This window comes from Orbicella faveolata, unplaced genomic scaffold, assembly GCF_042242905.1.
Source record: "Orbicella faveolata isolate gen_17 unplaced genomic scaffold, um_ofav_v1 contig_14, whole genome shotgun sequence".
Lineage (NCBI taxonomy): Eukaryota > Metazoa > Cnidaria > Anthozoa > Scleractinia > Merulinidae > Orbicella > Orbicella faveolata.
In genome coordinates, this window is record NW_028301541.1 from 16,304,631 (window position 1) to 16,365,578 (window position 60,948).

General features: G+C 39.0%; 3 protein-coding genes and 1 long non-coding RNA gene across 7 annotated transcripts; 3 read left to right on the plus strand and 1 right to left on the minus strand.

The window, feature by feature from the left end:
* Nucleotides 1-7,423: 7,423 nt before the first annotated feature.
* LOC149114223 (uncharacterized) lies at nt 7,424-21,349 on the minus strand. 2 transcript variants are annotated; one of them, XR_016206425.1, is made up of 4 exons: nt 19,522-21,349; nt 18,825-18,948; nt 17,508-17,575; nt 7,424-8,835 (listed from the first exon to the last, which is right to left on the minus strand). It is a non-coding gene; the product is annotated as an uncharacterized LOC149114223 (long non-coding RNA). The 2 variants fall into 2 exon arrangements; XR_016206424.1 differs by having other exon boundaries at nt 18,825-21,349.
* Nucleotides 21,350-21,405: 56 nt separating this feature from the next.
* On the plus strand, nt 21,406-28,180 carry LOC149114224 (uncharacterized). The gene has a single exon (XM_089286743.1). It carries the CDS (start codon nt 22,477-22,479, stop codon nt 27,160-27,162), a length of 4,686 nt encoding a protein of 1,561 aa, XP_089142869.1. The 5' UTR covers nt 21,406-22,476; the 3' UTR covers nt 27,163-28,180.
* A 1,445-nt stretch (nt 28,181-29,625) lies between these two features.
* Nucleotides 29,626-43,660, plus strand: LOC110047619 (pyroglutamylated RF-amide peptide receptor-like). 3 transcript variants are annotated; one of them, XM_020753370.2, is made up of 6 exons: nt 29,626-29,930; nt 32,981-33,068; nt 38,230-38,380; nt 38,909-39,176; nt 41,867-42,118; nt 42,809-43,660. In XM_020753370.2, exons 3-6 carry the CDS (start codon nt 38,268-38,270, stop codon nt 43,163-43,165), a joined length of 990 nt encoding a protein of 329 aa, XP_020609029.1. In that variant the 5' UTR covers nt 29,626-29,930; nt 32,981-33,068; nt 38,230-38,267; the 3' UTR covers nt 43,166-43,660. The 3 variants fall into 3 exon arrangements, with proteins under 3 accessions (XP_020609029.1, XP_020609030.1, XP_020609027.1); XM_020753371.2 differs by lacking the exon at nt 29,626-29,930 and adding an exon at nt 31,671-31,841; XM_020753368.2 differs by lacking the exons at nt 29,626-29,930; nt 32,981-33,068 and adding an exon at nt 35,370-35,696.
* A 4,869-nt stretch (nt 43,661-48,529) lies between these two features.
* On the plus strand, nt 48,530-59,631 carry LOC110047660 (pyroglutamylated RF-amide peptide receptor-like). Its single transcript, XM_020753418.2, has 5 exons — nt 48,530-48,654; nt 53,579-53,729; nt 54,596-54,863; nt 55,734-55,985; nt 58,230-59,631. Exons 2-5 carry the CDS (start codon nt 53,617-53,619, stop codon nt 58,590-58,592), a joined length of 996 nt encoding a protein of 331 aa, XP_020609077.1. The 5' UTR covers nt 48,530-48,654; nt 53,579-53,616; the 3' UTR covers nt 58,593-59,631.
* Nucleotides 59,632-60,948: the final 1,317 nt, after the last annotated feature.

The window sequence follows — 60,948 nt, forward strand, 5'->3', positions numbered from 1 at the left end:
AATAACAACAAATAATTAACATAAGACGTCAAGTTGCGGCTCGCATTGAAGTACGTACTACGTAACATGGACTAACATTTCACTTATATTATTTAAACAGATATGTTCAGCAAAATATTAATGGAGGGAAGAACAAGGATTCTTACTAGACCAGATGCTAACGGCGCAAATCACTAATGCTAAAACAAGGACGCCGATCGTTGCAAGAGAGCCCATATTATTAAAGCACCTTCAGGGAGCTTGAAGGAGGAAATAACTCGACGGAGGTTAATTATGGATCTTTGGCTGAGAGCTGTAGTGTTGTTTCTTTGCCCGGAAAACGAGAAGAAAACTCTAGCTTAAGATGATCTAGTAATAAGTCTTCGCAAAATGAAGGCTGCCTTCAGTACGTATCAGTTCGTGTCAATATATAGAGGAAGGGTTTCGCTTCCCGAACTTCTAAGACCAACGTAGTAGGGCTTTGATCTCGATTTTACCGGGCCAATATCATATACGATATCATTGTTTAGCTTTCGCTTTTAGCCGATGTAACGCGCGCTCTGATTGGCCAATTGTAGGGCATTATTCTCCCGTAATGCCCACGGGCCGATTAAGGAACCGCAAAACCAAAGTAAAAAATTAAAGCCATATAATAAACTTAACCTCGAGCGTTCGGTCTTTACGGGAAAATCTCAGACCTCAGCCTTGCCGTATTGACCTCGGTCGGTCAATACGGCAAGGTCTCGGTTTGAGATTTTTCAGTGAAGACCTCACTCCCGGTTAATAAGTAGTTATTACTAGGAGTAATCGGAGATTACGGGGTGCGTTCGACATGCTTGTTTTCGCATGGAATAATGGAACTTGTTTGTGTATCTGTGTTTTTCTGGTTTGGTTTCTTTTTTGTGGGCGGAGGGTTTGGGGGGCGGGGGAGGGGGGGGGGGGGGTTGCACGTTTGATGTCTTTCGCTGGTTAGTAACCTTAATTAACCCTGTGTCAGAGATTGGATTTTGCATCCCATGTCAGATTGAAGAGTTTTATTGTACGCGTAGCAACAGTAGTACAACGTGCAATATTTTAATTTTTCTACAGTGGAAAATCAGTTTACCTAACTCAGACTGAAATGGCAAAATTATTGGGAAGTTGGAAGGTTATGAATGGGAGCCCAGCTAGAGTCAAATTCCCATTTAGCACATACATGGTTATCTTCTCCATTCTCTAGGCTCCCGCTGCAGTCAAGCTAATAATTTTTACTGGGTCAGATGTAACGGCCAACTATATTTCTCTTTTATGAATTAGTGTTTGACAAATTTTCTCCTATATTTTGCAATGAGCATGTAAACAAGAGCTTTATGAAATTTCTCTAACGTCAAACGGAAACTTTGAATTGTATAACAATGCTTCTGTAACCTTAGTCTGTTAGTCTGGGTAATAATTTACTGCTTCGGTCACGCAATTCTTGGCTGCCTCCTTTGCAGACGCTCTTTGGGCTCTTCACGCAATCTTCCTTCACCACGTGGGGGAGGAAGATTGCGTGACGAGCTCAAAGAATGCTTGCGTAGGACGCTACGAACCCATGGGAGAATGCAAAAGCGGAAATCAAACTAAAATTTCACGCATGGCCTTCTGCAGCCCGGGGGGGGGGGGGGAGGGGGAAGGGGCACTGCCATATATGGGCTATATAGGTATGTGCCGCTGTGAAGGTATGGTTTTCGAGCAGTTTACTCTAGGATAGGATATATAAATCAGAGCGTTTGGGTCTAGAATAGGGTATCATTTTTTACAAAACTGACTGTTTGGTTGAAGATTTTATCTAGAGTAAGGAAACCAAGAATTTGCCACTCAAAAATATAAAAAAAAATCAAATTGGCAAGTTTAAATTTACGCAAATCAGCTTCAACAGTGTCGATAGATGGGGGGATTTGGGGAGTTTACTCTAGTATAGGTTAGCAAAATTCAGCTGAACTAGCTCTGGTATAGGCTAAGGGTTCCAGGGTCCCAGCGGCACATCCCCACCCAGAAATTCCCAAAGTACCCCCCCCCCGGGTTCTGCGGGATCTAATGATTCTTTCCTTCGCACGCTACCGGTAAAAAACACATTTTCTTGCACATGACCTCAGTCCGTTTTCCCTTTTTGGCTTCGCAAATCACCATTAGTGTCAAATTTGCTGAAGGGTTTTTAAACGCAGTACAATTCACGAATCCAGTTCTGGCGTTCTCTCTGTCACGCAGCGTTACGCTCTCAGGAGAAAGGGACCCCTAACGGGAGCCCCCAAATCCGGAAATGCCGGTTTAAAGTCCAATGGAACAATACTTTTCCGGAACATCGTTTTGGAAATTGTAGACTACGTCGGAATAAACCGGTTGGGATGACCGTTAAGTAATGGTAAAGGTTTTTCCAAAATCAGCAAACCAACCGAACAAGACGACGCTTACCATTTTCCATTCCATCTCCCGTAATTGTTTTTGCCTAACGAGAGACGGAAAATTTAGCAGATGGTAAGGAAATTTTCACCGTTTCATTCCGAAAAGAGAGAGAGGACTACCTCTGGAGTCAGTCTACAATTTTCTCTATATGCGGATAACATTGTTCTGTATTTTGCCTCTAAATCTCTTATGAAAGTAAGATTAACGCATGCAGACCTCGGGCGTGTGCATGTAAATGGCCACGGTGTAACTAACTTACTTTCAATGCTTTGAAATCTAAATTCTTATTAATAGGTAGCAGTTTTCACGTAAGTAAAGCTGAGTCAATCTGTATTTCTGCTGATTACACCCTTCTTAACAACGTAGACTCTTACACGTACTTGTGTATAGTGATTAACAACCGGCTCTCCTCGTCTGATCACATTGAGTCTGTGCGTAGCAAAATAAGTATAAAATTAGTCCTTTTGAGGTGTATTAAGTCATGCCTCCCCCTTGCTGCAAGAGTTACTTTTTAAAATAGCTTTGTTTTACCTCTTTTTCTGACTATAAGGACATAATTTGGGGTGACAGGGGAAACGCCTCCTTATTGTCCGAGTTACAAGTGTTACAAAATAAGGCTGCGAGCCTTATATTAGATCTTCCTGCGCATTCATCAGCTACTGAAGCGCTAAAGAGGCTTTGATGCAAGCCTTTAATGCGCCGCAGACTGGAGCATCGTGCTGTTTTCATTTATAAATTGCTCAATAACCATTTCTGCCATCCGGTACCAATCTCATCTAAGGGCGATTTTCATAGTTATAATCCCAGGTCTAGGAAAAGCATCCGCAAATATACTGTCAATAGAACCTGGGGTTACTGGTCTTCAATTAACTTCTGTTCAGAAATATGGAGTAGATAAGACATTTCATTAAGGGATGCAGAGTTGCTGACTTCATTTAAACGTGGCTTGTCTAAAGCCTTTTCAGGAACTTTTTCAATTAGTATTAATCTAACTTTTATACATATTTTCTTTGATTTTTTTTTAAATCATGTTTTTTTATATTTTATATTTTTCAATTTTTTGTTATTTTTATCTAGGTAATTTTTTGAGGACCCCTCTATAAAGCACACTACTGTGATGTTGGTATCCTCATTAAAGATTACTTCTAATTTCCGAACGGATTTTCCGAAAAAGTACCGTTCGACTTGACTTTCAACCGAAATTTCCCGACTTTTTTGGTTAAATAGTGAGCGCGTTGTACTTCCAGAGCGGGAAATTTCCTCACCATTTAAGCTTTGCAGTTTTCAGTCTCTCATCAGCCGAAAATAATTACGGGAAAAGTAATTTTAAATGGTAAGCGTCAGCTCATTCGGCTGGAGTGCTGATTTTAGAAAGGACCTTGCCATCCTTCTTTCATTTCTTATGAAACATTTATTACTATTTGAAAACGCTAGCATGACCACGACGAAAACGCTTTATAATAAAATTTATTATGTGGCTACTTCTATGAGCGGGAAAGACGAACCGAATCCTGTGCTTTAATTCTCGGGTGGAAAACGATCAATGAAGCTGAAACTTTGGCATTTTACAGAAGTCCCCATTACGACTTTTTTAGGAAAATTGGCGTACCCTCATTTCCAAGTATATGTCCCGGTCTCAGGGGCTGAAGCTCTCAAATGAGGACTCCAACAAGGGATAGTACTAGGGAAACATAACGACGCACAAAAGGAGCCACAATACGTTGTCAAAATGTAACACGGACTGCAAAAGAAAAAGAAGGAATCAATCGGAGGGGCAAATGAAAACACCAGCGAGGTGCCTTTTCTCGAACACTCCCTATTAGTTTGCTCAACATTCACCGTCTTAAGTATGTCCGTGGGCCCTCCGAACAAGTTCGTCATTCCTTAAAGGAGCAACGTCACGGTTTGCGCAGTCACTCTGAAAAGTTTAACCTATTTTTTTTTTCCAAGTTTGTCGTTTGTAATCCATCTTAATATTTTCCATCCTTAACTACCCTTGCTCCCTTATGGTTTATTATCATATGGCTGTGTTTCACAAGGACTGGGAACTACCGAATTCGCGAAATTGATTGGCTGAAATGGATATTGAAAGCGGTCTAGATTTTCCCATTTAGATCGGCATCTAGACCAGTTACATTTTGAGGTGAAAAAGTTGCAAAATATAAAATGCAAAAATATTGAATATTTTCTTCTAATAATATTTATCTATGGAAGTGCCAAAAAGCCTAATGAGAAAAAAAGTAAAGAGGACGAGCAAACTTTGGCAGAATTAAGTTCGGCTCATCGCCGTTCGCAAGCAAAATGCCAGCTAGTACAAACCAGTTATATTATATGAAGTAAATTGTTCTTGTTTGCCATATAATAAACATCTTATTAACCGAGCTTAGTCGGTCTGTATGGAGGAATCTTGACCTCGGTCGTGTGTACAGACCTCACTGCTTTCGGTCTGTCCTCACGACCTCGGTCAAGATTCTCCCATACAGACTTACTGCTAGGTTAATAAGAGCTAATTATTATCTATTTGGTGTTAATTCATCCTAGTAAACCACTACTTTTTTTTTTATATATACTTGGCCAGACTCAAAATGCCGTGACTGAGCTTTTCGGCAATTTTAACTTCTCCCTGTTTTCAACTTTCTTGCTTGCTTGACCATCGCTGTAAGCCATACGTTTGATGAGCAGAAATGTCAATGAAAGAAATTGCTCGATTTTGAATCAAAATGAAGTGCAATGAGCACAGTTTGCTGTGCCCTCTGCAAAGAAATATTCCAAGTGAGGTAGAATATCTGCACATGGTTTTATGGTGCCAGGGCTGTGAGTGAAAACAGTCTCTTTCGGTGAGTGTTTTTTATATTGGTGTGGTAATTCCGATTAAACTCACACCTTTCTTCTCCTCTGAGTGTTTGAGTTCTGATTCTACCGTATATCGCCCCACATACCCTTCAGTCAGTGTTGGCAATGTTATACCAGACGTCCCTGTTATGCAAAAGGTAATGGCTTTCTAAAAGTTAAATTGCTTCCTTTTCCACAACGGGTTGCACCCTTCCAACCCCCTCTCTGTCTTTTCCACGTGGACACCCTTGTAGTTGACCTATTCTTAAGATTAATAGCCTCCTAAATTCCAGTCCCACCTTTTTAAAATATGTCACACATATGTACATTCTTTATGCAACTCCATTAGCGTTACTCTGGCTCGAAACTTCTGATCCTCTGTACAAATTTAAATTGCAAATTATTCCAAGTGCGCCTGTTGACGCTACTAGTTATTCATCTCAAGTTTAGTTTGTCATCGCCTTTGCAAGTTCTTGCCTCGTTTATCTACATGTAACTGCAATGTAAAAGAAACTTTTGTTGTAATAATGCGATGAAACCAAAGACTGCTGCGTTAGAGCAAGGGGGCAAATGTACCGCACCGTCAAGTATCGATGTTTGCAGCGAAACTAAACATAAAGAGGTGATATTCACCCAAACTGGCCTCGCTATCGAATACACGTGCACAATTTTAGAGAGTTGTTGGAGCTTTGAGCTCGCTCTGGTTATGGCTGTTGAGTTACTGGGAATATTTCAGGTTGGTAGAATTAAAGAAAACACTATTGAATAGGTTAACATTTGTATTCCTCATCCTCGTTACTCGTCGTTACTCGTTACGCTTTCATAAGCGTTAGAGGAAATAACAATGAAATTGTAATTGATCGAGTAATGAGTTGTTTGTTAAAGCATTTTGCAAGAAAGGTCAAAAGTATTGTCAATCGACGTTTCGGTGCATCATTCTCAGGACTGAAGTCGTTAATGCTAATGTCAAAGTTGTTATTTACGAGATGAGTTTGAAATGGATTGCATTCCAGTATGAGTGGATTATGTAAATGTCCCAATCATCGGAGAATAGCTTCACACGGATCGAGTCAGACTGCACGTTGAGTGATGGTTCTATTTCTTTTACGAATAACATTTCATATATTATATAGGTAGTTTAGTTTATTGCGGCACTTTTTCAGGACGGAAAATTTGTTCCCAATAGATGGCTTTTCGACTCCGTGTTGTAGTTTCGTGTGCTTTCCAATAGACGATCCCGAGCAGGCGTGTTCGTCAATACGTTGGCGAAGGTGTCAATTTGTAAAACCAACATTGTGCATTTCGCATAGACAACATTTACCGCGCCTTTCAATAACATGCGGACTCTAAAATTCAAAGCTCAACCGACAAACGCGTTTTTCGCTACCGTCAATCAAATGACTACTTCCGAACGCGGGGTTATCAAATCGGGGTGTCTGGAAAACCCAAATAGCGAATAGCGAATAGTCGCGAATAGCGCACAACGAATAGTCCCGAATGGCGAATAGCGAATACTACGAATAGTGCGAATAGTCTCGAATAGTACAAATAGTGGCGGACAGTCTCGAGTAGTGGCGAATAGTGGCAAATAGTGGCAAATAGTGACAAATCGTAGCAAATAGGGTACCCAGTATCTCGCAGTCAACCTCGCAGCAACGTAAGATTGGGATTTTCCCGCTAAAAAGCGCAGACGCTTATCAGGACAAAAGGTGTTTCTAAACCGTAATTTCTTCTGTTTTAACCCCTGCAAAACTGTAAATATGTCTTTATTAGGTTATCCTTATGTTTTCTGTTTTCTTAATGTCGGCAATGGACAGCCCTAGCCTGAGTCCGGAGAAGAAACGGTAATAAACTCACTGAAATTCTGTTGCTTATTTGGATAATTAATTAACGCAGGATATTAGATCTAAAGCGGTGACTATATTGACGACTATTCGTCACCATTCGCCACTTTTCGGGACTGTTCGCCACTATTCGCACTATTCGGGACTATTCGCTATTCGCTACTCGGGTTTTCCAGACACCCATCAAATCGTTGTGCACAATTAACGTTCAGACGACAAAACAGTGCTCGGCAGTAGTCGGAAGCTGGGAGTAGCCGCCGAACATTTGATTGACGGATGCGAAGAACCATTTGTCGGTTGAGCTATGAAATTTAGAGTCCGTGTGTTATTGAAAGGCGCAGAAAAGTAATAAACCTCAAATTTACTCAAACTTCAAAATCTCAAATTTACTGAAATATTTAACTGATGTTATCTAGTTTACAAGCTGCATCATTAGTTAATTTCTAAGTACAGAGCTGAATACTGTATGCCATTAACAGATGTCATGTACAAAAACATAAGTATGAAAATAAAGTACAATCTTGCCAAAAATTGGTTACTCAGTTATGTCATTAAGAAAAAATCGCCCCGATCAAAACTATAAATACAAAGGGAAAGTTGTTCTAGTTTACAAGCCAAACCATCAACTAAGTAGATAGTAAAGGCTGCTTAAACATTTGAACAAATATTATACACTCATTATAGAAAAAATCTTAGTTTTACTTTTACAAATAATTCTGGTTGAGCTAATGAGCGACCTAAAAGCCTGTGAAATAAACAAAGTCGTGTAAATTTTGGTCAACTTCTCTATCAATAAACTGTAAGTCTAACTTTCCAATGTTGATTTCATTGCTTTGGTAAAATAAATCTGTCCAAGTGTCTTGTTACAAAAGGGCAACGTATTGATTTATCAACTATGAATAAAATAATGCGCACCCATGTCATTGACGAAAGCCTAACACAAATTAAGAATTGTAAGACATAACTGGAAATTGTACCAACAGAAACCGTTGTTTTTACATATCCAATATCTTTTGCAAGGTAATTAGCTGTATTTGGTGTCACTCAAATTACAATGTAAACAAGGATCAAAATATAAATGTTTGATGCCTAAAAATCCCTAGAAAATATTCCGCAAAATGATCAACGAAATTTGTTTTTAAAGTTTTAATTGGCGGCAAGAGAAATTCATTTGGCTCGTTCTCTCAGTAATTTACCTTCGGTTTATTCAAGACTAGATGTGCCAGGCTTTAAAGTTCCGCTTCTAATTTGGTTTCGCTCGAGTTAGACTGTAAGCAAGTTTCACACCGTGAGAAATTTCAAAAATTCCCAATGCTTTTTCTCCTTGAAAAATTTCACAAAACATGAAATTAGTTATAGTAATGTTCCGGATTCAACGACATGGGTGCGCACGTATAGCTTACAAACGTTTTTTTCTGTGTTAGTTCGATGGATCAAATCTCATTACTGGTGTCTGTATAACCCTTTTTAAAATGTGCAGTAAGAATTTGATGGTAGCTGAAGACAATACTCCTTTGTTGAAAACATTCTCACTTGTCTTCTTGAAGAATTAGTAAATGGAATTTGGCCACTTTCACAAGTGAAAGGCTTGCGTCTTGTATATCGATACAAATTACTGTCGTCTACTTAAAGAAGTACAGAGAACAGAAACCATACAAGCATGATCCAGAATCTACTTCATGTCAACATCCAACCATCTGTCGTCCATGATAACCATGAAATTTCATTTGAGGAATCCGGGCAAGGCAGAGAACGACTGTGAAAAAATCAAAGAAATTCATCCTTGAGAATTTTATTTTCTGTAATTTCGTTATTGGTAGTATTAGCAAACATTATACTGACAAAATTCGTAAAAATTCTAGCTATAAATAAGTAAACGAAACAATAAAAAATTCAATAACAACATAGAAAGTGGCCTATGGAGATTGCCTGTGGCGATATATAATGGTAATTGAACTGAGTGGAGTGCAATTTGGTCTGAAATCATACGCGTGATTTCAAAATGGAACGAGCGCGCAGCGCGAGTTCGATTTGAAATCACAAGTATGATTTCAGACCAAAATTGCACGACCCGAAGTTCAATTGCCACTTTATTAAATCCATTTTGAAATCGCACAATTTTATCGCCTTGAATGTTAGATTCAGTAGCCGGCGTTAAAATAGCGGAACCGGAAACGGCTTGACATCTCATTTAGTATGCAAAACGATGTCATGTGTCAAAAACTCATTCGAGCATAACAAAGAAACAAGCAGTTCTGAAGTCAGAACGAAAACAGTCTACTTCATGCATCAAAGTTCAATTATCGTCCCCTGAATCAATAATGGAAGACCTTTCTTTTCCTCTGTGAATGAGGTTGAGACTTCTAGTTGTCTTTGGGGAAGGAATTTAAAGGTGCACTTAGTGAGTGCACAATGTCCAGTGGATAGTTTTTCTCTTTTAAATACCGTTCAATAGCACTCTGCATGATTTTAAGGGATTCTAGCTCGTAAGTGTCTCTGTTTCTTTTTGTGACTTCGGCGTAGAACTTAATACTCAAGATCTTGTCAAGTTCTTGCGGTGTCGTTTGTCTCAAGATATTTTCAAGATGGTGGGGCACCAGCTGCGGAAAACGTTCGTTCATTCACTGTTTTGTGGAGCGGGGCGTATTTTGACGACGTATGTTTATTCACAGCGACAGAGTTGAGCCCTTGTATTGCTTCGTTTGAAACTACCGGAAACCTAGAAACATCTTCTTTCTTGAGATGGCCCTGAATTTGTTGTGTGGTTCTCGTTTGTTTGTGTTTTGTTGGACGGATCTTGAGCAGATGCTGAAAAAAAATCGCCACAATATTCGTCAAAATGGACACTGAATGTTGGAAACTTCCTATAAAGTAGGTCTTCAGCCTGAAGGAGCTCATAATCGTCATTCAGAGACTGTACTTACTTACTTACTTACTAGTTAATAAAATTCGTTAAATGTTTTGAAAAACAACAGCAACAACAACAACAACAACAAAGTTTTAGCGACAATAGTTGCAAAATTCGCCACACAATGGCTTTTTGTCCTTCATTTCCTGAAATTTTATTGCTTATTTTAAACTAACCTTGAAATCTGATTGGTTGTTTTGTTTTACTATCCCATTCTCATTGGCTGAGAAAAAGATGCGATTTAGAGCAAAAATTATGCGATTCGTGAATAAATCGCACTGCTGAAAGCCAATCAGATTGCACGGATAACCAGTGATTTCAAAATGGATTTAATAAAAATTTCTATTTTTTATGATTAAATAAAAGACATATCCAGGATAGTAGCTATAATACTTTTTCAGGTTTTGGCACAAAACTACAGTATTGAATAATCTTAAATAATCTTGAATTTGAACATATTAGCCAAAATTACAATGTTATCAACATGAAATGAATGTGACAGATTTTTCAGAATATTTAGAATTTAATCAAAATCTTTCGACATTTTTTTTAAAAAGGACCTTCTAAAATGGGCTTGGCTCCTGAACTCGACATCGTTTGACTTGTGTTTCGGTTTGAAAAGGAAGCTTCACAAAATAAATTTTTGTATTAGACGCGAAGGCGCACAATAAAAATGGGCGTCCCTGGAACCAGGATTCATTTGTCAATCAACTGTGAATTAATAATGCTATAACTTGAAATTGACTAAAGGTTGGTTTCCATATGATCGCAGACGATCGCAAACGATCGCGGATCGCAGATCGCAGACGATCGCAAAGAAAGTTGTTTCCATATAATCGCAGACGATCGTAAGCGATCGCAGAGCCGACTGTTGCATACATTTCGGACAGCGGAACTGTCAAAATTACACGCGCGTTGTGGTGGCGGGAAAATCACAGCAAACAGTATGGCGGACGTCGAGGAGGAAATTTTGCTGCAAGAAAATTTATTTCTTCTTTTAGTCAACCTATTTTGAAATTCCCTTGGCACTGCATCTCGCCCCGATCCAGAAGGTAGCGTTTTCAATCGCTTCAGACAACGACCATACGCAGTTCTTATGTCGCGGAATTTGACCTCCGCCTCAGCCGCCGATAAATTAAATTCCTCCCCGATTTTTCCCTAGCAGTTAGCCTTTTTGTTTTTGTCTTTGAAATCTTTACTGTTACGGTGGTAAACGCACTGATATCGCGCAACTTGCCCCATAAATTTCTCGTTACTAACGTTACCTTGTTCAACGCCAGCCATGTTTACAACAAATAAGAGCTAATAGGCGGTTGCTTTGTTGCAAAGAAGCGTTGAATCATGCATGGGTCGGAATTCAAAACATTATGGGATACGTTTCGATCGCAGATCGCAGAACTTTAGTTTCCATAAGATCGCACGATCGCAGACGATCGCAGACGATCGCAGACGATCGCAGAAGTGTGTTTCCATATGATCGCAGACGATCGCAGAACTTTTTGCGATCTGCGATCCGCGATCCGCGATCGTCTGCGATCATATGGAAACCAGCCTTTAAGAGGCCCTGCGCCTAAGAAACGACCGATGATTTCCGGCTAAAAAATAAAATCGGCCGATTTTTATCTCCCAAGTGGAGGTTACCGAATACTATTTAAAAATGAATTTCTTTTGTTCCAGTTTCGCTTTAAACCAAAAATATCGAGCTGCAAACTTTCTCCGTCTGAGAGCAGCAAAATCAGGCCGAAAATAAGCCCCCGCAAAAAACTGTTCAGAAATTACTATCGCAACGTAAAATAATGAGAAAACTACACAGTGTTGAAGAAAAAGGCCTTCTAATGCAATATCATTCGATAAACATCAAAAAACTGCCGAAGCGATTGAAAAATAAAGTTTCAAATATTGCATACTAAATTAGATGCAGCGTTGGAGCTGATTTTAAAATAATTATTTCTCAAAAGTTCAACGCTTTTGAAAGCAATCACAGTGATGAATCAGACATTGGAGGGATATATATCACGTTTCTGGAAAAACATTCTTCGGCCAAAGTATATTGACCTTATACAAAGCGTTCAAATTTACCGTGTTTACCGTTATCCTGCTACTTCGGCGAAACACTTCTCTTTTGCCAATACGGCCGTGGACGGCGTGGTAAACGCCACTTTAAGGTTACAGTATACCTTCAGATCGGCAATTTTCTTCAAATTTGGATTTTTGGTTCAAAGTAATGGTCGAAGAGTAATCTCTAATTTCTGAAAACAAAATTGAAAAAAACTCAATATTGGCGGAGAAATGGAGGTTTTACGTTACGGCCGGAAGTAAAAGTTCCCTCTTGATTGACAGCCCTATAACGTGTACGCAATCAACCGAGACTACTTTCGCGGGAATATATGGATACCACGAATTGGCTGGCTACTCAGATCCAAGCATTTTTCGTATTAGATGTAATTCTATTAAGTTATAAGTAAACATGGACCACGGAAAACTCTGTTTACCAGTTCGAAAAAGCGAAGAACGAATGAAAACACATCAATGAGTGAAGAAGCGAAAGTTGGCCTCACGGATGAAGCTATATAGCTATCGTATCAAGCGGGCAAAAAGATCGAGTCAAGAGTAGAGAAAGATTCTGTAAAAGTTTGGGAACTCGACAGCTATAACAGCGACGTGTACATTGACTCTTTTGTTGAGTCCGATACCGATGAATCGCCCAACTCATTGAGATCCATTGGAATATTATCCATGCACATTTGCTCCGCCGCGCTTTCTTTTGTTCAGTTTGTTCTCGTCGCCCAGCCACTCTAGCGTTCGTATCCTTTTTCGTCTTCCCCATTTTGCCAGACCAGCTTCAAGAAAAACCGAGCTACAGAAAAATTATCTCTCCGCCTTGAGCGCATTGCGAAACACAAGGGTTTTTTCGAGATTCACGCGTAAATTTCACCGCGAGTTAATGGTAATAAATTTTCCAAGCGCTGATTGGCTCAGTGATCTGAGAACCCAGTTGAAGGCGTTTCTGGGCGAAGTTTGTTTGCGAAGCAAGATATTTTTCTTAGCGCTGTTTTCTCGAATAAATTTTTTCGCTTGAAGCAGACACTTAAAAGAGTTACAACTCAAAGGGGATTTGTTTGATTGCCCTCAAATTTGGACAGTAGCTAGATTAACATATAAAAACCAAAAACATGTCTGCGAATTGTTTATTTCGAAATATTTTTTCTCCGAGAGCAATTTTTGTACGGTCACTTCACATTTTTTAAATCCTATTTTGAAAATGTTCTGTAACTTTTTACTGCAATTGAATATGGCAAAACGCAGACACGCTTTTTTAGCGCTTTTTGTCCTGAAACCGAGGAAAAAAATAAATTGGCGAAAAACAAAATTCGCTTTGACTTGTAGCTTCCAAAAGGTGATTAGGACGCTCGCATTTAGTGGCAGTGAAAAAATCGGCACTTCATTTTATTTCAAAATTTTTTGTATGGTTTGATAGCCAGCTCTATAAGCTTTAATTTGATATAGGGGTTTAGGTATCTACAGCTTAAACCGGACGCGCTACATCGCTTGGACGTGAGACACCCCTGAAGGTATACGGTAACCTTAAACCTTGCTAGGCATTCAAAGACCATCCTGAGTAGAAGGACGTAGAATTAAAAGAGAAAGGAAGATAAAAAATACGCAGAAAAAGAAAATAACTCGAAATTACCATCTGCTAACGAAAGTTGAATCTGGAAAATGTCGTCGCGTGACAGCGGCCATTGACGTCATTTGTCACGTCAAGTCGCAAGAGCGTGGGAAAACGAGTCTGCAATGTCCTTCGGTCGGTCAGCGGCTAGGGATCCAGTCGTGACCCCGTAACTCAGATCACGCTGCGGCCAAAACGGTGTGGCGGTTGGGGAAGTTTTTCTTTTTGAGTGACCATCATTTGTGAAAAATAACATAACATTGTTCCACTAAACGTTTTCTAACCGGGAAAAAGTGTTTTCCTATTTGTGCATTCGTTTGAATTCCACCGCTATTTATACAAATCGCGTCAATGGCCGCTGTCACGCGACGACATTTTCCAGATTCAACTTTCGTTAGCAGATGGTAATTTCGAGTTATTCTCTTTTTCTGCGTATTTTTTATCTTCCTTTCTCTTTTAATTCTACGTCCTTCTACTTAGAATGGTCTTTGAATGCCTAGCAAGGTTTAAAGTGGCGTTTAACACGCTATCCACGGCCGTATTGGCAAAAGAGAAGTGTTTCGCCGAAGTAGCAGGATAACGATAAACACGGTAACTTTGAACGCTTTGTACAAGGTCAATATACTTTGGCCGAAGAATGTTTTTCCAGAAACGTGATATATATCCCTCCAATGTCTGATTCATCACTTTGATTGCTTTCAAAAGCGTTGAACTTTTGAGAAATAATTATTTTAAAATCAGCTCCAACGCTGCATCTAATTTAGTATGCAATATTTGAAACTTTATTTTTCAATCGCTTCGGCAGTTTTTTGATGTTTATCGAATGATATTGCATTAGAAGGCCTTTTTCTTCAACACTGTGTAGTTTTCTCATTATTTTGCGTTGCGATAGTAGTTTCTGAACAGTTTTTTTGCGGGGGCTTATTTTCGGCATGATTTTGCTGCTATCAGACGGAGAAAGTTTGCGGCTCGATATTTTTGGTTTAAAGCGAAACTGGAACAAAAGAAATTCATTTTTAAATAGTATTCGGTAACCTCCACTTGGGTGATAAAAATCGGCCGATTTTAGTTTTTAGCCGGAAATCATCGGTCGTTTCTTAGGCGCAGCGCCTCTTAAGGCTGGTTTCCATATGATCGCAGACCATCGCGGATCGCAGATCACAAAAAGGCCTGCGATCGTCTGCGATCATATGGAAACACACTTCTGCGATCGTCTGCAATCGTCTGCGATCCTGCGATCGTGATCGCATACGATCGCAGACGATCGCAGAAGATAGAACCATGTTCTGCGATCGTCTGCGATCGTCTGCGATCAATTACAATCGTTGATCATATGGAAACCAAAGTTCTGCGATCTGCGATCGAAACGTATCCCATAATATTTTGAATTCTGACCCATGATTCAACGCTTTTTTGCAACAAAGCAACTGCTTATTTGTTGTGAACAAGGTAACGTTAGTAACGAGAAATTTATGGAGGAAGTTGCGAGATATCATTGGGTTTACCACTGTAACAGTAAAAATTTCAAAGACAAAAACGAAAAGGCTAACTGCTGGGAAAAAATCGGGGAGAAATTTAATTTATCGGCGGCTGAGGCGGAGGTCAAATTCCGGAACATAAGAACTGTGTATGGTCGTTATCTGAAGCGATTGAAAACGCTACCTTCTGGATCGGGGCGAGATGCAGTGCCAAGAGAATTTCAAAATAGGTTGACTAAAAGAAGAAATAAATTTGCTTGCAGCAAAATTTCCTCCTCGACGTCCGCCATATTGTTTGCTGCGATTTCCCGCCAGCACAACACGCGTGTAATTTTGACAGTTCCGCTGTCCGAAATGTATACAACAGTCGGCTCTGCGATCGCTTGCGATCGTCTGCGATTATATGGAAACAACTCTCTTTGCGATCGTCTGCGATCTGCGATTTGCGATCCGCGATCTTCTGCGATCGTCTGCGATCATATGGAAACCAGCCTTAAGAATACATTTTCCAAGTAAAGCTTTTGCAATTGCTCAAGCAAACGGAGATTGAAGAATCGACTTATTTATTTTGCAAAATGGTTAAGCTTACGAGAAGAAGGTAGCAAAAGAAATCTGCTATTTGAAGAAATTGTTACAACGCGCACAATATAGGGGAAATGTTTACAGTAAGCCCAGCAAAGAGTGAAAAAAAAAAAAAAAAAAAAAAGAAAAAGAAAAAAACTAATTTCCTTAATGATTATAATTTCGAGCTGACAGTGCGCAATATTGTTTGTTATATTCATTTTGATTCACGCATTTTGATTTCCTTCAGTCCCTCGTGCAAAAAAATCTTGAGGCATTACAAAATTTCCTCTCCACTGTCACATTTGCACGTTCAAAAATAAAATGCAAATGAAGTTTCGGTGTCAAAAGTTGAAAGAGCACCTTCGTTGTTTTATTTCAAATTCCTCGCGAACTTTTTTCCGGTTTGTTATAGATTTGGGTAGATTGGCACAGTCGTGAAAAATTTAAGAACTGAAACACTGTTGAAAAACAGTCGGCTGTAGAATAATTGGCCTAGTAACAAAGATTCTTTTGTATTGATATGAGGTTTGTCTTTGTGTTAAACTCTTAAGAGATCACCCACTTCATTTACATTATAATGTAAAAGCCAAGAAAAAACGGCCTAACTACGGTCATTCAAGGTCAGTCGAGCTACAAGAGAATATTTCATCAGCGCTCGTATTCTACGCGAAAAGGCTGGTGTATTACAAGTGCTCAGATTTTATTTTTCATAGCTCCCTGGAGTGGGAAGAAGAAGAAAAAAAAAAACAATTACGAGCAAAACATTTTAGTGGCTGTATAGACGTTTTCCAAGCTGTAATCTTCAATAAAATTAAAGCATTCAAATTTCTTTACAGTAAAGAAAACCAAATATTTTATTTCGATTTTTCTAAGAACGATCAATACCTCGCTTGTGGTGGTGATTGACAAATGAATCTTTCCTGACAAAATTCCTTCAAGTTTCAGAAAAAATGCGATTAATTTGCATTCTAATGCGAAGCCAAACCGGCAGCTATTGTGCACATGGCCTGTTGAAGGTCATTCAAGGTCATGAAGTTCAGCTACCACCGGAGAAGTAAATTTGGGCACAGGTGCGCGCAAAAGGAAATATAGTAGAATGTTTTAGTTAAACTCAATCATTATCACTAGAAACGATGCAACAAACAGGTGAGGAATTTGGAAAAAAGTGACCTAAATGTTTCATTCGCAAGCTTTGTCAATCTTACTTACTGCGCCCTTCAATAACATACGGACTCTCAAATTCAAAGCTCAACTGATAGATGCGTTTTTCGCTACCGTCAATCAAATGTTCGGCGACTCCTCCCAGCTTCCGACTACTGCCGAACACTGTTTCGTTGTCTAAACTGTGCTCAACGATTTGATTACCTCGCACTCGGCAGTAGTCGGAAGCTGGGAGGAGCCGCCGAACATTTGATTGACGGTAGCGAAAAACGCATTTGTCGGTTGAGCTTTGAAGTTTAGAGTCTGCCTGTTATTGTAACGTCTAATAATCCCTATTTTTATTCTGTTTAGTTTATTATTACCTTTTCTGGTGTTTACCTGAGAAAAGGGCTCTTCTGAGTCTTTTCATGCGATGGAAAGGCAATTGTGTATAGCAGGAATAAAACCAACATTTCTTGATACAGCTGATCTAAATTTACCATCTTTACGCTCGAGAGCGCGAAAAAAAATGGACTTACAGTGTAGCACTCGCCTTTAAAGTATTCAATTCGTCACTGAAGCGTCAAACAGTTTGCCCTCGTGATATTGAACTATTTTAAGAGGAATTGAAAACTCATCCAAACCATACAAAAGATGCTTTAACTTACCACTTGCTTGCCTCTGTCCTTGTTCTCACCAGGGTGACGGATCGGTAACCACTGCACTATGGTACTACCTGAGGCAAAAAATAATGAAAGTGTATTTAAGAAAATAAATACATGAACAGGTCTCTGTTATATCTCTTAAACAGCTATTAACTGTCGGGCTTGCAAGGGGGAAGAAATTTGTGGGGAAAGGGGTGGGGGGGGGGGGGGGAGAGAGAAGAGGAATGCCACATCCCATATTTTTTTGCCATAAATACCAAAATAACTTTTATTTTTTGATGCTCAAACTTTCGGTAGCTACACATAAAATGTTTTCAAAAGTTGTAATGTGTAGACTATTTCTTCACTTTACTTGTCATTGCTATGGCAACCACTTTGCGACATGGAGGTGCAAGCCAAATTTCGTCCTTTAACATAATTCTTCGCATGCTTTTAATTTTCTTAGGCAGCATTGCAGGATTCAGAATTAATTTTGCGATATTCCATTATCACTTTGAATCAATTCTTCAAAAACATAAACGTACTTTTTAAGGAAAACAATGAAAACAACGATGGCGGATCTAAGATGAAATAACATCACTGACGTCACTGAGGTCATAAACAACAAAAACATATCCTTTTGAAAAACAAACCGGGAGAAACATCTATTGAAAGGGAAAATAGTTTTGATTTTCCTTGTCCTTCCTCCCCCCACAACCCACCGCGTCATAGAAAGTGCAATCATTAATTTGCTTGTTCGTCGGATTGTATGATTATAGGGTCTTAGTAGAAAGGGCAAATTCTGCTTCATAATCTAAATTGTAACTACTTTTAAGTGAGAGAGGAACTTATCATTTATTGCTTATTAATTCACCATAGTTTAACTAGGTAATTAATCGTACAAATTTTTTTCAAGTCTCTCTGACTTGACTGTTAATAGTTAATAGCCAGGTTTCCAGAAATTATTCAACAAGGGTTTCAATTTAATGTCACCTTAATCATTTGAAAAACCGAGATGTCAATTATTTTCCACCAGTGACGTGGTCTCATGACGTGGTTTCATTTTTCTCAGCTCAGTCATAATCGTACCCTGTTTGTGACTAGGGTATCTTCAAAACGTAACCTTTCATATCCTTTAAGAGTATAGAATCATGCCACCGCATCTTCTACTCTTATTCTCTCCATCCCCCTCTTTCCTAAACCCCTCGTCTTCCCTTCTTGCTGGATCTACTGTTATCATTCAATTTTTCTTTAAAATTGATATCCTGGTCTTGCTTGCATATCATATTGTTGTCCATAGATACTTGACAAAAACTAAAAAGAACTGGTTTTAACACTTACCATCTTAGTCCACCAACAACCCGTGCCGGCAACGCAAGCTTCGTACCTAGTTCAGGGTTTGCAAGACCTCATGTCTGTCTATTAAAATTGCAGAATGTTTGTTGCCTTTGTTAGCTTTGGCCATCTTAATAATACAAGAAACAGTGAATTAATCATCTGACTCAGTGAAGAAGATTGGAGTTTATTTCTAACCACATTTATTTACAAGAAAATGAAAGCATAGGAAGAGATTTTCACCTTCAACATTGGCATTACTAGTGTAGCAGAGACGATTTAAAGCATCTCTTTCATTGCTTGCTGGTGACCAAGCGTGCAAATGAAACAAAAGTTTATTTGAAAACTTCAACCTTAATAGGAAGTTCCTAAAGCATAGCAAAACATTAAAATTAAAACGAATTGTTGGCTCTTCCATTTTCATGATGAGGACGAACTATTTTATTGTTTTGCGAGCGAATCCTGTTATTAAAGCTCATTTATGTTTGTTCTTAAAATTTAAGAGCAAAGAGTTACTCTTCTCAGACATTTGATTATTGAAGGGATCCTTACACGTTACTCCTTTACTCGTTAAGAAACGGCACTGTATCAAGAAACCTAGCAGAAATATACGGCGGATAATATAGGGGCAAGGGTTAAGAAAGTAAAAGAAGGTACAGTCATTTAAGGAACAGTCAGTAGTGCTTTCTATGACTCTACCAACCTGAAATATCATCCTACGAATTCGAACCAGCCATATTCCATCCATGTTTGAGCGAGAATAAACCTCCACGATTAAACACGTGTATCGCATTTGTGCCCAAATGACTTGATTCTGTTTCAGGATATCGTTGTTCTCGCTAAATAATCGAGAAATAGCCATGACGCTTGTCTTCTACCTTGTCAGCTAACGTGATAGCCTTCCCTTTCTGTGTACAGAAAATTTATGTGTCCTCGCAAAGGTTTAAACAGTGCAAACTAGCGAGGCCGACGGCAAACTGAACTTGTGATAAATAATTATTTCAGCATACGTGTTAACAATAATTTGAAATGCAAATTTGTAACCGACATCGACTTCCCGCCAAAAAGAAGCATTCCCATTTTTGTTGTTGTTGTTTCATTGATTATTCCCGTAGTCAAAGACTTGACATGAAAATAAGTAGATTGCATGTCACTGTAGGAGAGAAAAGGTTTGTTAATTTAGGAGATAAAGAAAATTAGATGTATGTTCCATATTAACTGCTAATCTCAAGCAGCTAAAAAAAGGGTTGGTGAGGGGTGGAGTAGGGTGGGGTTTGCTAGTGTAATTAAAGGGGTGTAGGGTTAGGGTAGGGTCAGGGGTAGGGTAGGATGGCGCAAATAATCGGAAGCTCTGTTAAAAATGTGTCTTAGCTGTTTGCGAACGACCATATGGGCTTACTGAGTAGGGTTTTAAACACTAACACAGTGCGTGACGTGACTGTTGCGGGACAAAGGAAAATAGATTACCCGATAAGATTCGAACACACCTGATATTGGTCGGGCGTTCAAACTAGTGAGGCACAGAGAGATTCATGAACAGCTAGAAAGTTTACTAGGTTCATATTTGACACGCGAGCGTCCTACATTCGGCTAGGATCAACAATTTCAAAGATATCCTGTGTAGAGATAAGTCCGTGAAAGATGGAAAACTTTAAGTTCGAAGTATAAACGTGGAAAAGAAGAGGAAGAAGAAGCAAAAAAAACTATGAAGAAGGGGACAAAACTTTTCTCAAACGACGCCACTTTGTACTGTGTGTTGTGTACTTTGATAATGGTCAGTCTAGGCTAAGGAAGTATAGAAGCTCCTAAAATTAGAGCACTTTGTGGTTAGCTACGAAATAGTTGAATTGCTATTTTTACTCCTGTCTGTGCAGAAATAGGTCTCTTAGGGCTCAAGAGATTTTGACCCATGGATAATATCATATTGAGATGTTTTGATCCTGTAATAAGGCCAGGAAAAAGTTGGATTTTTTCACGACACCCTGTTAAAGACCTTCTATGTGTCTATTTCAGGAGGTCGCAAGGAAATTTTTTAAAGTCCCAACTTGAATTCACAGCTTGGGGAATACAACAAAATGAGTTATCTATTTTCACGGTTGTACTCTTTCGTATTGTCTTCTTACGTTAGGAAAACAAAGTGAGAGTAATTAACAACCATGGCCGGAGCGCAATGATATATGTCTGTCTTTCCTTCTGATTCATGTTATTGTTACTTGTTTACCACAGTTGATAAGTCCCGTGGCAGCTTTAAACTATCATATTAACTAGTGGTTGCATGCAGATTGCTAAGGTTGAAATTCATGTACAACTAATAACCATTTGTTGCCATTAATTAATTGTTGTTGTTATTATCTGTGAAAGCTGACTCTTGCGGACTTATTTACGATAAGGGCATCTGGTTTAATGAAGGATACCTTTCAACAGAGGAAGTCAAGCGCAAGCTGTATTACAATATTCAGTTCCGTCCACTGTATATCGAACAAACGGACATACAAAAGAAAAAAAACAAAACAAAACAAAACAAAACAAAAATTGCCCTTTTATTGTAAGCTAGATATGTTTTATTAAAGGGGTTATGCCAAGTTGTTATGAGAAAATTCGCCGTTGCACAGGCATTTCTTTATTATTTGGAAAATTATAGAAAAAAACCTAACGGTAGCCTCTTTTCAGTTAACAGCTAGAAATCTTAAGTTTTGTTCTTCTTTGTACTTTGCCGATTCTTTGTACACCTGAGCGTGTGCAACGCTGTTTCACTAACTTTCATTTAGAAAACAAGTAGTTCGTTATCGGGTCATTTGAGTTTCTTTTTATTATTACAATCTACTTTCCGTTCCCCCAGAAACTAGCCAGCTGAACTACTTTTCATTAATTCATAGGATAATTTTTCCTTGCTGTCGGTAACACCAATTCAGAATTTCAAATTTAAGTATCTCACTTTTAATTTCCTAAGTTTGACTATCTTAATCTCAGCCTGTGTGATTTTAATCCTAGCACTCTATTTTTAATTTTGGAAGCCTCGTGGTGTTGATTAGAATTCGCTATCTTAATTATGTACTTTCCGCTCGTATTGTATACTTGAAGTTACATTAGCATATTGTAAACACTTGACGTGTAAAGGATGATATATAAGCAAGTACGTTTGTAAAGCATTTTCGATTACATCGATTACATCGATTACATCGGCTACATCGTTACGATTTTACAGCGGCTACTCCGCCGAGTATGTCAGTTTCACCCTCGACGTTAGAGTGCAGAATAAACTACTGTTGGACAAAGTTATGTCTCTTCCTTGACGTCCGTAGTGAAGACCAGTGAAGTAGATCCTCGTGTACCAGGAAATCGTGACGAATTTCCGTTCCCGCAGCCAAGCAGTGCTCTCCAGAGTTAGATTCCCCCAGTTGTCAGTTCAAGTGTCCGTTCAGTCCGAAATTTACAGTGTTGCAGGAAAAACTTATCGTCACAGTAGCTTACCGAGAAAACTTATCGTCACAGTTGAGGAGAAGAGTGGTACTTCGTGGATCTTCCAAGGACGTTATCAAGGCCCCAGAGCAGATTCAAGTTCACGGAAGACGTTAGTTGTTGTAATCCCTTGAGTGCGAACAAAGGATAAAAGCCGCTCAAGTAACGTGAGTACAAAATCAATTCTTTGTCCTCATATATGAAGTCCGTGAAGAAAGTTTTTAGGAAGAAACTTTCGCCGTATAATTTACGAAGTAGGAAATCAGCCGTTCCCGTAGTTAAAGCCAGTACGCCTAAAGTAAATAAAGAAGTACAAGCTTCGTTGTCAGAAGAAGAGAATTGTACATTGTTGTGTGAATTACCATATTATCGAAGTGTCGTCCACGAGTCGTCGACGCACGCGTTAGATTTAAACGAAGAAATCCAGCCAAGTAAACCCAGCGACGGCCCACGTTTGTCCACCGCATTTTCCAGTCCAAGTCAGGCCGATAGTACGAACAGAGAAGCCATAAATATCAGTGTAGATCAAGGCCAAGAGTCGTCCATTGTTCAGCCGAGTTCATCAAAACAAGCCACTCCCTGTGGACCGCGTGCAACAAGCGATAGCAGTTCCTTAGAAGACTTCACTCCAATTGACTCCAGGCAGTTACAGATCGGCCCTCAGATTGCTTTAGAAGTCGAAGAAATCAGCGAACCCGAAAACGAAGAGCCAGATCTAGAACAGAACTCGAGTTTAGCACATAACTCAAACCTGTTAATTAATTCACAGTTGACTAATCACAGTCAAGTAGGAGATAGCATAAAATATAAAAAACCAAAACAAAACAAAACAAAGACTCGCAGCGACTCTGTCCCTAGCGCCGACTTCAGATACACAGAAACGGAAAGCGAGCGAGAAGATTCAGAGGATAGCGAACACGAAGAAAATCAAAACAATAACAAAGAAAAGAGAATAGAAAGCGAGAGAAATCAACCCGACCTATCAGTCATCATGGAAGCTGAAACACTTAGAGAATTAAGAGAACAAATGGCTACTCTACATACCCAGTTGAGGTTACAACAGAGGGCCCAACAGCAAACAGCCAGTGCATTGGAGCAAGCACCAATTCCAGAAACAGTCAGCACGCGAAGACCAGCCCCTTTCCATGGTTATGACTCTGAAGATGTGAACCGATGGTTGGATAAAATAGAAAATTACCTAACTCTTCGCCGCATAGACCTAACCAGTAGAACAGCACAGGCGGAGCTGGTAATGAATCTAGCCGGACCCGCAGAAGATTTCTATTACTCCTTACCCCTTGATCAGAAGTCCACGTACGCCGACCTGAGGGATTCTTTGAGAGAAAGGTTTGCAAATGATAACCAGAGCTGGATAATTTGGCAGGCAGTTACCACTCGCCAACAGGGAGCAATAGAACCTTTGGACACATATCTAACTGACTTAACAAACAAGTTCAGGCGGTTGAGCATTACTGACGCGGAAAAGATGCGTTACTTTGTCCAAGGGTTACGGCCAGAAGTCAGGGAGACAGTACTGTTAAGACAACCCAAGTCATTCCGCGAGGCTGAAGAAATAGCAAGGCTGACTTGTGCAGTGAAAAACACCATGGGTTCTCCTGTAACTGGCGTGGCGCGACAACCGAGTCATCCCACTGGAATAACTGAAGCAAGCGCGACCAGCCGTGCGCTCCTAGCAAAAATGGAAGAGATAAGCGAAAAACTTCAACAAAATAAGGAACCCGCTAAAGCAGAGGATACGTTAACTGACGCTAAACTCCTTGCCAAGCTTGATGCATGGATCGCGGGCCTCCCGGCTAACCCAGGTATACAGCAACCGTCGCAATTACAAGCAAAATTAAATGAACTTGTAGAGAAAACGCCATCCAAGGGTGACAATACAGCGATTCTGGCAGCATATGCAGAACCAAACAGGAGAGAAAATCCAGATTTCATGCGCGAACTTCGACGAATGGAAGATAAATTAGAAGAACTTTCTCGCCAAATGGATGCTCGGATTAAAGGGCTGGCTCGACGAAATCCGCCAAATCAGGTTGATCAGCCGAGACAGCGAACACGAGAAGGTCGACCCATCTGTTATACTTGCGGAAGAGTTGGACATATTCAACAAAATTGTAACCAGAGATCTTCACGAGAAACCAGTAACTACGACCGATTCCAGCCGAACCAGCAGCGACGTCAAACAAGTGAAAATTATCCTTCCCGCTCAGGCTACAATCAATCCCAACGACGGAGCGAATTGTCTTCTCAGTTCAATGCAAGTGGCCCGCGAATGGCCGTGCTCGATGATGGAGATTACGATGATAGTTTCGTCGCTCCGCTAGAACAAAATACAATTCACCAGACAATTCCAAAAGAAGGAGGCGAGTTTCCAAGAATAAACTGGAGCGATGTCGGATCGCAAATTGGCAAGGAACTATCTCGGCAGTTGCCAAATACGTCTCACTTGGTCCCAGAAGTGTTCCAGCAAGGTCAAGTAAAGGAAAACCAGTCGCCAACTGTGGTTATTGAAGTATCAAAACCAAACTCCGAAAGTGGTCAACGAACAATGGAGCCGAATAATGAAAACAAAGCGACTGGTGAAGTAACAACCGCTGCCCGTCCCGAGCGCGAGTTACCTGGAAACCTGGAAACTAAGCCCGAACCGGAAATACGTCAGCACCTGGTCGCTAGTCCACTGAAACCGAACGAACTCAGCGGAAACCAGAGGAGTAACTCACCACAGAGTCAGAAAAAACATGTCCCATTTCCTAACGCTGTACGCCGTACCAAAACCAGAATTACAGCAGATACGGATGTTATTGTTGACCTGTGCACGGACGGGAACATCGGGAATCCCTCGGTTCCAGATCCCTCTCAGCCAAAACATAGTACTTCCGCCGGAAGAGAATCCACTGAAGTCAACAATGACAGCTTGCCTAACCATAAGCCAGACCCTGTCCAGACAAAACGTGAAACTTCACCTTTAACCGATGAACAGTGTCACACTACAGATAATCAAGCTAAGCCACGTGACCTAACAGTCACCGCCCAGCTAAATGGTCAAGATATTAAGTTACTCGTAGATACCGGAGCAGCCGTGTCAGTAATTGATGAACAGTTTAAACGAGATATCTATAAAGGTGAACTACCCAAGTCAGGTTTCGCAGGTAACCCAAGCAATCAGCAACCACTAGAGTTGCAAACAAAGTTGGAGAAACTCAAAGTTGGAGAAAAAGTATCAAGAAAATTTGACGGAAGTCACGCCAGAGATGGAAATACAGGTAGCATCGCCGCGTTTTCAGAAGCCAACAATAGAGAGATGCCGGAATTACTGAAAGAAATTCGCCGAATGGAAAACGGTTTAGAAAATCTGAACCAACGAGTAGATCGCATGGACCGCCTCGCCCGACGTAACCGCACCGTGTGCTATAGGTGTGGACGCACTGGCCATATCCAATATAACTGTTACTATTATTACCAGCCAGAAAACCCGTACCAGAACCAAGAAGGGAGCCAAGAGTACCATGCGAATTACAATCAGGAAGAAAATCAGCGTCTGGCAACTCATCCCTCGGCGCGTTCGTCCGCATTAGATGCTCAGTATGCCCAGCGAGTTCTAAATTACCCTGACAACAAAGTAAGGAGTTCAGGATCAGCTGAACAAACCTCCTGTCAGCCAGTACGCACTTGCAACCTAACATTTGAAGGAGAAGAAAACTCGTTAGATCGTGTGTTAACCGCGCTACCAAAGCAAGACAAGACAAACAGCCAGGAAAATGCAGCAAGTACAACACAATCACAACAAGAAGTGAAGCTGACAAGAGCCAATAAGCGACAACCACAAATTTCACATAAGCAAGTACCTTTGCCCGCAACAAAACACCGTCAATCGAAGTCAGCAGCTCAGCCAAGCAACGATTTCTCGTCTGGTAAAAAGGATTTCAAGCTAAAGTGCAGTGATCTAACTACAGAAGGTGAAATAGCAGGCCAAGCAGTTCAGTTACTCGTGGATACTGGAGCGTGCGTATCAGCCATAAACGAACAGTTTTTCACGAAGATTTATGGTCAATTCCCGCCTAATATGAGCGAAGGTTCCTTATCGGCTGTCCAGACAGTAAGCGGAGAGAAAGTCCCAGTCTTAGGAAAGATAACGATACCTTTACAGTTGCAAGCAAGAGAATATACCTGTGAGTTTCATGTCATGCAGAACCTGACCTACGATGCTATCCTTGGTCGAGATTTTCTACAAAAGAACGGAGCCCTTATTGATCTGGTAGATGGTAATCTTTCCTTCAAAGGAACAGGATACGTTGGAGAACAAGCCAGCCCAAAGAATGTGCCAGTGATGGGAACCTTCCTTTCCGAGCATAACTTGAAAGAAAAGAACACAGTGGCCAGTTATGCAAATCTATCGCCTTTCCCAGAGATTTTAAAGTTCAAATTTGTTCAACGCAATGAAAAGAGCAAATTGATGTTTTCTCACCAGTCACTCCTACTTTTGCTGCTCATTGTCCTGTACCTACTGACTGCTTCATGCACGCCACCCACGGAAAACAATGACAAGCCCGTTATTCAGAAACTACCCAAGTTCGTCTTCCAGGAAACCCCCAATGATATCCTTCAAGGTGGTCACGAAATTTGTACCCCACTTAGCCTAGCGAATTACAAGAGATCTGACCAGAGTGAAGCCCAAAATGAAAGAAACGTACCGAGAGTTAAAACGTTGAAGTCAGCCGTATCGCTCTTTGGAACCGGTGATGTTCAGAAAACCTTAAAGGCCATGTCTTCAAGCAAAGAAAACAGTTCTAGGTTACCACAAGAGATTCATGTCTACCGAAATGTAAAGAATCAAGAGAGCCAGTTTACCATTGACCAGGAATTTTGAGAGAGGAAGAGGTGTTGATGACATCGAAGAAGTAACGCATTATTGACGCATATAGACAAACAGGTTAATGAGAAATATATCCTCATAGAAATGAGATTATAGGAGGGATTTCAGTGTCGAAGTAGACAAGTAGACAGTTTTCCCAAAAGAGACAAGCTAATGGAAAGAAATTTGATAAGGAATATTAAAGTACCAAGAAAGATTTTTACGAATTTTCTGGAGACCATTTTAACGCTTGTAAACCATGTTCAGATAGTCAAGTTGAGTTGTAAATTCCTTTTATACGTCTTGCTCGACCAGGAGGTCTCGATTTTAAGGTGGGAGGAATGTTATGAGAAAATTCGCCGTTGCACAGGCATTTCTTTATTATTTGGAAAATTATAGAAAAAAACCTAACGGTAGCCTCTTTTCAGTTAACAGCTAGAAATCTTAAGTTTTGTTCTTCTTTGTACTTTGCCGATTCTTTGTACACCTGAGCGTGTGCAACGCTGTTTCACTAACTTTCATTTAGAAAACAAGTAGTTCGTTATCGGGTCATTTGAGTTTCTTTTTATTATTACAATCTACTTTCCGTTCCCCCAGAAACTAGCCAGCTGAACTACTTTTCATTAATTCATAGGATAATTTTTCCTTGCTGTCGGTAACACCAATTCAGAATTTCAAATTTAAGTATCTCACTTTTAATTTCCTAAGTTTGACTATCTTAATCTCAGCCTGTGTGATTTTAATCCTAGCACTCTATTTTTAATTTTGGAAGCCTCGTGGTGTTGATTAGAATTCGCTATCTTAATTATGTACTTTCCGCTCGTATTGTATACTTGAAGTTACATTAGCATATTGTAAACACTTGACGTGTAAAGGATGATATATAAGCAAGTACGTTTGTAAAGCATTTTCGATTACATCGATTACATCGATTACATCGGCTACATCGTTACGATTTTACAGCGGCTACTCCGCCGAGTATGTCAGTTTCACCCTCGACGTTAGAGTGCAGAATAAACTACTGTTGGACAAAGTTATGTCTCTTCCTTGACGTCCGTAGTGAAGACCAGTGAAGTAGATCCTCGTGTACCAGGAAATCGTGACGAATTTCCGTTCCCGCAGCCAAGCAGTGCTCTCCAGAGTTAGATTCCCCCAGTTGTCAGTTCAAGTGTCCGTTCAGTCCGAAATTTACAGTGTTGCAGGAAAAACCTATCGTCACAAAGTACAAAATCTTGGCTTACATAGTTTTTTTTTTTTTCGATTATTAATTTTTAACTGTTATTTTCAGGTTTAATTTGCTTCGATTTGACTGCAACATACCATATAGCTTCCATAAAAAAGACAACAATACAATTAACGCGAGAAGTTTAGTTGATTTCATAGACATGGCTGTCGCTGGTGACACGCGAACACTTGCCACGGGATAATTTGAGTTTGATCTTTTATTGTAGGTTCAATTAAGAGAATAATTAAAGAAATATAAAAGAAGTGTTTATTTTCTGATATTACCTCGGTAGGAATTTCTGATTACAGCCCTGGTCGATAACACAATTGTTAATTTCAGATTGATTAATGTGCTATTATTATACGCATATGCGTTCTTGAATGGAAATCATCTCAAAAATACACCCTTTTTTTAAATAAAATATATATTTTTTGAAATGTGCGAAATTTTAAGAATATTTTAAGAATAAACCCGAGGCTGAGATTTTTGGAAAGATTATATTATAATTTTGTGTGCTGAAAATTCGTAAATAGAATACAATTATATGTTTTTAACTAAACCCTATAAAATACTTCCTTTCTGTTAGCGACACAGCTGGCCAAAAAACAACAAAAACAGCACTACCGGTATGTTCCATGCTTATAACATTTCTACAAGAAGTTATGTGTGTCGTTTCAGGCTCGACTGTCTGCAGGCTGGCTCCGAAATTACTTTAACACCATCCAGACACCAAATTCAGTCGAAATCAGAAATTTCATACGCTATAATCTAGGAATGTTCACAAGAATATTGCCTAAAATCGGCAGAAAAATTAGAATATTCAGCCTCAGCCGGAAAACAATATTCTTGTATAAAAAGGAGTATATTACAATCCAATCAAGACTTTGCAGTTCTTATGATTGAATCGAAAACTATTTGGCAAAAAATTGGCTTCTTGGCTATGAAATGACCAGCTTGCTAAGACTGAGTCTCTTATTTATTTATTTATTTATTTATTTATTTATTTATTTTATATTGTCTATGTTCTTCAGTACGTCAATACCTAATGTTCCAATTGTTAGTATACACTATACCCGACATATTCAACATATCATCGTACAGATCACACTGGAACTTATAAACCGTTTATTGTTGGTTGATGATCCGAGTAGTTTTGACTTCTGCAAATGAAACTCATTTATAATTTAATAGCATAAGAGAGGCGATTAGAGTCGTTTGACATTTATATTTGTAGGGAGAAAGTGTCATCCACTTATGCTGACGTCAGCAACCCATACAGCACACGACTCTCGTTCTTAGAGCAATATTACTGCCTGAAGTTCATGTCAAGTAGTATAATTATTGACAGCTTCGAATTTTGTCGGTGTCAGTACGCAGGCAGCCCAGAGAAAAAAAAGACTTTAATATAACCTGACTTTTTTCATCGTCGGTTGTAGTGACATTGAATTAGAAGTATTCCAAAAAAAAAAGGTCCATCAGCTGAGCTGTTTATTTGTGGTTTAGGTTGGATGTTTGCACAACAATATATGAGATTGGAGAAGGAGCAAGTTGGATACAGGTGAGTATTTAGATCAACTACCGACTTTGATTCTTGACTTTGCGCAGTTAAACTTCCATAGATGAACCCATTACCCGTTTCAACAACCCAAAAAATCTCCTGGTGAAGTCCTCTCACTTTTCAGTGTAAACAAATAGGTACGTTACATAATTTCTAAAATCGTCCACCAACTGTATAAACGATTTAACCATTCTTAAACCAAAGCATTTTTGCTTCCAGTTCCTCTGATTTCAGTCTTTGTTTTTTTTTTTTCTCTTTTGCATGAAAATGTGCTTTTTTCTTCAGCTGACGCAGTAGGTTTCCACTGAACAAAGAATAACCTAAGATCTTGTAGCTATAACTAGCTTCTATTTAACGCACCACGAACTTTTTTACTGACAATAAACTTATTTCAACCAGCGCAGTCAAAACTCAGCTCCTTAAGGTGGCTTACTACAGTTTTTCGGAGATTCAGTAGCGCGCGCTATGATTTCCTGTCAAAAGTCAGTATTAATTGCGCGTGCAAAAATGACGCAAGTAACCCTAAGAAGAAAGTAAAACCCCTTCAGCACTTGAAAGGCGTTAAATCACTTTAGTATACGTAGCAATAGTTTCAAACTCCACTCAAACATGTGTTTAAGCTTAGGGCCAAAAAAATATGGCAAAAAAGCTCGATAAACAACCGGTAAAAGAGCTCTAATTTACTGTTGCTTTCTTGCACGCGATACATGGCGTCAAATGAGCGCGCGCGCTGAAATAAAGGGCATGCGCAATTCAGTTCTCGTCCAAGGCTGTAAAAGCCTGTCTTTGATCAAGGATTGTTCGAAAACCTATCGTACAACCCATGATGAAATTTTTAGAGTTGATTTTTAGGGGGTTAATCACGTTTGGAGCCAAAATTTAATGAAATCTCTAAGACAGATTTTGAGCTATTCTCGGTTTACATTTTCTTAGTTTGCGAAAAATCTCCTGACAGATTTTAATTCTTTCTTTGCATGAATCTTAAATCAGAGCCAATTTCTTATTCCTGAATTTTGAGATTGGGTCATGCGGGTAGATTTTGAGAAAAACGTGATTTAACCTACTAGTGCCCAGTCTCTTCTTAGATACTCAGTCGTTTATTTTGGCCATTTGTTTGCGTTTAATTGTTGAAGTTTCACATAGAATGGTAAAAGACTTTAGTAAACAGTAAGTAGAGAGAGGAAAAATGCTTTGGAACATTTTTCATAAGAGTTAGAAGTCGGGCTAATACAATTCATCAAAACTGTAGTAAGCCACCTTAACTTGAAATACATTTATTCATGTACCTATATTTAAACTCGCACAATACTGTTTTTCCTTTATCACTCGTCGTCATTGCCAAAAGTAGCTAGGCTACCCTCAATTCAAAAACTGTCGACTCACGGAAATCGATCTTAAGAAATGCAAGATTTAGCTGGTTACATTAAGAGTTTCTAGTATTGAGTTGCTGTCACTTTTCTGTCGTTTTATTTTCCTATTTCAAAATAGTAAGGTAAACTCAATTAGAATGTATCAGTCGGAAAGTATTGTTAGGTTGATGACCTGAGTACTTTTAATACTTACAATTGGAGGACTTTTGAAAGGCGATCGTCAGCTACATTGGTTGAGGGACATTTTCATCGACGTATACTGAATTCAGTAACCTATGAGCATACGAAGTATAGTAAGATATTGGCCAGTTTCCTGCCGGCGCCAGAATCCTGCCAAAAAAAACACTTTAACCTGACTTTTTTTTTATGCTCGGTAGTAGTCGTGTACATTAAAATGATTCCTTGAAATAAAAAGACCCATCATCTCGGCTGATTATTTGTGGCCTAACTTGGATCTTTGCAGTACATCTAAGATTCGAAAGGAGACATTTGTTTTGTTTTCTTTTATTTCAAACGAGGCGGTTGTATATGCACACGGCAGGTGAGTTCTAATTCTTTACACAGTGAAACTACCATAGATGAACTGATTGCCCGTTTCACAGGGAAATAGCGAAAAAATATCTTTGTCTCTCCTTTTATTGCCAGTAAAGTTGTAATTAAAAATAGTCTCAAAAATAGTGAAAGTTTTGCTTAAGAAAAAGAAATGGAACGAGCTAGCAAATGATATTAGAAATAAAGTAGGCACTAATGAAGTGAACAACAAAATTCGATCGCGTAAGTTTGACTGATGTCGGAATTTATTGTGATTTGATTCTTTAGATTTTTAGTTCTCTGCGTTTATAGGTCTTTATAGTTTTATTATTAAATCAATAATTGTACATTTATAGTTTTGATTTTTAGAATATACTAGGGCCTTGAATTACCTGTAAACTAGCTGATTAGCTAAGCTAAGCGTAACTCTACGTTAAATATGGTATCTTATCTTTTATCTTTACACTCGATGAAGTCACTCTGATTGTTTTCATCGGTAATACGCCATGAAAATGCACCTTTTTTGCAGTTGATGCAGTAGGTTCCTAACAAAAAATGAGATCTTTATATGTAGCTTTAGCTGGCTTCTATTAAACCCACGGCACTACGTCTTACTGATAATAAATTAATTTACACAGGCCATTGAAAATAAACATTTAAAACTGGAGTATTTCATTCATGCACACTTGAACTTGTAGAAAACTGATTTTCCTTTCTCGCTCGTCGCGATTGCTTAAAATAGGCAGCTCGGAAATTGATCTTGAGAAATGCGATATTTAGCTAATTACATTGAGTGTTGAGTTTTAAGCTGGTTTCACTTTTTTGGCCTTTCATCTTCCTATTGGAAGTTTGGGTTGATAAACCGAATAGTTAAGTTTAAACATTTACCATTTATGGCTTGTGAAAGAAGATTGCCAGTTATATTATTGGTAGGACGCTCGACACTTTCATCGACGTATGGTGACATCAGCAGCCTACGGTGCGTACCAATAGACCTCGTTCTTAGCAGATTTCTATTGACTGAAATTCATGCCAAGTGCTATATTGGCCATTATCTTGCCAGTGCCAGTATCCATCGTTGGTAGTAGTCAAATTGAGTTGCTCCTGAGAGGTACTCATCATCCCGCCTCTTTATTTCTGCCATAACAGGGTTTTTGTTCAATAGAAGACTCGAGAAGGGACGATTTGTTCTTCCGTCTTTTTTTTCCGGTGAGGAGGCTGTATACGAAGGCCACAGGTGGGTTACCATAAACTGCTGGTTTTGATTCTTAACACAATTACCCAGCCATAGATGAACTTATCTTCTGTTTCGCAGGGAAATAACAAACAAATCTTATTTCAGTGTAAACAAACATGGAAGTTACAATAATTTCTAAAATTGTTCATTGACTATTTGAAAGTTTTGCTTAGACCAAAAGGTTTTGTTTCCAGGCTCTATGTCGTCACTCTTTCTTTATTTATAGTCAATGAAAATGAAAATGTGCCTTTTTGCAGTTGACGCAGTAGGTTCCGAACAAAGAACAACTGATACCTTGTATAAGTAGCTACATCTAGCTTCTATCAAACGTACCATTCTACTTCTCACTGATAATGGGATACTTTAAGGTGGCTGAACACAGTTTTTGATACCTGTGTTTCATTCACCTTTTTCTCTAAAACCCTTGATCCCTCGGTCGTCAAAAATGGCAGCAAGCTGGTTAACAACACAGACGTTGGTTTTTTGATGGTTAAGCTGACGTATGTGCCGTTGCCATGGCGACATGAATAAATATAAACAGGCTTTAAAATCGGTTTTGTTTATTTGCAGAAAATCTGGTCATTAGATTTTCTTTATAATTTGCATGCAACAAGCTTGTAACGATTCTCACAAGTTAACACCATTTTGCTAATAATTTAACAGAGAGATCTTTAATTATCCCTTGTTGAAGGTCCACTGGAATATCTAGAATTGTTAAAGTTCAATTATTTTCAATACTCCAGTTACTTATTTGCTAAAGTATTTTCTGCTAAATTTCGGGAAATTCTAATGAGTGGTTCTCGAAAACTAGGCGTATATCCGAGAGTGCAATTTTCATTCAATCGCAATTTTTTACTTACTAGCTACGTATGCGCTGCATTTAACTGGGTTCTTACGGTAAGAAAGAAAAAGCTGAGAATTGCTGGGTTCTTTGCATCGTTACCTTTTCTAGCGTATGTTTGTAATAAAAGACTAAAGCCATCAATACGCTGAGTTCAGTTATAGAGAAAAATAGCGCAGATACTGCTGGTGTTGAGTAAATAAAATGATCGCTCTATTGACGGCATGTTTGTTTTTTGCAATCCTTGTGCGCGCGCTGAATTGCATCAGCAAAAGCGCGAAAACTGTGTTCGGCCACCTTAAGCCAGCCCAGTCAAATGCGCTCGTAAAATTAGATTATATTCATGAACACATGAACTAGCACAATACTGTTTTTCCTTTTTCACTCCTCGTGATTGCTAAGAACAGACTGCTTTCGATTCGACGAGCGGAAACCGATCTTGAGAATACAATATTTTGCTGGTTACATTTATTGTTGAGTTTTGAGTTGGTGTCAACTTTTTGGGGTTTTATCTTCCTGTCGCAAGAAAGGAAAGTAAATTTATAATACAGCCGGCAGGCTGTCCTTCAGAAGAGAAAGTTCTCGACTTGGTATAACATGGTCTACCTTTTCTATGACATAATTATCACAATGAATGTATGCGGTTGTGTTAAATACAACATAAGAAACGACTGCTTCCAAATATTTAAAGGTATTACTTCGAGGAAAGTGCTACTTGAATATGTGCCAATGTTTTCAAGTTTGTCGTTTGTAATCTGTCTCAATTAAAACCATCTTTGTTCATTACGTCTCTTGCAGCTTTGTACCTTAGTAAACATCAATTCTAAACTACTTTCAAAAAGTGACTTTAGTCTAATTACACTAGTCGTTGTATACAGTTCAGAATTCACCACGCCAGAATTCACCATGCCAGACTTTAAATGAGCTAAAAAGAGCCCGCGCTCACTGATATATTTATGAATAATATTGTTAAGCCTTTCAGATGACGTTTGTTTTGCATTACATTGTTTAAGGCGATATTATTCTTGTTTTAAGGAACTGCACGTACTTACTGCATGAGTTCATTGGCGCCGTAGCCACCCTAAAAGTTTGTAGTATTTAGAAGTCAATTTTTTCCTTGAATGTTACACCCAAAGAACTAAAAACTTCACCAATTACTCGTTTCACTACAATGTTTGCAGTTAAAACGAATCTAGCTCGATGGTTTCTCTGCGGAAGTCTTGTGTTAATGGAAATGAGAGCAAAAACAATCCCAGTATACATTATAATGACTAATCGTTGCCAATGTCTTTACAACTAAATGTTCACGCGACTTGCTGAAAACTTGCGAACCGTTCTCCTAGGATATTGCCGTAGACGAATTTCTCTTTTGAAGTTTGTAAGATTGTGACGCTTTAAGGCTATGAATTCTGCATCCAATCATCAACAACGTCCTTAATATTTTCGTCCGACTGAAATCTAAATTGGAGTACTCGTCAGCAAATGAAATGCTAATAAAGAAGGAGGAAGCTGCTGTTGATCCTACTTACGATCTCAGCACTTTTTTCAGATGGTTTACCCGAGGGTATTATGTCTCGTGATAAAGTACTTCCAAGATTAGACAACGTCATCTGCTTTGCCAGCCAATAACGAAAGAAGAAAATTATAGAATGATATACAGTTGACGAATTTAGAACTCATTTAAAGAACCACTTGTAAGATGATGAAACTTCACTAGAGAAAATTGAGGAAGGAATTCAGAGCTGAGAAGAAGAATCTTGACAAGCGTAAGAAAAAGCTTTGAATAAGTAAGAGAATTGTTGTTACCTTCTTTAAATCTCAAGTATTTTAGGTTTAGTTTTATTGCTATGTTCTGCCTGCCGTCCACCTGTGTAGATCTACTCGAGCTAATTAGCGTATTCGGAATGCGAATGATACTTTTAACAATGACATCTGGTATCTCTACCAAATGTGTTTTAACGTAGGGGTTGTCTGAACTCTTTATGCTTTCCATGAGTAGGACAGGCGAGATGGAATACTCAAAAGTATGAATAGCTGATCACTCGTTGTTGTAAAAGTCGTGTTGTCGTGTAGTGTGAGGGCGGCATGAGCGTGTGATAGTCAAATGTGCGAAAGAAGTGAGACTGCTAGTTTTCTCGGTTCGAATTCTGCCACTCGCCTCTCGAATTCATGCTTTCCTTAAAAAAAAAAGTAGGCAAAAGAAAAGATATTTGTTGTTGATATGATTTGGTAGGTCAGCTTGGAGCTAGAAACTTATAGAAGTAACACATTTTCGCTGAACAGACGGCGCATTTATCTCGATCTAAAAGAGTGTGATATTGACTGTCGAAATCCATTACATAGAGTATGCCGCTCAATTTCGAGGCGATACCAGTATCCAGCTGAAAAACACTTGAATTCGATCATTTTTTGTTGGCAGTATCAGTCACTTGTAGATTGGTATGTCTATTCTGGGCCTTTCTGCTTAAGCGGAGCTCAAGAACCGTCATTAATTTTTGCTTCGTTGAAGAATTTTAAAAAGCTTTCACTGGTAACATACATGTATGATTTAAAACGTTGAGCTTTCGGTAGGTCGTCTGCCGTTTTCATGCAACTGATGAAAATGTGTTAAAATGAAACGTGAAAATCTTATGGATAATTTTTTGCTTAAATGGAAAAAAAAAAAAAAAACTGCAAAGGCATTTAAAAATAGTGCTTAAAGTGATATTAATAGTGTTAATTCGTTTAAAGATTGTTATGTTGATTCGGAAGCAGTCATGAATTATCAATTGTCAGCTTCGCTCGTTTTTTGCCGTTTCCGATGACTTTGAGATTCTTATTGTGCGTTTTATTACTTTCACAACAATTGTTCAATTGACAGAGTAAATGGTATAATCTATAGTCAATGCAAGTTGCCCGACTTAAACTGATTAGCTTTAGCACATTGTCTATCTTGTATACGTATTAGTGATCTCTTCTTTTCTTCTGGTTTTTAACAATCCTCTGCATGTTTCACTACACTCCATGAAAATGTGTCACAAAGGATTTTATTAACAATATTAATACTGCAATGATCACCTCTGAAGCAAGGCTGCAAAGCAAACTTCTTGTTGCTCTGTTTTTCTTGGTTTGTTGATGACTTTGGGCTCATGATCAGCTGAAAGATTACGGTCGTAATTTAAGCATTCTTCAAGTTCATGACCACTCGTAACTGCTACCCACGAAATTTATAATTTAAGTTACGAAAAAAGTAATCAGTAAATTCATTTTTAAGAAGGTGGACAGTCATTAAAGAAATGACCACTCATACAAAGGGCTTATTGTCAACGAGCGGAATCTGTTGGTTAGTCTTATTCAGGGTTAAATAATCTACTTTTTCTGACCCGTTTGTCTGAAATTCATAAATTGGACACATGCTCACAGAGTTTCACTGCTTTCGGAAAGCAAGCAGTCATTATTAAATACCTCAATCCATGTACGTTCGTGTTATTTACAGACATGGACAAATTAACACCTTGGCAATCGCCACACCTCACCAGATTATTACTAGTTAAAGTTATAGTGTTGCATTGCAGTATAAAGGTACAAATATTTTTCGGCCAGGTTGCGTATACTGTAGTTCCGACAGAGCTTTTTTTAGAATTTCTCATAACCTCGCCTCAGTTTAGGTATGTGAGGTAAAACATGAATAATGACGGTTTCATGGACATAGAATGGTTCCCTAGATCTTGACTGGCAAATGCTTTCAATATGCGAATTCACGCATGTGTCCCCTGATGAAGATTTTTCCGCGAAAGACTATGATAAATGGAATGTCTCGCAGACAACCCCAAAATGGCTAAGAAATGGCGAATAGTGCAAGCAATTCATGTATGGAGCGTTGCAGCTGCTGCATAGAAGCGGCCGAGAAGAATTAAACCAAATTGCTTCTCGAAGATCAGGGGCTATACCTTTTGATTCCACGCTGAGCGAGTAGAACTATCTCCAACTTCTCAATAAACCAGTCTGTAACAATATTTATGTGAAACCCATTAGGCTGAAGGAATGCGGTACTGTAATATATATATATTACACTGTACGTATCATCATTGTTATTATTATTGAAGTGTATCGGTGGCCGATTTCCTCTATGAGACGTGCTACAGGGACTCATGGTAGTTGTATTCAACATCTTGGGCTAGAGTTTAATGAATACAGCTGCCATGATTCCCTGCAGGGGGTTGGTCATTATCGGGCGCACTTAACGCCACTGATTGTTGGTTATACCTTATCCTTAAGAAATTATCGACTAGTTTTATTTAGAATTATGGCTTTTCATTACTATTCCTCTCTGTTATCCAGGTTGCGTAACGTAGCAACATCAAATACAGACTCCAGTCATGGCCGGGTCGGATGACATTGCCATAGCAACAATTTACTGCATAGTATTCATAGTGAATATTGTGGGGAATTCTCTTGTTTGTGCGATCATAAAGAGAAATCGAGATATGAGGTATACCAAGACAAATCATGTGATATCACAGTTATATATTAAATAGAAGCAATATTTTCAACAATTAATTTACACACATAGCTCAAATCCATAAAAAATTCCATCGAAAAGCATGGTCTTAGATGAGGGTATGGCGAAATTAATGTTATGGGTAGTATATCAAAAGCGAAAGACCATCTTTGACCACATTTCCAAACACCGAGAAGAGAGTTGAAAATGCTGCGCGCAGCGGTGTATTTCTTATGAACCTTGAGGTGTTTGGAAATGTTGTCAAAAACCGTCTTGAATGTTTGATATATCTTCTCAATCGAAACTAAAACTAAGGAGAAAACGGAGAAACAAAGTCGTTCAATTATAATTTTAAAATCAGCTATCCAAACACCGTCACTGTCATGATTTCCTTTGTTTAACCTTGGTGAAGTTTGAATGAGTTTGAGAAGCTGGCTTGCAGCTCACGAGTGCACATGCGCAACATAACCTTGCCTTCGCCACCTCAGCCATTCTATTTCTTTTCGTCACATTCCACAGGACTCCCATCAACTATCTACTAGTGAACCTGGCTATAGGAGATATGATGTACGCAACGTTTATTGCGCCAGAAGTTGTGTTGACAATCACTGGCAACCACCCAGGGGGAGTGGGTGGTACAGTCATGTGCAAACTGTTGACAGCTGGGATCTTCGCGTGGGTTGGAGGATTTTCCTCCATGGTCACTCTGGTTGTAATCGCCTTTGAGCGATATTATGCAGTGATTTATCCTTATGAAAACAAGAGACTTACCAAGAAGAAACTGAAGGTGAGCCAATGCCTCATGCAGTGAGGAAGCCTGAAACTTGCGAACGTTAGGAACACAGGTCCTAATTTCACCAGTTCACCAAATCTGGAGGTCCCTGGTTCAAATCCTCCATCCTACTGCTATCTGGATTTGTTCTCGGTAGTCCCGAGTTCAACTCCACGACTGCGTTGTGTAAAAAGCCAACTGGTCAGCCTCCCACCAGTTGGGATTCTTAATAGTATCTTTTCCATTTGCAGCATTTGGTAACTTATTTACAGTGTCCCCAATTAGCACAATAGTGCTATATACATTCGACACTTAAATAAAGTTATTATTATTTATTATTATTGTTAGTGCGTGTAAATTATGATAAAATGTAATAATTTGTGAAAGGTGAAGTGATCAACATGACAAGAGCGTGGGACAAAGAAAACGTCTGAGTCCCCGACAGGAATCGACCCCATGACCAACCGACCACTGTGACTATGTAAAGTCATAGGCTCGATTCCTGTCGCGGATTCAGAATTTTTTGTCCCACGCTCGTGTCATGTTGATCAATTCAACTTTCATATTTCATTAACGAGCCAAACATTTTCCATCTTTATTCACTTTTCAAAAATATATGTTGTTAAAAATTAATATAAAATTTTTGTTAATGCATAGACAGGTATAAACTTATAGGGACACCGCATATACAAACACAGATAGTTAAACGGATGTAGAAGGGTAAAAATACAAACTCAGGTACAGACACTGATAATCATGCAGGGGCAGATGCAGCTGATATAATTGCAAATGTAGATTTAGATAACATACAAAACATACATGTATAACACTTTATTTAACAACGTAGGTATGAAAAGTGAGAATAGTAAGAATGATAGACGTCATAAACAACCACAACAATTGGTATCATCCTAACGGTTAAAAAAAAATGGCAAGTTCCATTTGAAATGGAAAGAAAATTTGGTTAAAACCATTTCTATATAATGAACTTCTCCAAAATTGTTGCCTTTCTTTCACGATCTACAGTCAAACCTGTATACAACGGCCCTGTATATAGCGGTCACCCTGTGTATAACGTTCACTGAACAAGTTCCCAAAAATCGTCCCTTATATTTACTGTTAACATGACCTGCATATAGCGGTCAACTGTGTATAACGGACGCGGTCGCCCTTTAGACTTCCTGAATCCACAATTTCATTATCTTTTACCTGTATATAACGGTCACCAAATTGGCTTACAATTAACGAATGATGACGTGCTTTATTCATCAGCTCGTTAAATAGAAGCCACCAAGGCAGGGATCTCACAAAAATACAAACAGTAGTGAAAGAATGAAAGATGCGAATGCAGCCATAACACTATTGGAAAAATGACCTGAAAAAAATTCAGGCTCTGAACGGGATTCGAACCCACGACCTTTGCGTTACCGATGCAATGCTCTACCAACTGAGCTATCAAAGCCACATGAGAGCGGTCGTGTGTGAGTTTGGCCCTATATGTTCAGTGGACGTAATACTCGGCTCAAGCATATGAATTCCATGGTAATAGATGTCCAACAGTAACAATTAAATGAAAGAATGAAAGATCCGAATGCAACCATAACACTACTGGAAAAATGACCTGAAGAAAATTTTATTAAATATTAGTACTAAACACAGCTACACATGCTCGCGGAAAATAACATTAAAGCGCCGTACCTTTCATACAATAGTTAGTGTAACTGTAACAATACAACCGTGCCACACTGTTTTCACTTTCGTCATGGTTTCCTGATTATAACACTTTACTGTACTTATCAAGTTGACAGCGGCGGTTTTACGCTGTATTAGGCTATTGTTTTATAGACCAACACAGCGCTCGGCATCAAATTTCTCTTCTATCAGCGTCCGATGCAACCACTCTCAGGAAACTTCTCTGAGATCAAAGTATACTGCACCTCTCTTAAAGTACACCTCGGACATTTTGTGCGCCTTTTTTTATCGTGTTTATTCGTTGCTGCTACTCGTTATTCTCAGTAAAACGTAAATTGAGTGATTATTTGCACATAAAAATGCTATTTATTGACTTCCAGGGAGTTTAAGGGAAACCTGTGTACAGCGGTCACCCTACATATAACGGTCACCTGGCAATTTCCCAAGGGTGACCGTTATATACAGGTTTGACTGTATTTTGTAAATTGTTTAATTCCTTGTATCCTGTTTCGCATTTACTAATTGCGTCAGAGTTAAAATATAAAACTTTTAGTAAAGGGATGTCCTCGAGTGCAACTCTCTTATAACTGTGTATCGATTTCATCCAATGCCATGCGAGTTCGATAGCCATATTATGAACAAATGCCACGAGCCTGCATGGAGACGAATTTTGCAAAATTATTTATAAAATTATCAACGTAGACATTTGCTGCTGAACTAAGACATTAATTAATAGGCCTTTTTACCAATATGGCGGCTATTTCGAATTTTGTTTTTTTAATAGCTATTTTAGTATGCTCAGGGGAGAAATTGGTATGTATTTGCCTCCCCCCCCCCCCCCCCGCCCCCCTCCCTAAGAGCATGCCATAATAGCTATTTGAAACAATGGAATTCAAAATGGGCGCCGCATAAGTAAAAAGGTCTATTGGCCATCGTTTGTAATGAACGCCGCCACTACAAATTGTCATTCTGTTGTGAATTACTTTCATAAATTTTGTTCTTTACCTTTTCAGATGATTATTCCTGGTTCTTGGATCTTTTCACTGATATTCAACCTGCCATTATTCTTGATCGTCGAAGTAAAGGACGGCTACTGTAAGAATGCCTGGGTGTACGGCCAAGACTGGATGCCCAAAGCTTATGATTTGCTGTGGTCAAGCCTGGTAGCTGTGGCTGTGGCAATGATGGCTGGGCTGTATACCAGAATCGTTTACACTTTGTGGCTCAAACGTGTTGAAGACGATCAGCCCGCCTTCCAGCAGAGGGTGAGTACCTGTAATAAGACAAAGGCTCTTCATGTGTAGGAATCCTTCGCTTCAGCTTCACCTAGATATCTCTTTCGTGACTGGTGTCACATGAAGCCTATCCATCAGTATATGAACTAAATTTTTCCGACTGAGTAATGCATGATACTTAAATTCCATAAGTAATAAATATATATGAATATAAAAGGTTAAGTCTGCATACGAACCAAATGGCCCATCAGGCTTGAGCTTATCCTGGTTTCTGTAGCATGAAGCAACTAGGAGTATTTCTACTCCCCCCTGGATGGGATGCTAGTTCATGGCAAGGTTACCGGCACCAGCATTAACTTTGCCGGTACTCATTTATACACCTAGATGGAAAGAGGCAATTTAAGAGTAAAGTGTCTTGCCCAATACACAATTTCGTGATCGAAGGAAATTTGTAAATATCTAAGGGTTTTTTTTTTTTATTCCAATCACGATTGTATCAAAATGAAAGACTGATATGATAGATAAATTATTTATGTTGTGATGAATATGACATTGCGATGGCGACTCAGTGAGTGCTAGAATACTCACTGTGACATTGTGATTGACAAGTCCTGTCACTTTTTTGAGTTTCTTTTAAGCGGTTGATGTTTAATCTTTTTTTTTTTTTACGCTGATTCATTTGTTATCGTATTAATTAGATTTGTATCTCGCTATACGCAGGGTGTAATCAGAGTGCGGAAGCGAGTTACCTTGATGGCGGCAACTGTCACTGTCATGTTTGGAGTCTGTTGGGTGTCCGACATAATTGCACACAGCGTAGATTACTACACATCTCTCAGCACAAGTAAAGACACATACTCCGTTATCCACACGCTGATCCTGCTCAATACTGCTGTCAACCCATTTGTGTACGCTCTGATAAACAAGACATTCCGAGAGAAGCTAAAAGGAATGTTATACTTTAGGTGTGCCTCCTCCACGGGATCTTTCAGTCCACCTGCAATAGTGCGTCACAACTTAGAGTTTGCTAACAACGGGTATCGAGAATCCTCAGTGGGACCATCATCTAGCGAGTGAACAAAAAGGACTGAGTTTCATTTCTCTTGAACGACATAAAACATTTTCTACTGCACTGTTTCAAGGAAAATGTTACAGTTATAGTAACCCTGTTCTGACCGCAGGGGAGAAAAAATGTTAAGGTGGATAATGTGAAATTTTTAAAACACTTATTTTATCAAATTTTGTTCCTTTTTCCAAAACTTAATTACCAACATTTTGAGCAAATTGTTCGCTTTCACCAACTTAATTATTTCCATGGCAACTCTTGGAACATAACTACATGTAATTTGTCGTAACCGATATTTATTCTAGGTTTTATATAACACAAATAGGTATAACTGTTAGTTAAGTAAGATTACTTAATTATCGAAGGCTGCTTAGAGGAGGCTCGAAAATTTACAATTTAATAATCCCAGATGGTTGATTGAATTTGTGACAAGATTTTTTCTCCCTGTAAAATGCATTATTTCATTATTTTATTAATTTTATAATAAATGAACTAAATTTAAAGAAGGATTGTGGGAATTTGAATGTCTACCTGGAGTCATAATGACGTCACTGCTGATGCTAATGACAACCATATTAGCAATCATGTCCCTGATAACAGTTCAGCGATAATTTACTTTACATCAGCCTGTAAAGTGACATAAATCGCGTCATAATGATTAGATAGTTACAGAAATGACACCAGAGTATATGTAATTACTGGGACTTATGCCTGCAACGTCTCTTGCTAATTTGTGGCCTAACCATGAGCAGTCTTAGATCAAATCTGATAGAAAATCGAGCAATTTCGGTTTTCAATGGAAAGACTAGCTTGTACCAGAATAAGTATATTGCAATCCTTTCTGCATTTTCTAAAAGCTAAAGATATAAATAGTTGCCTGAAATCACACCAATAACAATTTCGCCCATCGGAACTCGAGAAAATGAATTTCGAAGTTCAGCAAAATTGTGCAATCACAGGTAAGAATTCATCATTACTTTCAACTGTTTCATGTGAACTTCAAAATTTGTTTTCGACAGTTCGTGCTGTTAGGAATGATTTATTTTGATAAGGTGTTTAAAACAGTCGCAGACAAGTTTGCAACACGATGTAAATAATCTCGGTACAAATTTTTGTCTGCTTGTTATGTATTACAGGCCATCTGATAGGGTGCGGAAAAAATGGAACATTATGTGGAAATTTTCGGCAATATTATGCGGCAGAAAGTGACGATTATGCGGAAAAGACGCCAGATGTGGAAATTTCTAAAATTAATAAAGTTGTTCCCTTGGTTATTTCCAACGTATAAGATACAATTTAACGTCTTACCGAGAATTTAAGTTCTTTATGACATGTTTGACCTTTTGCTGCCATTCGTGGACAGGTATTTCTTCGTTCAACGCAGTTTTTCCATAGTTTTCGTCGTTGAGTTTGTCCGAAGGTTGGTAACCAGGCATTAAATCGGACGAGGAAAACTGGACACCGGAAGTTACTGCTATTCGCTGAAATGCATACTCCTTTTATCCAATAGAAATCAGTATTAAAACAAAGCCAGAACCCAGGTCCATCAGCAGAAGACGCATCGAGCGCCCGCCGGTTTAAAATTGGTTACGAACGAAAAGCGTGTTGTCGTCACTGTTTTGGGTGAATAACTTCTTCAAAATGATCAATCTCCTCGCTATTTTTGCTTCTGAGGATGGTAAGCAGTTGCTTTCTCGCTTATATGTAGCAATTTTCTAGTTTTATGCGAAAAAATGCCCTAAGGATGCGGGGGATGCAGAAGTAGGCGAATTACGCCGATCCGCACCACCGCATCCAGTCAGATGCCCTGTGATAACTTGTGGTGTATTCCGTCTTAATTTGTTCATTTGCAACTGGTTGGAGCCTGTTAAATAAAACACTTGTTGTTGTTACCAAATTACTTTGAAGTCATGAGATTTTCACTTTCAAGCACTAGTTTAGATTGCACGACAGATCCTTCGTTTTTTTTTTTTAACTTTTGAATTGTAGTTTTCATTTCTATATCAATGAAAACTATGTAATAGGAAATTCACTTACATAGTTCAATTGAATTATAGTGTCTACATTTTTGTCAGACATATGAGAGATTACTTCAGTTTTGTAAACATTTCAACGACTCTCATACCACTTTTTACTACCTTCGGTAGAAAAAAAGTCAAAAAGCTACACAACAGCCGCTATTATAATGTTCTTCAACCAGCGCCTGTATTGTTGTGCACGCGCAATGGCAGCTTGCCCATAACATGAGCTAAAATTGTTTGCAAACTGTTGTTGGCCTGCAGTAGTCTTCACTTTTCGCGAATTATTTTTCTGTTATTCGGTCTCATGTAAAATGGGGTCTGACGTCATAACATTGCTATGGTAACTCAGATCTTGATAAAATGTACCTCATTTGGAGCTGTCATCTGTTCGCTTTTCTGTTGGATTGATAAAGGTAGTAGATTGTTCGCTCTCGATTTGTATGAGGTGATAGGAGATTCAGCATTCGTTCTCATCGAAAATAACCCAATTCGGTTCTGCGTAAAATGGACTCACTTTTGCAAAATCTTACCAACTGAATTGTAATTTGAAACTTGGAAACTTGCAGTTGTGTAAGAGTGCTCATTTGCTTTTGTTTTTGTTATATTTTGTTTTGTTTTGTTTTTCTTTTAAACAATTTCGAATTTTTAAAGTCGTGTAACGAGACTTCGTTAATAAAAAAAGTTGTCATTTTGTAGACGACCTCCAGTCATTGCAGGTTAATGTCTGAGAGTGGAAAATAGCTCAGCCACTCTGCTAAAAAGTGTTAACTAAAATAACCTACAGAATCAGTATCGTACTGACCGCTTTTATACATAAAAATAACCTGTTTACCTGTTATACAGATTAGGCGTCACTTACATCATCATATTATGATCGTGACGCATGGTTAACGAGTTTCGATCTGATATTCTTACGTTGCCAGGTTGCTATTTCGCAAACAAAAAAACCTAAGGTTTGGTCATATTTCCATCGCGGGTATTACTTATTGCTGAATGAAGTGTTTTAAAATAATAATGATAATAATAAAAAATAAATTATAAAATAAATCAACCATTCCATGCTTTTGCTCATATTAAACGTTAGCCCGGCCAGGGAAAACATTCAGTTTTCCAGGAGAGCAAAACTTCAAATTCTTGCTTCTTTCACTGCATATATTTTTTCTGCTTTTGATGGAATTAAGAGCCATTCCACTGCTTTGGGAATTCTTAAACATTTTCTCATGCAGTGTAAAGAAACCAGCTGTTGGTAATGAAATGAGAAAATTGTTGACTTGCTGTGCTTAAAGTCTTACCGAAATAACGTGTTACATTTCAAAGCTCATGCACTTCATTTCGGTTGGGCTGTATGGTAATACATGTCATTTGTAGTAAATTTAGACTTCGTGGGCAATGTTCAGCTAACTAGGGATCCGCTGTACTTTAAGGGCGTTGGCACCAATAGCATTATATTCCCCAAATAAACTAGTGCAAGGGCCCGTCCACACTACTCCCTGACCTGAGGAATTTGAAAACGGAGTTTTCACTAACGTATCCCTTGTTTTCCGTCCACACTTCGCCGGAGAAAGTTAAAACCGCAACAATCGCTGTTCAGTTTGGATTTGTGTTTGAGAAAAACTCTGCAAGGGAGATCACATGATTATCGTGACGCCATCGTTTTCAAAAAGCTCCGTTTTCGAAATCTTTTCTGTCCGCACGACAACGAAAAGCTGGCATTTTCAAATTCCTCCGGTTTGAAGAGCGTTTTCGAAAAGCCACGTTTTTGTGACAGATTAATGTCGACGATAGGCCCAACCGTAGAAATAAAGCTGTATTTTCAAATTTCTCCGGCGTAAAGTGGACGCGGTCTTAGCATTGTCCTTTGAGTGACCCACCCTTGTGTGTCTTACTGTCATAAACTTGAGAACGATTCAGACAGGGTAAAAGGCGAATTTTTTTTTCGGGGTCGCTTAGCTTCTATCGGTTCCTGCAGTATTAAGAGACAGGAAGTATTAAATATTTTACTCGCCGCTCTCTTGATATGTTGTTTGTTAATCGCAACGCTATCGATACCCACCATTAAGTTCCGTAGCACCCAGTTATGGTACCCATTTTGACTGCTGGGTGGAGAAACGCACTGTGAGAGTAGAGTGAAGTCTCTTGCCAAAAAACACAACGCAATTATCTCACCATCGTCTGAATGCAGGTTGGTTAATCCGAATCAGCCTACCGCACTTCCCGAAGTTAAAGAAAAAAAATGGTAGTATTTTTGAACCAGTAAGCTCAGCAGACAATACTGATTTGCTATTTTTGTTCCTCGCCATTGCTAGAAATAGCCAGCTCTCTGATTACTGAGATAGCTTGTATTTACCACACTTAAGTTCAGCTGAAAAGACCCGCTTATGCGAATATGTGTTGCAAATATAGCAGTGCATCGTTGCGTACTATTTCTCTCACAAAGTGTCGCTTATTCACTATATACTAGCAGTCGAGCGATCTAAAACAATCTGCAATGTTCTCACAAACTTCCTGAGGAATTATGGCTGAGGTTCATGCTGTTGGGAGCATGCATACAACTACGTTGTACACCGTAAACACTATAATATTTCAAGTGCACAACTGCATTGATATTCTCTATGATAAAGCTAATACGCTGATAAACTCAACAGCTTAAAATATTAATATAGCAATTCGGTTATTCTCTCAGAGATAGATGAATTGATAGTTTCCGGGGAAATTTTGTTATAACAAAATAAAAATATTAGCCCGAGATCGAAAAGGCTCGAGAGCTTATACGCTAGTGTTTTATAATATAAAATTACCAAAGGCAACAATGATGCCTTAAAAACTCTCTCCACCAATAAATAAGCATAGCTTGGGCTGACTAAAACGTGAAAACGGCTTAAACTGTGACGCTTTAACAGCCAGCTTTCCAATTTTACAGTAACTCGTATATCATTAAAATACAACTTATATCTGCACTTATATGACTAGCCTATGAACAAACAAGTTATTTCTATCATCAGTATTGACTCGCGCATATGTGCAAAACAGGAAGTAAAAACTGCCAGCTTTTCTCAACATTCCCGCATCCCGTTAGCGCGCGTTTTCAGATTATCGATTAGCAAGTTTTCTAGTCTTCTTAGGACTCTGTTTTTCTTTTGAACTGAAGCTAAATGAGAAGGTAAATTCTTGTACTCTTCAACTAAAGATTTGAATGAGAAAGCTGTTTTTGACCCTAATTGCCTACCAGGGCATTTACTGTCAGACATGCTGTAGGACTCCTTAAGGTACTCATTCGCTTGATATTGTCTGTCTGAAATTGTACTACGTCATTAACTACGCAATAGCCACTTAAGGGATAACTACTAAAGGAACACGTTTGAGTGTTATTCGCATAGCAGCTTAGAAGTAGAGAAACAAGAACAACTTAAGCAGAGGGGAGAGGTAAATTTTTGAGTAGAAAAGAAGACCTTGGACGAGCTTTGGACAACTGTGAATAAGTAAGCGAGCAGTTGCTGTTCAGTTCTAACCTCAAGTGTATTTTAATTGTAGTTTTATCACTACACTACAGCAGTAAGTATTAAATATCTACATCCATGCATGGTCGCTATATATGCAGACTTAGCAGAACTTGACGCCCCCGCAATCGTCAAACCTCACTGCTACATAATCAGCTTATGTAATCCTATTCATTCTGTCACCTGTCAGGTATAGTCGTAATGTAGAGTATTTAATAATTAGTCTGAATTGTCCCGCAAACCCAAATATACGCAAAGATGCTTCTGGAACTTTCTAAGATTTACATAAGCATAAGACCTCGTGAGTTTAGCTCATCATCCATTCATTATTAGCGTGTGTGTTCAACGAATAAAAATTTTCGCCAACCGGAATAGTTAACACTCACCATAAAGTTCAGAGAAGCTACGAGTTAAGAGTAAATGTCAGTAAAAATCAAAGAAAATTCTAAAAGTGTGGCCACGGTCGAAAAATCGATTTTGCTCATAATTTGCCAGTTTGAAGGCCTAGGTAAGTAACTGAAGGAAATAAAGTTAGTTTTTTGAAATATCCAATAAAACGGCAGAAATTCACGAAAAACGGTTATCGCACCGAATTAAAGCTCAGATTTCACTTCGCGGTAATCCGAAATTTTACACTTTTCAGCTTCTTGCTACACAGTCGTTTACATCGCTGTGAAACGTTCTCAACTTTAAATGTATACATTGATTCTTCCTTAATCAAGAGATAGTGATTGTTTCTATTTCTTGTGTTTTCTGGCCGAACTGAGCCCCGATTAAGTAGACATACTTTTCCAATTAAAACAAAACTCAAAAGTTATGCAAATTCAGTGAGGAAAAACGCTGACCGGTAGTGCTTCAAATTGTCTGATATTCTAGCAAAAGACAGTTCAGCCAATGAATTGTAGGCCTACAGTTTCATTTTTGTGGGATCTACTAGCAATTTTGCATGAACGCCGATCAAAAATCGAGAAAACTGCAATTTAGCCCCTTTGAATTTTGCAATGTAACGCAATACGCTAAAATAGGTAAGACCATTTTTGTTGGCTTGAGACGGGACAATCAAAGCCTATTAATGTCTTTTACATTTGAAAAGCTTTAAAAGTAGTATTTAACTTAAAAAAAAAATCGCCGACAAGAGTTTTAAAAAAAGCGAAAAAGAAACACCAAACTTTTAAATCACACTCTCCATCTTCTCGCTGCCCAGTGTCACGCTCGAGCGATTTTTCAAGGGAAACAAATTTGAAACCATTTTTTCATCGTTCAAAATGAGTCAGATTTTCATAACAAGATCTTTGTTGTCGATGTGCGAAATCATGCATTAATAAGAGAAGATTGCCCAGTTAACCCGCCGAACGAAGTAAAAAAGGTCCCAATAGTATATACGTATTGAAACGATGTTAGGGATTACAAGCTTTATGCCGTCGCCAGCCAGTAGGAGGCTATCTATTCCCACGAAAAATTAATGTTGTATCGATAACCAAACAAACAACGCACTTATCAAAGAAGAATCGAAGTAAGCTGGATGAGTTAAAGACGCCCCGCGCGAGTTCGTTCTTCAATACGGTGGAATTTGTGCCGGCACGCAGTTACGGTCATACCGCTCATACAGTGTAACAAGGATATCAAAAGCTACTAAAAGTCCTTCAGATTTTATCGCATTGAGACATACGTGAAGAATATTTTTGGCGAATGTGTGTGTTTCGAGAAACCGAGAAACTTCTTGGAATCGACAATCTCATTGATTAGGTCAGGAGCCCATGACCGGCTCCTGATTAGGTACAGGTCCAGAAGTTGATTCATGTCACTCAAGGATCTGTGGAAATTACACACACGGCAAATGGAAATTTATTCAAGTCCGTGAATTTACTAGAAGATTCAGAACAGTTCTTCCCTGTGGACTCAGGCGCGCCAGTGACGACTGAAGTCTTTGATGAACAGAGAACCAGAAACTCTCCTCAATGATAACAACACATATTCCTCCTTGACTTGCACCTGCTGGCTTGTACTTTAAAATCAGTCTGACCAGATAAAAAGCAACACGCCAATCCTTGTGCTAAAAGTTTTCATCATTGAAGGAAGTCGAGGTAAACAAATACTTTAGGAATAATAAATAAATAATTTCCGTAGTTTTAACGGTCACACCCTCAATGATTATCCAGAAGCAAGGTAGTCCTGTTCTGGCCCTCTCCTTGTCACGCAACGTCGAGAGGGAGGGTCCCTCTCTCTCGGCTCTCTCCCGACGTTTCGTGACAAAGGAAGGGCCAGAACTGGACTAGAAGCAAGGAAAAAAAAATTGACCCGCGCAAGAATGTCACCAATGTTGCACACACGCAATTTGCTTAATTACGTTTGGCCACCTTGTTGCAACATCCAACATCTTACAGATACTTGTGTTTTCGAATTATTTCTTGTTAATTTATTTGAACTGAAAAGCAGGTTAAACCAGGGTCGAAGAAAGGCTCGTCAACTGAATGAGGCAGTAGTTGGTGTTATAAAACGATCCACAAGACTACATGATAAAGCATGATAAAGAGTAGGTAGCACTAATTTTTTCAGAAGTGTAAACCACAACGTAGGTTAAAGATATACCGACATGTCATTGGCTACAAAAATGCTTCATGCTTCAGTGCTAAATAGCAATGAAAACCAACTGTGGCGTCACAAATTTGGTTTGTAAACAAAGCAATTTTTATCAGGAGTTTTCTCTCATCCCCACCCTAGCGTTATCAATGCAATTCAACTCTTTTCTCTTCCTTTCTCGCCCTGCAAGTTGATCATGAAACTGATACTGACGTCTCTTTTTCCACCCCGATCAATGAGCTGAATGCAAAGGTAGGCTTTTTGTACTGGACGAAGCTTCAAAGGAAAGCAAACTGATAGCTGAATATCGCATAATTTGAAAAAGCGATTGAAGGTTGAGTTCTGGAGAAAGCTCCATCATCTTCTACAGATTTGACGCATCTTCCAAGTCCGTCACGTACTCGCTGCATAGTAGCACCGTGGATTGCAGTGTAAAGCTCTAGTACGAGTTGTTATTTGAGAAAGCTGAACAGTGCGTTTTAGCCGTCCCGAATATCCTTGCTCCTGCAGATTTGAATTGCTTCTGGTAGGAGTTATCTAAACGCAAAGGGAATCTAAGAGCAACTGGTGGGGAAATACTTTGAACGCTTCAAACACTCCGTCACTTATCCCGAAGCTGCATAAATTACTTGACCTTCGCCACACATTGTCATTTCCAAGATTGTAGCATCGGCCAAGTGTATCATGCGTGACACAAAACAGGGAGAGCTAGGGAACGATTAAGTTTGGTTCTACTCGTGTTTTTTAGCTATTACAGGCAATTTCTAAGTTAAATATTATTTCTAAGGCGTTTCAAACGTCAAAGACATTAATAGGCTTTGATTGTCCTGTCTCAAGCCAACAAAAGATTTTTACCTATTCTAGCGTGTTCCGTTACATTGCAAATTTCAAAGGGGCTAAATTGCAATTTTCTCGATTTTTGATCGGCGTTCATGCAAAACTGCTGGTAGATCCCAAAAAAATGAATCCGTAAGCCTAAAATTCATCGACTGAACTGTCTTTTGCTAGAATATCAGACGATTTGAAGCACTACCGGTCAGCTTTTTTCCTCACTAAATTTGCATAACTTTTGAGTTTTGTTTTAATTAGAAAAGTATGTCTACTTAATCGGGGCTCAGTTCGGCCAGAAAGCACAAGAAATAAAAACAATCACTATCTCTTGATTAAGGAAGAATCAATGCATACATTTAACGTTGAGAACGTTTCACAGCGATGTAAACGACTGTGTAGCAAGAAGCTGAAAAGTGTAAAATTTCGGATTACCGCGAAGTGAAATCTGAGCTTTCGGTGCGATAACCGTTTTTCGTGAATTTCTGCCGTTATATTGGATATTTCAAAAAACTAACTTGATTTCCTTCAGCTACTTACCTAGGCCTTCAAACTGGCAAATTATGAGCAAAATCGATTTTTCGACCGTGGCCACGATTTCTTTGATTTTTAGTGGCAATTACCCTTAAATTTACAGTGTTGTAGTATAAACGTGCCAATAGTTTCCGGACAGCCACCGTGGTTCCACAGAGCTTACGTTGGGTATGTTAGCAAAAAATGGATCGTTTCACACACATATAATAGTTCCCTTAATCTTGACTGGCGAATGCTTTCCTTGTGCGAGTTCTCGTTTGTTGTATAAAGTTTGTCAGTTTCTCTCTCTCTCTCTTTTTTTTTCTGCTAAAGAGTATGATAAATGTAACACGCCTTGCGCAGAACCCTAAATGGCTATGAAATAGAGCACGGTAGTGCAAATAGTCTCTGTATGGAGTGTAATTACTGCTGCATAGAAGCGGCCGAGAAGAATTAAATCAAATTGCTTTTCGAAGATCAAAGTCCTGTACCTTTTGAATCGGCGTCACTGGAGTGAGAAGAGCGAGCTCGCATTTTTCAGTAAACTGCCTCTAATTTTGTTTATGTAAAACCCACGTGCTGAACCGAAGGAATTCGCTGTGACGTACGTATCATTATTGTTACTATAATTGCAGTGTATCAATGGCTAATATCGTGAGTCCACAACATTTTGAGCACTGTGATGACGCATATCGTTGTGGATAAGAGCGCGGACAACGCTAACCCATGTTCGATTTGTTTTTTACCACAACATCAACGTCAAAGAAAATGTTTTGTTTGTTTGTTTGTTTGTTTGCTTGTTTGTTTTTCTCAGAGCGTGACCAAGAGCGTGACACATTGACGCGAGCAGCGTTGTCTGGACTCTTATCAACAACGGCAAATTAGCCAATCAAATTGTCAGATTATTAGCAATTGTGCTAACATAAATCATAGACTAGTGACATGCAACTATGGCTTATCATTTTTATTCTTCTCTGTTATCCAGGTTGCGTAACGTTGTAGCATCAACTCCAAACTCCTGCCATGGCCGGGGCAAACGATATTGCCATAATAACTGTGCATGGTATAGCATTCATTGTGAATATCGTGGGGAATTTTCTTGTTTGTCTGATCATAAAGAGGAACAGAGATATGAGGTATGCCGAGATTAACCTCGTGAAATTGCAGTGGTATATTAAAAGAAGCAATATTTACAACAATTAGTTTACACACATAGCTTAAGTCATCAAAACTTCCCGCATCGAAAAGCCTGGGGCCGGTTTCTCGAAAGCCCCGGAAACTTTTCGGGCCAGTAAAGCCATTGTTAGTTCACCTGTATCTAAAAACGGAGAAGTGTATACGCCTGAAACTTCTTGAATGAAGAGGACCGCTGTTCATATTAAAAATACGTGAATAAAACAGCTCTGTAACCATAAGCTTCGAGATTTTGCTATGGCTTTCCGGGTGCGAAAGCTTTTCGGGACCTTCGAGAAACGGGCCCCTGGTCTTAGATGAGGGTATGGCAAAATAAACGTTAAAAAGAAAGGCCTGTGATTTGTAAAAGCAATCTAAAATATGGCTTTAAAAGCAATAAAATATATCGATTTTACAAATCACAGTCCTGGAAGCCTCAAATAAAGGTACAATCATGGACAAAAGGCTTGGAACGAAGGGGCACTCTTGGCGTTTTTGCTCACGCGTCAGACGCGAATACAACTTCACCTGCCTAGCCTCTCCTCCCCCCCCCCCCCCCCCCCCGCCCCATACACACACACAACACGTACAAATCTGCAGTTTCTCCCGAGTTTTAATATTGCATTGGGTGGGGAAGGAGGAACAGGAACGAGTTTTCAAAAGGATAGAAGTTCTTTTTTGCAAACTTCAGTTAATAAACACAGATAATTCCTTGCATTATTATATCATTCCTCCACGATTGTAGCTTCCAGCACATGAGTACTCAGGCGTAACATAAACGTGCCTCTACCGCTTCAGCCATTCGATTTCTTTTCGTTACATTCCACAGGAATCCCATCAACTATCTACTTGTGAACCTGGCTATTGGAGATATGATGTACGCAACGTTTATTGCACCGGAAGTTATCGCGGCAATCACTGGCAACCACCCAGGGGGAGTGGGTGGTACAATCCTGTGCAAATTGTTGACAGCTGGGATCTTCGCGTGGGTTGGAGGAATTTCCTCTACGGTCACTCTGGTTGTGATCGCCTTTGAGCGATATTTTGCAGTAATATATCCCCATAATAACAAGAGACTTAACAAGAAGAAATTGAAGGTACGCCAATGATTCATGCAGTGAGCAAGCCTGAAACTTGCGAACATTACAAAAATAGGTCCTATTTTCAACAATGCGGGTAAATTTTGACAGAATATAAATATATAATTATATTGTAAATGCATAGACAGGTGTAAATTTAGGGACTCGCATCTAAGCACAGATATCTAAGCAGATGCAAGCGAAGCGTAACAGATGACGATTCCGGAACACTGTCAGATATGCAGGGGCAGATGCAGCGGATGTTATTGCGAATAAAGGTTTAGATAAAATATAAAACATACTTTCGTCTCATACTATCTGAGATTTTCGGATAAAATCGATCGCATGAAAAGCCCATACGGAAATTTCTTCATCCAATCACAATCGCGAAACGACTTTCGCACACGTGGGAAAAGCAGTTCAACCAATCAGAATATCAGCTGTGCAAATGCAACGCGTTCACGTTGACGCCTTTCTAGTCTTCATTCAGAGACGCTTGTAAACTTTTCACAAGTTTACACTAGTTTTATCGCAAATTAGCTATAACCCACAGACAATGGGGGAAAGTTCGAACAGGTTTATCGCTTTAGATAAACCCATTGAAGATTTCATTTTTCCTTTAGTATAAGGCTGACCTCGAGTGCAACTCTTTTAAAACTTTGTATATAGATTTCATCATGCGAGTTTGATAGCCATATTATAAAAGAATGACACAAGGAATTGAATGGTGACGAATTTTACGAAATTATACGTAAAATTATCAATCAAGGTAATCATTTGCTGCCAAACTAAGACATAAATTGGCCATCGTTTGTAGTGAGCGCCGTCATTACAAATTGTTATTTTCTTGTGGATAACTGTCATAAGCGTTGCTCTTTTCCATTTCAGGTGATCATTCCTGGCTCTTGGATTTTCTCAGTGATACTAAACCTGCCATGGTTCCTGTTTCTCGAAGTGCAGGACGGTTACTGTAAGAATGTCCCGATGTACGGCCAGAACTGGATTCCCAGAGCTTATTCTTTGTTGTTTTCAACCCTGGTAGCTGTGTCTGTGGTAATGATGGCTGGGTTGTATTCCAGAATCGTGTACACCCTGTGGCTCAAACGTGTTGAAAACAATCAACCCGCCTTCCAACAGCGGGTAAGTACAAGTAATAATACAAATTCTCTTAATATGGAGGAATCCTTCGTTTCAGCTTCGCCTAAACGCGTGTCTTCCCCCAGGGGGTGCTCGTCGGAAATTTTGAAAAGAACTTCTAAGGGGTACCAAGATCCGTTTTGTGGGCGTGGCTTAAACACCATAAATCCTCGAATTGGTGCCTCTCCTCAAATAAGCGCCCGCTTCAAATAGATGCCCCTCCTGTTGGCCAAAATTTAAAATAATAGTAATAATAATAATAATAATAATAATAATAATAATAATAACGAATCTTTAGACAGGATTAACCCATCAGTACTATAAAGTACTGTTATCAAAGGGGTCCTGTAAGATTTAAAAATTTAAAAATTTAAAAAAGGTAAAAAGTTAAAAAAGGCGAAACTAGTACATTGGGAAACATATAAAAACTCACGATTAAAAAGTACAAATAAAAATGTTCGTTGGCCTTTTGCCTAAATAAAAGCCTAGAGTTCAGAGTTCTTATGTCCGCTGGTAAACTGTTAAAAATTGAAGTCCCTAAAAATGAAAAACTCCGACGGTCAAACTCCAAGTTCATTTTCGGCAGTTCGATCGAGGAAAATCTATTTCTTGTGTTGACATGCCATGTTGACATTTCTTATGTTGAAACGCCCTTCCCCTCGTAAAAGCAGCCCCTCCCCTCCGCCTGGTTTATGGAAGAGTGCCAAGCACTGCACATTGATCGTCGCAACGGATGAGGTGAAGATTTCAGATTCATTGCCTAAAGCCCAACCAACCTTGTGCAGTAGGTCTATAACGGCTAAGGGAGTTATACGACGGAGTTCTTCATAAGAGACAGGATCCTTTTGCAACTCCCAAGGGTCCGACATACATATATTACAAAAAAAAAGAACGATCATATCTGACTACGAATTGGAAAAAAATAAATAAGCGCCCCTCTCGACTAAGCGCCCCGCGTCTTCTTCTAAATTTGAAATAAGCTCCCCGAGCGCTAATTCGAGGACTTACGGTACTTTTTTTACGCCTAAGAGGTATCAATTCTAAAACAAATAGCGATAAAGAATACCTTCGAATACCTTCTACTCGTGAAGCTGAATTTAAAATATTTCTGCCATATATATATATATTTTTTTTTTTTTTTTTTTTTTTTTTTGTTCAGTTCAATACCCTTTAAGGTATGGCGAAAGCTGCCGCTGTGGACCTTTTGAGACAGAAACGCAGTCAAGTCTGGGAAAGACACTCCTTGGCTCGGCTGACGGCACTGCGAATTCGTTTGGTTTCAGAAAAAAAAAACTAAAAAGGATTCAAATAAGAGTAATCATATCAAAATACCGCTCCCTGAAAGCTAAAATATTCCAAACTTGGGATGATTATGTCAACCCCATTGTGTAGCTAAAGAGTACCGTGTGGTACTAAATGTTTTGCAGTTTTTAATTTTTGCGATTTTTGCGGTTACTTCCAAAAAAAAAAGTCACCTCAAAAACAAAGTTTCTGTAAAAATTTCCTCCGCAAAAATTTACTCCATAAAGAGCACGATGTGATAAAGCACTATGTAATAGAGAGACACTGATTACAAAATATCGCCAATTCGCAAAAATAAATTGTTGTTGCGTGATTTTCCTTTCGACCTCCCTTTCCACCAAAAGACGTCTGACAGTCAGTGTTTATATGTCTTCCCAAAATAACTTTGACTTAAGTAACACTAGTGTAGGAGAAACGACTTTGATCGTGTAGGCGAATCGACTTCAATGTGGGCGAATCGACTTGTAGGCGAAAGGACTAACAGCACAATTATTTTCCCTTGCATGCGCGACAATATTTATAATGGGCTGAACTTAACTTTCCTGATGCCATGACTAATGCACGGTGATTAAAATGCTGTAAGTAATTTACTTATTTCTAGCTATTCTGGCTAATACTATTGCGCTGGTAGATTAGATTTTTTGAGAGAGAGGAACTTTGTAAATATCACCGTTTTTTTTTTTTTTTTTTTTTTAATTTCAGTTAAGATTTTATCAAAATAAAAGACTAATGTGATAGAGAATCTATGTAGGTTGTCAGTCTGTGGCATCGTTGTGATTAATGTGACGTCGCGACTGCGACTCTGTATGATACAATACTCACTATGACATCATAATTGACTTATCCTGTCACTTTTTTAGGCTACCCTTTAGCAGCTAACTTTCAAATTGTCTTGCTGATTCATTTGTAGTCACCTTAATTGGATTTGTATCTCGCTACACGCAGGGCGTACTCAGAGTGCGGAAGCGAGTCACCTTGATGGCGGTAACTGTCACGGTCATGTTTGGGGTCTGTTGGGTGTCCGACATAATTGCACACACCGTGGATTACCACACATCTCTCAGCGTAAGTAAAGACACGTACTCCGTCATCCACACGCTTATCCTGCTCAATACTGCTGTCAACCCATTTGTGTACGCTCTGATAAACAAAACCTTCCGAGAGAAGATAAAGGAAATGATATGGTGTAGCTGTACCATCTCCACGGAATCTTTCAGTCCACCTGTAGTGGTTCCTCAAAACGCAGAGTTTGCCAATAAAGCGTATCAAGAATGCTCAGCGGGACCATCATCAAGCGAGGGAACATAATGGGATGAGTTTATCTTGAACAACATACTGTTTCTACACTGTTTCAAGGAAAATGTTATAGATTCTTCGTAAGAGTAAACCCTTTCTGACCGCAAGGGAAGGGGAAAACTTTAAGCTGAAAATGTAAAACTTTGTAAGTCATTTATCTTATAAGTATCAAATTTTATACCTTATCCCAAAATTTAATGGTCAACATTTTGTCCTCGCCGCCTTAAATGTTTCCAAGGCAACACTTGGGACATACAGTGGAATCCCGATATTTCGAACCTCCAAGGGAAACGAGTACTGGCTCGAGAAATCTGATAGTTCGAGAAATCGGGGGTAAAATCACGGTGTTTAACTGGGAGAGGGAACGACTTTTGGTTCGAGTTATCAGGAGGTTCGAAAAAAGGAGGGTTCAAGAAATCGAGATTCCACAATCATTATTTAATTTGCTGTAAATCGATAATATTTCTAGGTAACATATAACACAATTAGGTATAAGTAAGCTAAGTTAACGTTAAGGCTACTTGGAGGAGAATCGAAAATTCAAAATTTCAAAATTTCAAAATCCTAGATGGTAGATTGAGTTTGCAACAAGATTCTTCCTCCCTGTAAAAGGTATTATTTCTTCATATTTTTGAATTTGCCTGCTTCGTCCTCTCCGTTGCTTAATGAAATGAATAGATTTAAAGAAAGATTATAGTAATTTGAATGTCTGCCTGAAGTCATAATGACGTCACTGCTGATGCTAATGACAAACAAGCTATTATGAGTAGATATCACAATTTTATTAAGCATTTCTCCAACAAACGTCCAGCTGTAAGATACGTTCCATTAGGATAGAAATATCGCCCTGGAGGTTGACTGAGACCATAAAATGAAATAAATGACGTCACATATGAGACATGACACAATGGCACCAGAGTACGTGGTTAATAGCTTTGGAACGTGTGCCTGCAACATCTTTTGCTAATTTGTGGTGAAACCATAAGCAGTTTAATCTGTTCATTTACATTTGGTTGGAAGCAGTTAAAATAAAACATTTGTTGTTACTTGATTTGTTTAGAAGTCATAGGAGTTTCACTTTCAAGCACCAGTTAGATTGCACGACAGATCCTTATAGACTACGAGTAGTCCCTCTTTCGCTTAGTGCGTCGAGCGAGACCGTTAATAAACCACGAGGAAAAAATGACCACGTGAAACCCTGGGGACGAGACGCGCGTGCTTCTCGCCCCCAGGAGTTCACACGGCCATTTTTTCTCGCGGTTTTTTTTCACGTCAAGTACGACGGACTAAGCGTAATAGGAACTTATAGTGGTCTAGATCCTTAGGGGAAAACAATCTTTAAATTCAGCCAAGCCTAAAAACGGAGCTCCTGATTGCAATAATTAACCATACAAAGGGGATTTGTTTGTCTTGGACTAGAAACTCAAAAAAAAAAAAAAAAAAAAATCATCAATTGTGAGCATGTAATTGTTCAACTGTGGTTTTAATATTTTGTCTAGTTAGATTTAAATTTTAACAAGCTATACCCAATAAGTGTACCCAAGATTGTAGAAATTACCTAAGCAATATACCAGGGACTTTCTAAGACACGATTGTGCAAGGAAGATGTCGGGAGAAAATTAAACACCGCGCCCGGGATTGATTTGCGCCGAAATTTTACCTTTGCATGTACTCCTTCCCTCTCCCGCAAAGTAATAACCTAGCTTGAGACGGCGATCCAGTCGAAAACCAGTATGTGGTCGATGAATTCTTAACCTGAACCCGCGATATGGTCACATGATACTGGTCAATGGATACCTCGTTTTGACAACTGTCATTTAATCATAACATGGATGTCCAATATCAAAGATGCGTTTATGGTAATGGCGGTGCTCCGCTCCTATTTTTCAAGGAATTGGGCTTAGCTTGGAGTACGCGCGTACGTATGGACAGGGTTTAGGGCTAGGGTTGTCTGAACTGTGCTCAACGATTTGATTACCTCGAGCTCGGCGTTATTCGGAAGCGGGGAGGAACCGCCGAACATTTGTTTGGCGGTAGCAAAAAACGCATTTGTCGGTTGAGCTTTGAATTTTAGAATCTGCATGTTATTGAAAGGCGCAGTAATCGTAGTTTTTATTTCTACATCAATGAAAACTATGTAGTGCGAATTCCATTTAGATAGTTAAATTAAGTCATAATGTCTGCATGTTCATCAGAGTAATTGTTGGTAATCATTTCAACGACTCCTATACCACGTTTTACTAACTTTGGTAGTTAGGAAGTCAAAAAGTGGAACAGCAATTGTCATTTTAATGTTATTTAACAAGTGGCTGTATAATTGTAATCTATGGTTGTTTGCCTACATTATGAGCTAAAGTCGCTGGCGAAG

Coding starts and splice junctions, on each gene's coding strand:
- LOC149114224 (XM_089286743.1), top strand. CDS start 22,477: ATGAAGTCCGTGAAGAAAGTTTTTAGGAAGAAACTTTCGCCGTATAAT.
- LOC110047619 (XM_020753370.2), top strand. CDS start 38,268: ATGGCCGGGTCGGATGACATTGCCATAGCAACAATTTACTGCATAGTA. Junction 39,177..41,866: donor TTACCAAGAAGAAACTGAAG/GTGAGCCAATGC, acceptor TTACCTTTTCAG/ATGATTATTCCTGGTTCTTG. Junction 42,119..42,808: donor AGCCCGCCTTCCAGCAGAGG/GTGAGTACCTGT, acceptor CGCTATACGCAG/GGTGTAATCAGAGTGCGGAA.
- LOC110047660 (XM_020753418.2), top strand. CDS start 53,617: ATGGCCGGGGCAAACGATATTGCCATAATAACTGTGCATGGTATAGCA. Junction 54,864..55,733: donor TTAACAAGAAGAAATTGAAG/GTACGCCAATGA, acceptor TTTCCATTTCAG/GTGATCATTCCTGGCTCTTG. Junction 55,986..58,229: donor AACCCGCCTTCCAACAGCGG/GTAAGTACAAGT, acceptor CGCTACACGCAG/GGCGTACTCAGAGTGCGGAA.